We start from the raw sequence: 72089 nt of genomic DNA, 5'->3' as shown, positions 1-72089 counted from the left end.
ACTGCTCCATGGGGACTGCACCGCTGAGCTTTTTAAAGACCAGTAGTTATATCTGCCGACTGCAAGGCAGCAGTACCCACAGTTCTGTGAAATGTACATTGATCTGGAAGGGGTGAGACATGCAAGTGGGTAAGGCAACCACGGACAAGGGAAATACAATAAATTACTCAATTCCCAGCATTTGTTGCAAACCTTCGGTGCAGTGAACCTGATGCTAGAGGTGTGCTTTGGTGGTGTCTGGCTGGCTATACCACATCGCATTCCGTGGGGGCTTCCCCCTTCCCGCTCAGCAAAATATGAAATGTGTTAGTGGTAGGAACCGATTCCTGTTTTCATTTGGTTTTTCAGGGTTTACCATTCGCCCCCTCCAAAAACGTTAACCTACCTGGGAAGAAAATGTTATTCTTACTTCGCCTATCCATTGCTCGTCTTTAAACGAGATGAGATTTGGGGTTTATGGGTGCGGGGGGGAAATCCAAATTGAGATTTAATGGGCGGGAGACGCATGGAGTCGATTGTATTTTAACGCAATGACACAGCGGGCATAGACTCTGGGCTGGGTCACCCCCATCCTCCATGGACCTGTAAGAAGAAATCCATGGCCCTCTTGCTGCTGTACTTACACCTGGGCAACTTCGCTCAGCCTTCAGTCAATGCCGAGGGGACCTGCTGTGAATCTACCCTGGTTCAGCGACACGATTCTCATCCTTTATTGAGCAACAGCGGGATCATGCTTCTAAAATTGCAGGTAACTCTTCGTGTCAGGAAACCTGCCCCGAAAACACACGAGTTAGCACACCTGGAAAGCAAAGGCTTGTTGATTGTTGATGGTTGGGTTTTTTGTGTGCAATTGCCTGCAGTCTGATGAACGAGTGTAAATACACCGTACATAACGCGGGGTCATCAAAAGTGAAAAGACCCTTGCAAGCCAGGGGGCTTCTCGTGGGGCTTTAGCGAGCCTTTTGTTGCCGGGATGAAACGCTGGAGGCTGAGATTTGTGTATTTCACACACCCTCGGAGCTGAGTCTGAGAAACTCGAGGTTGTATTTTAGGCGTTTTTGTGTTGCAACGTCCGAAACCGCAGCTGACGGTTTGCCCGAGGAGTCGGTGTGTCCGTCTGGGGCTGCAGAATATTGATGCAACCTGATATTGTTATCCCCTGCTTGGTTTCTGCTACGTCCATTTCACATGCACACACACACACACACACACACGCATGCACAAGGGCAGAATATAGGCAGTGTTGCACATGTTGACTTCTGCCTAAATAACTCCTTTGAGTGACCCAAACCACCGCTCCTGACCTCCAAAACCACCAGCCCCATTTTCCAGCACGCCCCACTTTGTGCTGTTAAAACCCTGTTCGCTGGTTAAACCTCAGAGCAACCCGCGCTGCGTTTAGCTGCTTCCTTCTTAAAACAGTAAAAAGCCACCAAATATGTGCCTCTCTCCCTGGCCAGCCCCCGCCTCCTCCCTTTAAACTCAACGACACGGTATAAATTTTGGGTCATTGCTCAGAAACGCTGCTAGAATCTCAGCCCTGAGCGCCTCCATGGCTGGGAGAGATAGGTTGCCATATTTGCATATGTGGTAATGAGCTTCTAATTGCCAGGCTGCTGGGCTTTGCTGATCGATTGCCATAAATACATAGGCGAAGAAAGATTTGCAATATTGCTTCCCCAACTTCCCTCCACCCCCTCTCAAAATATCCTGGTAATGCATCAGTTTGACCTCCCAACATTTGCATATCATCTTTTTTAAATATAATACGTATACTTTACGTATAGGCTACGTGGAAGCCTCCTTTTGCTGCTCATATATATCCTTACGCCTCGCATTTCTTCCCCCTTTTTTTTCCTTGTCAATTCCATCTTCAGATTCCCTCCTTGAAGACCTTTTTTCTCCTCCGAGGATTAAAGGAGAGAGAGAGAAAGGAAAGCAAGACAGAAAAGATGCAGACACAAATTCTTTTATGCAGCCAGAAAAATAGGAAGATTGACATGAAGATTCCTCCCCATCTTTGTAGCAAAAAGAGAGGGGCTTCGTGGCAGATCCACGAGGTAAGGCTCAAAACAATATGGGATTAAAAAAAATATTCCAATGCTTATTTCCCCCCCCCCCTTCTGCATCAGAGTAATAGAGGGGGGGAAATAGGGAGGAAGAAGTTGGATTTCTTTCTCCCCTCCTTTGGTGGCTGAAGCCAGGAGGCAGCACCTCTGGCACGGGGGGGGGGGTTGTTTTTTTGTTTTAAATCAAATTTAAAAATATCTAGACAGATCTATCAGCCAAGAAACTAAGCCTGGGAGCGTCCCGATTCATGGGGCTAAGAGAACGCCCCTCCATTCCCTGAACCCCCCCCTTGCACTGCAAGGAAGAATGTGTGTGTATGAAAAGCGAGCAATCAGGAGGTGTCTCTTTTTAATTATAATTACCCCCCTCTTAGCTTCCTTTTTGCTAATGAGCAATTTTTAAGGGGGGGGGGGGGGAAGAAAAGCCAGGCTCACGTGGTGTTGGGGGGAAGGCGTGTTTAAATCAAGTCCCATAGAGTGATAACAATATGAGATTTGCCAGAACAAAAGACTTGCAGGCTTTGGTTGCTGAACACGTCTGAGGCTAGACAAGCAGCTCAATTTATTGGAGTTGGTGAGAAAATAATAATAATAATAAAAACATATAAAAAGGAGGGGTCGGGGGGGGGGGGGGAGGTTGGAGACATTAGTCTCTCAAACCCTCTTTAGGCGAGGCAGTGGAGCAGAGGTAATGCAGGCGGTTGAAGCCCAGGTAGTGTGTTGGGGGAAGTGTTTTGCAGGACTCGGTGCACCCCAAATCCTCGGTTGATTTTCTTTTCGACCCCAGTGGTCGCTGTGTAGGAGTGTGGGGCGGGCTGGAAGATGGACCAACGGAGACACAAATGGTACCATTTCCCCCAAAAATGCAGCCCTCCGTGTTTGAAATAAGAGGGAGAGGCATAAATACCCCGCCCCGGAAAAATAAGATGTAAAGACACTTCCTAGAGAGGAAAGCGAGAAAAAAAAATGCAGCTCTTCCAAAAAACGTTGCAAAAGGTAGGAAGATGACATCTTTCCTTAGCACTGGGGGGGGGGGGGGGGGGAAGGAAGTGAAATGAACACGTCACAGCACCGTCTCCTAGGGGCGAGTGTGGGACGCTTAATGTGGATTTTTATTTTAAAAGCATCAAGAAACAAAGCCAAAACTTTGCGGAGTGTGTGTGTGTGTGCAGGGGGAAGGGGGGGGGGGGAGCGTATAAGCAGCCCGAAGATATGCCTGCTGACTGAATCGCTGGCAGTGGGGTTAAACTATGCAAAATGTAACGCCTCATTATGCCTGTCTACTGAAGGGGTGGCAGCTTAAATGCATTTAAAAAAAAAAAAAAGTCCCCAAAGGGAGGGTGTGTTCTAGTTATTGGACAAAAGTTAGACGTGGGAGCCGTGTGGACGGGGGAGAGCTGGGGGGGGGGGGACTTGTCTGCGAGGGCTCTGTGACAATGAACTTGAGACGGGCCTCATCAGCATGCAGGGAGGTTCTCTCTCAAGTTCAGGGCGCCCTGAGTTCCCAGGCACGCTCAGATAAAAAGTGAATTCATTGTGCATTTTCTACGGACCGTTAGATTCCGCTGCCTTCCAGGGGGAGCCAGGGAATCTACCCTGGAAACCAGACACGAGCGAGAGAAAAAAACCAAAACCAAAACAGGACCTTAGCCAGCCAGTAATTCATGCACACTGTGCAGAGCTGCAGCCTCCCCCATCGGGGGGGGAATCAAACCTCTGATTCCTCCCGACTCTTGGAGGCTTTAGCTTTTTACACACACACAGACACGCACACACGTATCTAGACATAAAGTTGTGCAAAACCAGGGTGCCGAACCCCTCCCTCCCCGTCTAGACTTTCAGTCTAGTGTTTCCTTTTCCTTTATTCAAAGCGATTTGCTTGAGATGTGATTATTATGGTAATTTTATTCTCCTCTCCCCCCCCCCTCAACCCCACTCCTCCCCCCACCTCTTTTAAAGACCTCCAGTCTGGAAAGCTGAACTTGACAGCTGAGCAGTACATTTCCACGGTCTTGAGGATGACCTGGACGAATTCCTAGACTTGAAGAGCCTGGGGGGGGCGGGGGGCTGGTGGCGAATATGGCTTAAGGTTATTGGCTACACTTAAAGAGGAACCACCCCCACTTCGAGTCCCCCGCCCCACCTTTTTTAAAAGACAACCCTGCCATTTTTCGCCATTCATGTGGATCTCTTAATATTCTCTTGAGCCTAGTGGGGCAGAAAGAGGGAAGGGGTGTCTGGGAACACTTCCCCTTTGTCTTTAGATCAAAAGCTGTGCCTGGAATAGCCTGGATCCTGCCCTGGCTCTGGGTGCACATAAAATAACCCCCAGCGAGATTGATTTCTTTCTCCCCATTCATTTTTATCAGGATTTTTTTTTTTGGGGGGGGGGGTTAAGATTTGGGTGGATACGTTGGGAGGGGAACTGGTTCTCTGCAAGATTGGTGTTACCTGGGTAGGGACCCACGGGTTTTTTTTTTTCCCCCAGTAGGGGTGGGGGTGGGGCGAGGCGGAAAAAAAAAACACCCCTGAATGGATAGGCAGCAGCTACGTCATCCCAGCTCCAACCATCCATCCACAAGTGGGTAGAAGGCAGGAGGAGGGACGGGCTCATTCTAGGTGCCGCCGGTGGGCTGCAGGCTGGGGCCCGGAACCTCCATGGTAAGTGCTGATTATTCTTTGCAATTAAGGAGGGAGCTGGCGAAGTGGCCAGGACGCAACGTTGCAACGGCGCGCGCGCGTGTGTGTGTGCGCGTGTGTGTGTGTGTGCTTGGCAGTCCTCGGGTCCCGCTGTTCCAGGGCTCGGCGGCTCTGCAGCTGCAGATGGAGCCGTCCGTGCAGGGAGAGGCTTGCTATGGGTTGTCTTGCAGAGCGATTGCTCGCTGGGTTTCTCAAATCTCTCCCCCCCCCCCTCCGCCCCCCTTGCTATGGTCTCCTCGCGGATCTAAAAGGCGAGTTGAGGGTGGTCGCAAAGGGAACCCGGCCTGCTTGAAAGCCCACATTTCGATCCGGGGTATAAAAAAGCCAGGCACCAGGATGGAGTCTGAAGCCGGTGATAAAGAACTCACCGCCCCCAGCCCCCGCTCCGCACGCGGCTGCCTGGAGCAGATTAGAAGGAGCCAATAAGTTTTCAAGCAGGGAGGAAGGAGAGGGTTACGCTTGCTCCTATCCTATTAAAACCCTCCCGGCTGACTCCTGGCATCTCAATTTGTCCAGGCGAAGGAGAATCAGATCGCGTTAGAGGGCTGAGGACCGCTGGGTCCTTATATGCTTAAAACGCAGGCCTCGCGTACACACACACAAACCCCAGCAGCGTCTTTATTTTCCTCCTTTCCTCCTTTCTCTCCCCTGTCCTCCCTCCCTTCTAAAAAAACAAACAAACCCACGGCCCTTCAATGAACATGTCGTTTATCCGATAGCCTTAATTTTTAAAAAAACCCGTGGTGATTGAAATACTCATCTGGAGAGGGTGATGTTGCTTGACCATAACCTAGCAAATTCAAAGGGAGCTGGGTTTGTGTGTCGATTTAATTTAATAATGGGGTTTGAGATGTGTGCTGAATACCATTCCCCCTCCGTTCACACACAGGACGCTTCTTTCTCTCCAGAAAGGCATGCTCATTTTTGTCCTGAAATGCAATGTATTGACGAAGGATCCATTTATAATTCCCTTCTGATTTAAAAGTGTCTTGGGATAAACCCCTGGCTTTTAAGAAATAAACGTGAAGGGTTAGGGAGCAAAAATAAATGAATATTTTTTTTAAAAAAACAACGCATGCCTCTTAACTAGTCCGAAGGGGGAGGAAGACATAGCACATGTGTTCTGGAGCGTCTAGGGTTGGACTTAAACTTGAATCAGTTCAGCTGCATAGGAGAAATAAGGGATACAATTAAGAAAAAGAATGTAAAACACCTCCCAGGCCTTTTGACAATATAGATCATATTCCGGAGAAGAACATTTCTATATGGGGGTGGGGTGGGGGGGTATTGCATACATACATACATACCTTTTTGCAAACACAGTCAAATCTCTCTGTGTTAAATGTGTGTGTATGCACATAATTTCCCCTTACATAACACACACATACCAACCACTGATCCAGGATTTCCTCCCCTAAACACATTGCTGAAAGGCCTAGGGGAAAAAATAGATGGATCTTTTCTTTAATTGTGTGTGTATCTCTCTCTCTCGTTCACTCTAAGTTGTGTACACGTAGATACCACCACGTTTCTGCAGGATACACTTGAATTCCATCTCTCTTTGATGAGTATGTGGTTTTTTTAATTTCTCTCTTTTAGCATGACAGTGAGGTGATTTGAAATTCTATTGCCTTATTAGCTAACTACTGACATTTTTATACGAAAGATTATTAGTGTATTCTAAACCAGAACACAGAAATAACATTATCTGGAGCTCATGATCAAATAAGCAGATCTACCCTGATGGGTTTATGTGTATAAAAGAAATGTAAATCTGAGTTACAATAGACTTAAGTGCTGGGCATTAACTCTGGAATTTCAACACTAATGCCATGTCTAGTTTGCAGTGGTTATATCCCTGCTGTTAAATCAGAGCAAGTTTGGAAAGTATAAAGGGTATTACACAGAGCTTAGACTCACCTTTTCTGGAGAAACATGCATTGAAAGGGAAACATTTATCCCTCAATAAACTTCTTATTCTGCTGGCTCTCCCTCTGTGTAATATGTGCATGTGTATATTGATAGACAGCAAAATAAATTTCTCAAAGCCCTTACATTGCTGTACATTGGGGTTTTTAAAAAAATCCACTCCCCTTTAGCAATACAGTTCTCCAACCGAAGGTGGCCCATCTTTATTGCACTGGGTATGTGAAGAATCTATTTTAAAGCCGTCTGTCGCATTTAAAAGCTATCTGAAAATAATGTCTAGCAAGTAACTCTTTCCCAGATGCGATACAGCACAGAATCAGCCGGAAGTGCATTTGTCAATTACCATCACACAGCAGAAATATGGCTTCCTGGCTATCAATAGAAGGAACCAAACCTAGTGTCCCAATCCCCTGGTTTTCGTGCAGCCGGGCACAAAGGAGGGTGGAAGGCAGAGTGGCAGGCGCTCAGAATTCTCCCATTCTCCGGTCTGACATTATTTCTAGTGGCGGGCAGACCTGTTTCCAGGAGTTTCCTCTGACCTTCTGTTATGAAATACACCTCTGTGTGTTATGGCCATACATTGCGATCCGGATGCACGGGGAGGGAAATATAGTTGTGCTACAATCTTTTGTGTCTCGAGAATAATCTGCAGCATTATTTCAGAGCTGGAATACACAGGCTGTCCGATGGTCACCCATCGATATATGCCATTTGTATTAGGCCAGGTGCTATGCGATTTTAATGCCTACAAAGAGGATTTTATTTTTTAAGAACAGGATTGAAGCCTGCATAAGCACCGCCCTCTCTATGTTTGTGCATATGCAAAAAATTCATTTTAAAGACCCTAGGAAAACTTAAAACCTGCAACTCACAGAATGTGATCTTGATTCGTCAGTCTCTGGAACAGATCACTGTATGGGTCTGCATTTGGGTGTCCCCACTAACTTCATATAAAATATCCACAGCATGTTTTCATCTTGTCATCTTACACCGCATTTGTTAATGAAAAGATACATCTCTCTCTCTCTCTCCTGCAAATTATTCTCAGTCTCCCATAAGTCTTCTGGATCGGTACATGTAAAATGCCATGTTAATAATAATAATAATAATAAAAAGGTGCAGTATCACCAGGCTTATCCCATGGATGTTTTGAGTTCGAAGGCTGAAGACATGTCTTCATAGTGCATGTATCGCTAGTTAAACAGCTCAGTCCATTGTGGCTTTTCTTTTGGCAGGTAAAAAACAAACAAACAAAAACCTTTTGATTTCACCCACCCACACACATACACACACCATTGTGTCCCCCCCCCAGGAGCTTGCAGTATAGGTATTGATTCTTGATGTGGATTTAACAAGAGAGAGAACATACGGATAGGGCAGAAAGGAACGCGGTTGTATGGTCAAGGTTCTGCCTTAACAAGGACTAGGAAGTATTTCAACAGATTTCAGGATAATAACATTTCCCCTGAATATTAAAATCGTAACGGGCATCTTGTGGCAATTGGGTTGCCTTATGCAACTGCGAGATATCTACACACTCGGGAGCTGTGTTGAAACTGACCAGGAGTCCAGGATTTTTAACTGTTCTCTTTTAATCTCTTCTCTTGCAGAACAGATCCTGCTGTCAGAGGTAACAGGTATAGTCATTGCTTTACTTTAGATCTCTTTCTGCCTCCGTTAAATGCAGGAACTGGACATGCATTTACCCTCGCTTTGCAAAACTTTTCCCTCCCCTTCCCCCCCCCCCCAGTCTATGCCTTGCATGCATTTCCCTTCGCCATCCCAGATCTCTGTTTATTGCTTCGCTTGCATAAGTCTTGCATGATTCCCTTCTATATTTTACCGCCAGTGTTACATAGTCCCAAGATAAAAATGGGTGGGACGGCTTCGGTGGTCACTTACACTGTGCGTTATCGCATACTTCAGTGAAGTCACTCCGGGTTTACACCAGTGTAAGAGAGAGCAGGATGGAGCTCCATAAACGGCTCAATATCGCATTAACTCTTGCCGGGTCATACGAGCCACACCAAGTCATGTCATTTCTTCACACCCACGCGCGCAGCGTTTCCCTTTCTCTCCCTCTTAATTCGAAAAAAAAAAAAAATGCTGGCACCTACTTCTTGAGCAAGGGCAGACAGGCAGCACACACAGCCGAGGAGCAGGCAGGAAACTCCAGCCTGCCTTCCGCGAGTCAGCCCTGCGAGGCGGCACAGACGCTGCAAGATGGGCCCAGATCCCTTCAAATGGGAGGCCGGGGCTTTCTAGTCCCAGAAACAGAGACACAATGGGTCGGTATTTTTCTTTAGACAATATCTTTCAAAGATAGTTTTAAGCAATTGCTTCGGTAAACGCATACATACATTACATATCTATCCATGGGTGTATGATCCATCATCATCTATCTATCTATCTATCTATCTATCTATCAAGTCCTCTTCATAGTCAACATACCTGTTATTTTTTCCATCAGAGGGTGGTGAAGCACTGGGATGGGTTACCTAGGGAAGAGGTGGAATCTCCATCCTTCCAGGTTTTTAAGGTGCGGCTTGGCAAAGCCCTGGCTGGGATGATTTAGTTGGGGTAGGTCCTGCTTTGAGCAGGGGGTTGGACTAGAAACCTCCTGAGGTCCCTTCCAACCCTCATCTTCTATGATCAGTGAAAGGCTGCTTCAGGAAATGAGCCACCTTTCTCTCACATCAAGTGGACAGGTAGGAGTCTGTTCTGTGCGCTTAGAGCAGGAGCAAGTCTATTATAAGGCGAGCAACTATTAAAAGCGGTTGCCACCATTTCTGCCCATTTAGAGAGTGTTTAAGAGGAAAGCCACGAAATAAAAAACCCCCACGAGCATTCCTTCTCCAGTGCAAGGAGGTAGATGCCAAAGGCAGGTGAAAGGAGGCCCATTACACCCCCTCTGGACACGCACAGCACAAGCTAAAGAGAGCAATTCCTGGGGTTTGCCAGTTTCCATAAAGAAGTTGACCGAATCTAGTCAGGGATTTGAAATGACTATTTTTAGAGGAGTCTGAAAGGTGAAAGGATCCAATGCAGTGTTTCCTACATGTATCCAATGCATCGAGTGTGTATGTGTGTTTATAGAGAGAGCCGTTTGTGTACATGCATGTGTGTGTGCGCCCTTAAATATATATGTGTGTAGAAATAGCTATATCTCAATACGCATACAATGACATAGCTATAGAGAGAGACACAGATTCACCTACAGGCATATCGGGACACCCACTGCGCTGATTTTTGCAAAGGTAACATCTAAGCTCATCGGGTTTGTTCTCCCTTAAAAAAAATTACCTGCTTTCATTTAAGTCTACTGTTTCTGACTGAAATCTGACCATTCTTCTTGGCTGGAGAATGGATAGACCGAATGTGCAAGTTTTCTTTGTGTGCGTGAGGGTGGCTTTAAAATAAAAACCCTGCGTATGGGGCGGGGAATAATCTCTTTTTATTTGTAATTGAAAACAGAATGGAAATGTGTGGAGACTGATTTTAAAGCAAATGCAACGCGGCTAGATAGCATTTGCTCGAAACATTTTAATTTAACCGTGTGTATGAAATCCTTTAAATAAAAGTGTTTCCGTGTAATACAGTCGCTGGACCACTAGATCCTGATCTATTTGTTGGAGGAAATAGAGGGGAAAGTGATGGTAAAACCCAATGGGAAGAAAATCAATGTGTGATTTTTAGACTGAAGTAGCTGATTAAAAAAGCAGAGGAATGTAAGATAAAATAAATCAAACCAAAACACTTCAGGGCTGCATAGGGATCCATAAATGACCCATTTAATTAGATGCAAAACTTATCTATAAATAATAGGTTTGGGAAATATAGAGGTGATATAATGGTTTTTAAAACAAGGAACTTACATCAAACCTGTCGGGGATCCACCGCAGAGATGTTTCAGAAACAAGGAACTTAAACATCAACACAGCGGCATGTAATTGACGATATTTCTCGAGGTGGCTGTGTCGAGGTTTGTAAATTTCAGAAATACCATCGGTTACATGCTGCTGTGTGGATGGTAATTCCTTGTTTTCTAAAACACACACACACAAAGCAAAGTAAAAGCAAGGAACTTAAATCCACGCAGCAGCATGGGACTGCTGGTATTTCTGAGAGGAGGTGCCTGAGGTAGGGTAATATCTTGTATTGGACCAGTTTCTGACCGAGAGACCAACAGGGCTACATCACTGCAGACAAGGGATGGTATTTCTGAAATTTACAAATCTGGAGACAGACACCAGTAGAAATGGAGTAGATGGAGGGACAGACCTACAGAGAGAAACGAGGGTAGGGCTAATGGAGAAATACTGTTTACCAAATTTCACATAAAATCGCTTGGAAACGTAAATCTTCTGGGTGTTGTTGGAGTCAGTGTATGAAAAAGCTCTTAGGTGATTTTAGTGAAATAACTGGCATGGTTTGCTTATAATTAAAATACTCGGGATTTAAAAAAAAAAATACATAAAAATAATCTGACCGGTGGGTGGCTGGCTTCAGTGACTGTCTTCACAGACGCCAGCACCGCAGACAATCGTATCATTATTTTATTTTATTTTATTTTGGTCTTGATGAATAAACAACAGCTGCATTCCCAAACAGTAAACCAAAGGGCTAAAATACAGTCAATCACATACAGGCAGCGTGTGTGTGTGTGTGGTGGGGGGGGGGGGGGGGGATTTATTCTGCTTCCACTAAAATCCCACTGATTTCCATGGCTACATGGCAAAATTGGGGTACATGTATTTAGAACCTCAGCTTTGTACATTTCATTGCTGGGGCCTGAAGGCCCCAAATAGTTTGCTTGGCACAAGATGGGGGTACAGTCTATCCCCAATGGGTCTGGAAAAGCGGACCGCGCAGCATCCTCTTCCTGTAGCTTCCCCCCCCCCCCCCCCCTTGGTGTTTGTCTCCTTTTAATTCAAGACCAAGATTTCATTTCTGAGCCATAGCATCCAGCCTCCTGCTACTTCCGAACCGCCGGCCAGGCACGAGACACACCTTCTGGCGTTGCATCCAGAGAGAGGAGGTAGATCGGCAAAGCCTTTTAATGAGGAAAAGGGCGGATGTGGCTGGCAGGTTTGAAGACCGCATCCAGCCCTTCCGTGGCTCTGTTCTGCAGAGCTGCACGGTCAGATGTTACCGGGCACCCGCAGAGCTCCGCGGTGCTGTCTCTCTCTCACCACCAGCAATTGGTCCAGTACAAGAGATCACTCCACCCACCTTCGTCTCTCTCAAATTTTACTAAACTCTCGAGGTTATAATTCACCGTAAAGAGTTTGGTAAAAGACAAATCTGAGGACAAGATAAGCAAACCGGAGCTCGACAATCTCTCACATAATAAATAAGGCATTAGCCACCTTGCAAACAAAGAATGAAATAATTAAAGGGCGGGTACCAGTCTGTGAGCAAATGTCTTGTGACCTCCCCCAGATCACTAGAAATAGTTAAATATAAACTGCGTATGGAAAAGTTTGTAGTTTTCCTTTCAGCCCCGGAAAGTTTTCCAAGCCCCTTTTTAAGTGGCTGGAAGAATGGAAAAGACATAGTTGAACAGCCTGGGGAAAAAAAAAAAAAAAGAGAGAGAGGGGGTGGGGGAGAGAATCAACCTAACCAAACCGAATCAAACCAAAAAACCAACCAAACAAAACATCCACGGCTCTGAGAAAGGAGATGAATGTAAAATAACCTCCGAGGCATTTTTGAATATTTAAGGAAGCAGCAAACCTGGAATACACCGGGACCCTCCTTTCTTGGGAGTTCATTCAAAGGTATTTTCACGCAGGAATCGGGTGTCAAAATAATACCGTTATTTTTTCAGTAATTTTTGTAGGTCTCACCTGAAAAAAAAAATCAGATTTTGAAACAAAAACTCTCACGGGGGAAGGAAGGAAGGAAGATTTCTGTGCAATGGAAAGTGGATTTGCACACAAACAAGAACACAAAGAAACCGACGTGAGATGCAGTTCTCCTCTGGCGAGGAGGGCTAATGGTACCTTTACCACTTCAAAGACAAAATAAGAATCCGAATCAATAGGCAACCTCCTCGTACATTGGTTTTACATCTTTCGTGCCGATCAGAAAGCTCTTCCCGGTCAGTTCCTGCTTATTTCAGGTGCCGCAGTCGGGATTGATTTGGTCAAATATGGTGGACGGCAGGAACCACCGTGTTTTTAACATGAAGAAGAGGGTAGCGATGTTTGGGGTGGCTGCAGCATGAAGGAAAAAAAAATCTCCCCGTTCTTAATTGCATTGCACAAGTGGCTACAAAAGTCTCACTCTGGGCCAGGCCGAGGGAGAGGGGTCGTCAAGAAAATCAGAGAGAATCTGAAGGACCTATTTAGCCAGGACGGTGGGAACGAACCGAATGTTTCGGTCAGGTTCTGGTCCTAGAGGGACCAAGCCGGAGGGTCTCCAATCCGAGGCCTGGATGTGAATCTGCAAGAAAGGGGTAAAGCGGAGGAGGTGGGGAATGGATGTGAAAGCAGGAGGAAGTCGAGTAGCCTGTGCTCCTGGGGGGGAATCGAGCAGGGTTGTGAAAAAGGGCGAGGATATTTGCTAAGAGAGACGAGTCAGAACCCATTTACAGACACAGACCCAGACCCATGGCATGGGCATGCGCACAGACACACCCTCACCCGTCTGATCACTGCGCACCTAGCCGAATGGCTGGGCTGGCTTTAAAAGGTATTGCCACTCGCCACGTCTCAGGTGGGTCTTTCTAGCGTCTTCGGGCAGCTGCCCAGCAGGGTTTGAAAATAGGGGGTGTCTAGGTATTTCCGCACATGCAGAACACGGCGGGTTGCCAACATGGAGAAACAAATCCGCAAAGGGCAACTCAGTGTCCATTTAAAAGTCGAGGCGGAATGAAACCGAATTCACTCCGCAGTGGGGGCGGACTGCAGGGATTTGGCGAGGATTATTTCCACCAAATGGGTCAGGGGAAACTGCCGGTCCGAGCCTCCAAATTAAAGTGATAACAAATAATAAAGTCAGCGTGAGAAATAACCAGCCTGTTAGCCACCCGTGCCCTGGCTCAGACGGGAACAGAAATCCTTGGAAAAGCAACTTGGGAACCAGCTTGCGTTGTTAAATTGCAAGGCAGCGTGGTCGGAACAACAGACTTCTTTACCTCCCTTTTCTGCAATAAACCTTCCTCTGAGGAGTTACACCTGCTCGTCCTTGGACGCCGCGACGAGCTGGTTTGATCAAGTCATTCTCAGAAGAAGGTAAAGACAGATTAAAAAAAAAATCCTACTCTGGTCCGATTTTAAACTAAATGAATTCTCACCCAATTCTCTATAAAAGATTGGAGGGCAAAATGATTTTTTTTTTTGATTGACCTAATCAAGTTTTAGTCTAAAGGGAAAACATCCCTTGATTCACCCCGTGCGTATGTAAAAGAGCAAATCCAAGGATAACTAGATAGCAGCGTCTCACAAACGATCCAAATCAATCCGAGTACAGCGATCAATCGCCATTCTGTAATTAAGGACTCGTAAGAGACCCTTGAAAATGCAGACAATAAAACAAAAGGTGGATTTGGCTGAAAGCAGCTAATTGGGGGGGAAATGGGATACATTTTGCATTACCAAAAAAAAAAAAAAAAAAGGTCTTGCTGGGAAAAGATGGATATGCAGCTATAGAGAGATAGAAATGGGTGTGCAAATCTATACCTAGCTAGAGACAAATGGGGATGCAAATGCATGTGTATAGGTGTGTGCAATACTCAGCTCTGTGTATGTGCAATTGCACAATCAGTGCTTGGTGCCTTCCACACCACCCCGCTCGGCCACAATTAGTGATCGTCATGACAGACGATAATAATCTGGAAAATTCGGGCAATTAAAAGGGGTTTGGGGTTTAAAAAAAAAAAGCAAGCCGGGTTTATTGTTTTCAGAGTAAATTCAAGTAGCAGCCTGCCGGCTTCATGGGCAAGTGGAACCAGGTTTTTGGCAGATTTGAATGCACTGCTCAGGGAAAAGCACTCTGCGCCGGGGTGTGCACGCAGAGGTTGCGGCTCCGGATTGCCAGCCCGGCTCTGCTCATTGATGAACTGATGGGAGCTGGAAAGAGGTTGGCGCCAGGGTGGGTGACGTCAGGCCGGCCCGAGCCAATCAGGGGCAGCGGAGAGGGAAGGGAGTGTGAAAGAATGAATGAAAAGTGCAGCTCCCAGCTCCCCCCCTCCTCCTCCTCCTCCCCCCGGTGCAGAGGCTGCAGGCAGAGCGAGCGAGCAGACGGGAGGAGGGGAGACGCGGAGGGGCTGGGATGGAAGGAGCAAAACCAGGCGGTGAGCTCCGAGTTGCTCAGAACATGTGCCGGGCTGACCTGCTCGCACCGGGATCCGCTGGGGGGAATGTGGAGGATGCTGCCTTTGCCCATGGCCCTCTCGTGGCATTTAGTCCATGCTGGGGGGCGGGGAAGGGGGGACTTCTCGGGCAGTCAGGCTAGACTGCCTGCTGGAAGGAGCCCCAGGCGAAGCAGCAGACCGATCTGGGGGCGAGGAGGAGGAGAACCCGCGGCGTTTTCAAGGAAATCGACTATTTCCCACCCACGCACCCCCCCAGCATGTAAGTGCTTTTAGCATGGAAGCTGCTGTTAAGAGAGGGGTGTTCAGCGGGGCTGGTTGCAGAGGTGTGATTGTGTGCCCAGGGTCACCCGTCTTCTGCTAGAGATTCTCAGCCTGCCTGCTCATGTCTTATTTTTTCCTCTTTTTTCCCTCCTCCACTCCCATTCCGTCTGTATTTTCAACCCTCCCTTCTCCTTTCTGCAAGGCATTGGTTTAAAAAACCATCTCTGATGCTTTACCATCGGCGGTCTTTTTTTCTGCAGTGTTGAAATGCTAAAGGAATCATGAAATATTTTTGTGGGGGGTCACTTAGTGGTATATGTATCTCTAAAGTTGCATGCTGATCTATGGACAAATGATATTCACCTGTGTCAGACCCTTGATTTTTTTTTTTTTTTTTGGCTTTGTTTTGCAAATTTCTTAAAGCTCTGCACATTAAAAATAATATATATATTAAAGTTTTTAATTCTCCACTTTACAAATCTTAGGTGATACCAAGCGAAGTGAGTCAAAAAAAGATTTGCAGCTCAGTTAAGAAATGACTCTTTTGTGTGGTTCTCGTAATCACTGTGCTTTTGCTTTAAAAATGCATTTTACAATTACAGGGCTCGATCTTGTCTCACTGAAATCAGTGGGCGTTTTGCCATTGACTTCAGTGAGCTACAGGGTCAGGGTCCCCAATGCGTTTATGTTCTCAGGATTTGGTTCCTTTTGTTAATATTTGCATCTTTTTATTTATTTCCCTCTTCTCCTAAAAAGACAAGCGCAACTGAAACCCACTGGAGAAAAAGAAGGTGTTTCTGTTTTTGTTTGGTTTTTTGCTGCTGGTGCTATAGACTTCAGGGGTTGGTTGTTATCTTTGGTTATCTAGCTGTATGAGTGGTGTCAATTCTTCATAAAGCTAGATAACCGAAAGTAAAAATAACCCCATTACACGCCTGAGGAGGATGAGGAGAAGAAAGAAAGCCATTGAATAGAAGAGGAGGGAGGAAAAAAGAAAGAAGAAAGAGAGAGGAAAAGAGGAAAAAAGGCACCTTTTTGAAATGGGATTTAAAACCTGAGGTAGGATTTTTTTTTAAGAACCTATTTGCTCTATATAAATTAAAGGGGGGTTATCAGTTCAGTGCATGTCAAGAAAACACCTGTCTTAAGCAAAACTAGCTTCCTGAAATTGAATTGCACAAGTAAAACTTCTAATAAATGATGAATTAGTCGAATAGCAGGACACTGACTAAAGAGAAGGGATGCGCTTTAGTTGCATAACCAATCAGACAGCACCAAGGAATCAATCTATCAATCTAGATAGCTATGTTGGATTGTCTTTTAAAAATACCATTACTTATGTACATTTTACTTTGCCTATTTGGAGGGAGGGGGTACTACATTAAAAAAGCAGCAGTAGCATAGCATTTATCAATGGTTGCTTTGAAAATACAGGCTCTTGCTTTTTTTCCCCCTTTTTCCCCCCATCTGTTATATACGTATTTTTAATTTTGTTCTCTAACAGATCTAATTTATCGGGACAGAGAGGGGGGAAAAAAAAGTGATATGATGAGTTGGAAAGTGGTTTCTTGAAATTGTCTATATAATTTTTCTCCCAATATGTCTACCTGAACGTTTAAAAAAAAAAAAAAGTTTTTTGTCTTTGCACATTTCTTTAAAAGGATTCAAGATTCCAAAATTGGGAATTTACCAACAACAAAAAAAATCCATGTTCTGTGTGAATCTGCATGAGAATAATGGGATTTTACTGAATTGTGTATAATTCTTCCTCTCTGACTTCAAATTCACTTTGCTCTTTACCCCCTTCCCTGGATTATCTGCCAACTTGCTTCCAAAGGAATTTGAGAAATCTTACCTACTTTATCTTAAAAGGGAATTTTGGGTCAAAGATTTGGACTGTGCGCCGTATTGACGGTAAACGTTCATATTGGTTGACATAGACTTCGTCAACAAAATATACCAACCTATTTGGAAAGTTATCTTATGGCGCTTCGAAGAACTCAAAGGTCCTGTAACAGACTTAAAAAAAACCTCAGGACTATACTCCAAGAAACATTTCATAATCAATGAATTAAAAAGCCAATATTAAATTTCAGTGACACCATCTGCGATAATTTTGGAAAAGAATGCTTTGTAGCATTGCAACTTCATGTGACTCCTCTCCTGTGATGTACATAATAAGAACTCACTCTTGAACTTTGCTGGACCTGTTAATTTCTATCTTGTGTTGACTGAGTTCATCAGAAACTTTTTTAAAAAAGCAGCGGAAACCAACCCTGATCTATAACTTATCCTTGTTGTTGATGTAGTTCTTAGTGCAATATGAAAGATTGTCCAACATATGATTAATAAACAAGGTTTTTTTTCCTTCAGCCATGGCCCCGTAGTGCAAAAGAATTCAATGCAGTCATACTATCTGTTTGCAATCTACTCAGTGAAAGTCTAAGAGGAACCTACCTTACTTATTTTGTTATCCATCTATTTAGGTATTTATATTGCCACAGTCGCTTTAGTATCTGAGCACCTCCCGTGTATTTATGGATCTATCTCCCCAGTGCTCCTGTGAATCAGGGAAGTTATAAAACTCCAGTTTATCAGTAGACGGATTCTCTGTTGTACTTCTCCTTGTGCCATTGCTTATACCAGTACAGAGTACTGTTATTCTGGCCAGGTAGTATTTCCACATCCACCTTGCGCTTGCATAAGTGATGGTGCAGGGTGATGGAGAATTGGGGCGGGTAAGGTTAAGGGACCACTGAAGTCAGGGGAAAGATTCCCATTGATTTCAGATCAGGTCCCTGGGGCAAAGCCAGAAACTCAGTGTGAAAATCCTGGCCACAGTGAGGCCCAGGGGAGTTTTACCACTGACTTCATTAAAGCCAGTATTTTGACACAATCTCCTGAGTTCCAGTCCTGTGCTTTATCATAAGAGCATCCTTCTTCCCCAGAAAGCAGACTCATTAAATGGGTGACATTGAGGAAACGACTGACACACATCGAAATGCTCCCGGGGGCAGAGCGGTGCGTGTTTGCAGACGTGTTGGAATTCCGCATGGCCGTTCATTTTATACACGCGCTTGCTGTGCACAAGCACTTGTGTGAACGCATTCGTTCACATGACCATTTGGAGCACGGCCACTGGTAGTGTAGACGCCTGTAGTCCTGTGGAAGCGAGAGTGCTTGTGCATGAACAAAAGCACTGGCTGTACGCCATTTGCGACCTGCCATTGGTTATTTTCTGGTTTTAAAAAAGTCGTCCAATCAGGGACCAGGAACAGTACTATGGATTTTTTTAGGTGACCAATTACATGCTATCAGTAGTGTAGGGGAGACACCATAAGCTGTAATTTGTTGACGTAAACTGCCTGGGAATAGCAAAACCATTATCAGAAATCATGGCGAGAGAGATTTAATGCACAACAAATAATTCAGCCAGATGTAGCTGACCTCTGGGATAAAATTCCTCCCATGCTGTTATGTCTTTGAGGTCAGTGGAGTTACGCCAGGGCTGAATTTGATCCATGAGGTGCAGGTTGTATTGGGGGAATAGGCTAGGACTCTAATTGCCCGTAGTAAGTCATCAAGAGTCAGGGCCATTGGGCCAAAGAGCTGCTGTCTGACTCACATGAATGACTCCAACTGGGCCTGATTCTCCTTTATACTCTGGTCCCTTTACACCACTTTCTAGCACTGTAAAGGGGCCTTTAAAGTGGACACAGGTGTACATCTTCCTTAAATCCCTTTTATACTACCTGAGTGGTGTAGGGGAGCCTTGGTGTCCATGAGAACCTGGCCCAGTGTGCAGGGCAGTGATGAATGGGGGCCTGTACAGACAACGGGCATGATTTTTGTTGACGCTCCGGTCCCTGCACATCATTCTGGTAAGGCTTAAAGTAGGAGTAAATATTCAGCCACCTTAAAGGTCCTATTAGGCTTGCATTGTGATATAAAGGGATCTTTGTGTAAATGAGAATCAGGCCTACTGACATCTCACAAGCAGGATTTCAAGGTTGAGTTCTATGCAGTGCTTTCTCCTTTCCGCCAAGCCTTTGCTATGGAGACAAGGCCAGAATTTTCTTCCTGCTGGTCTATTTCGTCTCCCCAGTCTTCACAGGTCAATTTGTCCCTAGGGACCCGGCAACATACCGTAGCGATGGCATCACACCCAAGAGAGGCGTGGAGTTCGGGTGCGGCCTAGCTGCCTAGTGTAGAACGTTTAAGGGGAGCTGAGCTGAGAAGGAAGGATGGGTGGGGTTTTTTCCATCCTTGTCTGCAGTGCATGGCCGTTGCTAAGTATCGAATTAGCTACCAAACTAAAGGTCTGGCCATTTCTGAAGCTGCACAGAATCTGAACCATAACAATACAGATCTGGTAAACGGCAGACTCCTCACCACCCTGCCCAATATATTTCAGCACAAGTCAGTTGCAATAAGAAATCTCAGCGTACTGGCGTGACATTGATCCAAATTGCAGCTTACGTGCCGCCATTTAAGCTTGCCTGGACATTCTGATTTGACTGGTTAACACTCAGCAGTGTCCATTCTGTTCTTCCTTATGTCTGCATAACTCCCATTGACATTCATAGGAGTTATGCTTACATACCTTGTGTAGAGAGATTAGCTTCTAATGTTCTGTTACACGCTGAAGAGTGGCATGACATATTTATTTATTTATTTTATTTAAAAAGAAACTGCTGCAGTACTCTTTTCTTCGGTCTTTAAGTGAAGCAGTTTGGGAGAAAATGTCCCATATAATCATTTAATAATCCCTTACTCTTACAGAGTGACTTTCATCTGGAAGGTTCCCGAATAGGTTTACAGATCGTATGCTTAATTTCACTATTGTTCTGCACCTTTTATGCACACACACGATGGGTGCAAGATACTATTGGCCAATTTCTCATTTACATTAAGGCCATATCGCTTTGGCCATGCAAAGGGGTCTTAAAGTGAGTTTAAGCATAATTGACGCTTGCTTTAAGGTCACTTCACATTGCCAGAGTTGTGTAACGGGGCCTCAGAATATATGAAAATCAGCACATCATATGATGTGCTTTACCTTCCACTGACACGCAGCCACTTCTAGGGTGGAATTACTGCCGCCACTGTGCATTAATAATACTGCACAACGGTTCTGAGATGGGAGGCAAAGACTAGCAACGGAATTGTGGGTTTGCCTTTGAGTGGAATTAGGTAAGAGGAAAGCAGTTGTGGAATAAATGATGTGGTTTAATTACCTGCTGTGAACGTCCTACATTTCTTGGGTTCATAAAGTCAGATCCTCCCCATTGCTGACTGCTTCGTACTTCTGAGTTATGAACACAGTTCTTTGTGTCCTTAAAACCTAAATCTTCTCTGTTCTGCATGAATGGTAAAGATCCATAAGAACAGAGCTGGTCAAAAATGTCCCCCTCTCCCCAAGAAGCTTTGACAAATATGAAAATATTTTCATTTTCATCCACATTTTCATTGGCAATTTTTAACTTTTCATTGAAAAAACAAAAGTATTTTGGTTTCCGGCGGCTGAACAGGGAAACGTTTTGGGCCCAAAACTTCTGGACACTGAACATTTTTCTGTTTTTGGATGAAAAACTTTTTTTTGAGGAAAGCAGACGCTTTCCGCCAGATTTGTTGTTTGGTCACTAACCCAATTTTCCAGAGTAAAGACGTTTCAGTGGAATAATTTTGACCAGTCCTACAATAGAATAAATTTGGTCCTTAGCCAAAAACATCATCATACTTCTACTGTGGTACTGTAGGCCAATTAGTTGCATTACATATATGTGCTGTACATATACAGTTGTAAAATGACTGAGATGAAAGGTGCTATGTAAAAGCAGGCCTTTATTATGATCCAAATTTGAAATTGGCCGGGATCCTGAGTTTGACACCCTGACTCTTGTGAAAAGTGATGAGGCCAGGGCCTGCGTATAACATTTTTCAGAGGGTGGATGGAAGCTTGAAGACAGGGACTGGAGAAAAAGTCAGGCTCCTTTAAGGCGTCTCAAGTTGGGCACCCCAGAATCATTAATCATCTTTAAAAACCTTGGCCGTTGAAAGGGTCTGCTTCTCATTACGCTAATGTCCCTTTATGCTTCTCTGCCAGCTTAAAGGGACCTTTAAATGGGTGTAAACTCCGGTTATTTACTTTCAGGCCCCTTTGTGCAAATGAGAATTTGCTTCTGGATAATAATTTATTTTTAATACCTTTAATCAGCCTTGGTGGTGAAAAGTTAATTTAGAGGGTTTTTTGTTTTGTTTTTAATAATACGTTCACTTCATTTCAGTATTAACAGGTGCTGTTAGAAAGTCAGGTAAGCAATTTTTATTTAATGCAACATAGACATTTTTATTAGCTCCTTTTTTCTTTTTAATTACCTGGCGAATCACAGACGCCTCATGGTAAGAACTAGGCTTATGCTTTGCACAGAAGAGACTTGGTCCCCCAAACCCTGAGAGATCTAAACACCAGCGATCGTTTGTATTACAGTTGCACGTCAAGGCCCCAGCAGAAAGGGATGCCATTGTGTTAGGCTGTTGACAATTGAAGCCTGAGCTCCTCCATGATTTCCGGGAGATGATGGACGGGGCGGAACTACTCCTTATCCCCAATTCTGCAAAGCACGTAAGCATTGGCTTGACTTTAAGCCGGTGCTGAAGTCCCATGGAAGCCAATGGGACATCAGCCTGGGTCTAAACTTGAAATCTGTGCTTCAGTGCTCTGCTGAAAAGGAAGGGACTGCTGATGGGGGGCCGTCGTGTCTAGTGTTAGTCACGTCTCTGCAGGATCAGGACCTGAGTAGAGACGACCGATAAAAGGTGGGTGAAAAGAATGATGATTATCCTGGTTTGACAGATGGGAACTAAGGCAGAGTCTAAGGGTGTAAATCTCATTGACACTAAGGCCTCTGCACACTGCTCTGGAGGTGTAATGGGGCCTTAAAAGGGTAAGTACACTACTAAAAAAACCCTTAGCGGCAGCAAGTCTGAGAGCCTAGATGGACTGACTTGGGCTCATGGGGTAGACGTTGCGTGAGCGGGAACTGGGGATCTGAGACCCACCCCACCTCCCCCCTTGTTGTGTTTCCGAGTTGCAGCCTGACTGGGAATGTCCACACTGCTATTTTTAGCCCTGTAGTGCGAGCCCAAGCTGTAGTGTGAGCTGATCTGAGCTCGGAGACGAGTGGTGGCAGGATGTTTTCTTGCAGTGTGCAAAGTGGGAGTAACGTAGAGATTCTCATTTACGTTCACTAAGTGACTTGACCAGGGTGTCTCAGAGAGTCGGTAGCAGAGCTGGCAATTGGACTGTAGTGATCTTGGGTTCAGCCCCGGGCCTGAGTCAAAAGTCCATCCTCACTCCATAGAGGGAAAGGCAGCTTCTGTTCTGAGTCCAAGGAATTCCTGTGTGTTGCTTAAAGGTGGCAGGTCAGATATAATGTGAAGCTATGGAGTGATTATTCTGTCACACTAGCTTCCTGGGTTTGGAGGGACCCTCTGAGCCCCGGGAAAGAGAGAGGTTTCCTGAAATTTGCATCTTTTGGAGTACAAAATGCTTATTAAAACCTCCAGCTGTGGAAATGCGTGGGGGGGAATGATCAATGGAAAGGGGGTGAAAAATCTTTTGTGTGGAGAACACAATCTTCCCTCTTCAAACAATTGGGGCTTCGGAATACCTGTGCGGTTTCCAGGGAGTGATTTTTTTTTTTTTTTTTTTTTTTTTTTTTTTTATGTTGGGATTATGACAAACCAGCGGAGTGGGGGAGCTAAACTGCCGTACGAATTGGATCAGGCCCTGCTTTAATTTCAGCAAGTGGCGGAGTTTGTGGGAACAGGAGCCTGTGTGACGCGATGAATAACCGTGTCAACTCCTGGACCTAAGATCCAGAGCAGCTAAAGTCTTCGAATAAAGAATGTGACTGGCTCAAGAAGGCCTCACAGCCGACTTGCCACCGGCACTGAGCGTTGGTGGGGAGAGAGGCTGACTAGGGATGTCAGAGCTCAGGGTTCGTACCAGCAGTGGGCTCTTTAGACTGGCCTGGGACCCATGTCCCTTGATGGGTGCAATGGTGGCCTGACCTTTGTCTCCCTGACATGCTCCTGGTCCCGTGTCCCCTGGTGCGTGTGATGGCCGTCTAGACCCCATGTCCCTGAAGCATCTTAGCTCCGTTCGGTGGAACCAAGCTGCATTAGGCTGATGTCTCTGAGGAGGAGAGTGGTGAGTTGAGGGGTGCAGGGGGACCGCTTCAAATCAGTCACCGAGTTTGAGTGAGGTGTTGGCTGGCTTGCAGTGGGACCAGACTGGACTTTTGGCCCCGAGTGGGTAGCCTGATTGAAGTCACACCGACCACGGCCTGAAGTGGAACGAGGAACTCTCGGCTCTTAGGTTAGTCCAAAGAGACGGCCCGCAACCAGAAAGGTCGCTCAGATGCAGTAGGAGGTGATTGGATGTGATGGAGGAGCCGTGGAGCTTGCTCCAGGGTATTTGCTACCCGCCGGCAGGCTGGAGAACATGTCCCCATCCTTCCCACATGCACAAGCAAATCAAGTGAAGATTTTGCTGGCCTAGGCTCATGTGACAGCATCAGATCTAGCTGGCTGCCTTGAAGAACACTGCGTGGCTGAAAGGTGCATCTGCAGCCCTTAGCAACGGACAGGACCTGATTCTCGTTTACAGTAAAATCCTGACGTGTAAAGGGGCCTTAAAGTGAATGTAAATGTAATTTATGGCCGTCAGTAGGTCTTACCTTCTCTGCTTCATTTCTTTCCCCTCCACCGCCCAATCCCTCAATCTGGAAAATGGGATTATCGCTGCTTTTGGGCCGGGAAGACAGCAAAGCGTTAGTGTTTGCAAAGCCATTTTTGAAGATGAAATGCGTCATCGTACAAATTCTTAATAACAGCTGACCTACACTGCAAGTTTTGCTTCTGGAGTTTTGGGCTGGCCTGTTCTAGCAGGTCAGCTGCCAGTTTTGGGTCGGGGTCTGTGTTTGCATTCCAAACACCTCCAAAGTTAAAGGGGTGCTTGGATCCGTGAGCTTGGTTCAAGCCCATCTCTGAGTAGTAGAGGGTGGACCAGAATCTGGTGTACATCCGGAATGACTCTGGTAGAGAGCTCTTGCCTTTTATAATCATGTGACTGTCATCAGAATCTGGGCTGGTATCTGTCATGCTAACAGTATGCAGCTTAATTCAAAACGAAGGGTGATACCTGTGGGCCTAAATCTCCGTTATAAAGGCCCTTTGTGCTGCCAGAGTGGTGTAAAGCGGGTGTGCATGTAGTTTATTTCCACTTTCCGGCTCCTTTGCGTTGCCAGAGCAGTATAAAGGGGCCTTGGTGTAAACGGCAAATCTGGCCGTCAGTGCATATGCCTGACCAGGAGTAGCTGGACGTGTCAAAACGGGAGCATGCATTCTGCAGGAGACCAATGCCATGCAGCATGGCTCGGGAATGGGTTTCTAAGATTTAGGAATATTTAAGGGGGTTCGTGAGAGATGCTGTGTTCACACTGGCGGTATCGCAAGCCAGTTCTTGACAGGGAGTTTAGACAATCCCAAATCCCTCTGTTTTACAGGAGGAAGGGTGCCTTAAATGTTTAATCGGTGACGTGGTAGGAAGAGTGGTACAGGCAGCTACTGAAACCGAGTGAGCTGGCCCTTTAAGACTACCGGGCTTCGCTCACTCTGTGACACAGGGAAACTGCCAAATCCTAGCCCAAAGACCTAATTAATAAACACTGAACATGCTTTTGTTTTGTCTGCTCCTAATGGTCTGGTTGACTGAACCTAAGCTGGGGAAATCAGGACTCCTAGGTTCTGTTCTGGACTCGGTGTACCCTTGCGCACATATGCATTGTGGTGTAATTCCACTGGGGTCAATGGAGTTACACTAAAGATTGACCTGACCTTAGGGGCCAGATCCTTAGCAGGTGTAAATGGAGGTGGCCCCCACTAAAGTCCATTTGTATCCTCAGGGGATCTATTCTGTGGCACCGTTGCCCTATCTGCATAATAGGGTCAATGCGCCGCCTCCTCCTCTCCAGGGTTGTGATGAGGATAAGTTAGTTTGTGCTGGTGCTTTGACGATGTAGACCCAGGTAAGCACCTTCCCAAAATAACACCGAGATGGCCAGGTCCTCCACTGGTGGAAACTGGCTAAGCTCCGCTGTTGTGAATGGAGCTATGTGGATTGATGTCAGCAGAATGTCTGGTCCATGCTATTTTAAAAAGCAGGGAAAAGGGGGCGATTGATGTAGCGAGTAGTTTAAGAGCTGGGAGGTGAGAATGGGAGGGAATTTTCTTCTCACAAGGCATTTAAGCAATAATCAGCCTTGTGGGGCGTTAGCTGAAGGCATCTGATCCTTAGCTACTGTTGAGTGGAATGGAGCTGAGCTTAACAGATCAGGGCCGGCACTCCATGGAGCGTACCCACAAGAAGTTATGGGGCAGAACCCAAGCTCGCGTATATCAGCACAGCCTCAATGACTTAGCGTCCTGGAGCTAGGATCTGCCCCCATGCAACCAGAGCTAGGACAATTCCTCTCAAGGGATCTGACTTTTGGAGGGAGGCAGGGGGGAAGAAAACCTATTTTCAAGGCACCCACTCCGTCAGGTCAACAATTGTTCTGGGTGCAGGCTGGAGTAGGGAGAGTGGGGAAAGGCCCCTCTAAAATGACATAGGGCTTGTCTACCTAGGGATATCTAGGCAAATAAATCCATATTAATTAAAGGTGTGAACTGGAAGGGGATTAGTTAAACCCCATTGAACCCCTGTGTGAACACCCTCATTCAGAGCTAAAGTGGTCTTCATTCGGTTTAGCATGATTCACTTTGGAAGCGAATTGGGCAAAACCAAATTAAGGCCACTTTAATTCTGAATGACAGCATCCACACAGGGATTTAATGCAGTTTAACGAATGCACTTCAAATTCACACCTTTTGTTAATTTGGATTAATTTCCCCGGATACCCCCAGGTAGACAAACCCTGGATGAATTTTGCTTTTTCCTGTGTCAGGAGTCTTTTTTTTTTTTTTTTTTTTGCTAGACCGTAATTATGCCCCTAGGACCTGATCCACCCATCCAAGTGAGTGGTGTGGTAGTGGGGCACCTAACTCCTCTTGCTTGTCTCTGGGATTTAGGAGCCTCATTTGTTTAAGAGCTCTTGTAAATCGCAGTAAATTTGCATCTTTAGGCACTTAAATACCTTCGTAAATCTGGCTGAGGGTGACTGCTGTCTGGTGCTTGATTTACCATTCATTTCCATCTGAATTTTTCACTTTTTAAGTTGAAGTCTGGCTGTGCTTTTCAGCCCAGTCTAGCTGCTTTCGTTCCTCTAGAAGACCCATTGCTTGATTGGAAGAATGGTTATAGAGGTCTGAGTTCTGAGGATGGCAATACAATTATGCCAGGCCTGACTGGGATGCAGCCTCTGACACTTGCACAAGTAGCTGTGGAGAAGGGATAACTCTGGGGTTAAGGCCCAGGACTGGAAGTTGGGGGTCAAGTGACAAGTGATTTTTCTGAATACTTCAATTTTGGGGGTCCCAAATTAAGACCCCCTTCAAGGGACCTGATTTTCAGACCATGCAGAACACCTGCCCCCTAAAAATTCTCTCTCAAATTGGACACGCAAATACTTAGTCCTACAAAAGCTCCATGATTTGGCCTCCCTCCCCACCCCCCCCTCCGACTTCGATGGTGTTTGAAATCTGGGTCAGAGTTCTGCACCTCCGTCCCAGTCTGTTTGTTTGAGTGGCAGCAGTGCACTTAAGCTGTACAAACATAAGTAGAAGATGATTTCTTGTCTTTTCCCCTCCCTGCAACCTTCCCGAAAAAGAATTTAGGCAAAGATTTTCAAAAGGGACTAGAGATTTTGGTGCCCAACTTCAGACACCTTAAAAGAACCTGGTTTTCAGAAAATCAGGCACCTTTAATGGATCTCAAACTGGACACCCAAAATCACTAGTCACTTTTGCCTTTGCAAACATTCAAAAATCTGGAGTCTAGCCTCAAAAAATGAGATTTAAAACGAAACTGAGTAGCTCTTTTTATTTGTCTTCTAGTTTCTGTGCTTTCAGGGTTACACTTAGGCCATATTTTCAAGCTTTTCTTCATGACTATAAGGGCTAAAAACTTACTCAGATCCTCAAAGTTATTTAGGCATTTAACTGCCATTGATTTCACTTGTCTCCAGGAGCTGGGGCTTTAGGAAAACCACCAAATATTCATAGAATCATAGAAGATTAGGGTTGGAAGAGACCTCAGGAGGTCATATATTTCAACCCCCTGCTCAGAGCAGGACTAACCCCAACTAAATCATATCATGAGTTTTTTCAATAAGATCACGAGAGCTGGCAATGCTTGGTTATTTTCTCTTTCAGACAGGGACAAATTAAAGGGAGTGGGATATTAATTGGGCCTGATTCTCTGTTGGCTTGAATCCTGTGTGGGTATCTGAGCCGGTGCGAAGTGGCTGTAAAATGTTTCCATGGTGATGTGGTAGCATTTTACATCCACTTTACACTAGTGTAAATAATTGCATAAGGTGCAGGTCGGTGGAGAATTGGTTGCATTTCCTCCCCCTCCCCCTTACCTAATTTTGAATGATCATGATAAAATGAGATGCCATGTAAGAGGTGTAGAGAGAATGAATTATGATCAGCTTGTTTCTTCCTGAGCTTGGGAATTTCAGCTTCCAAATGTTTTTTATTTTTCCCCCTCTTTCTCTCCCCTGCTTTTGCCGTCCCAGCTTTTGCGCCAACTCCTCGGTGGGGCTCTTATCTCCAATAATCCCCCAATAAGAGGTCTTTCTGCTTGTTATGACACCCAGTGAAAGCACTGGAGAAAGATCCATTCTTTTCCCTTGTCCTCCACAGCCAGCCACTAGCCTGAATGGAAGGCTTTTTTTGTGTCTCTGTGTGCCTGACTAATTGAGCTGAAGGACTTGCGTCTGGAAGAGTTTGAAAGGGCCTTTTGTTGCCACTGCAGAGTTTGTAGAAGGCAACCGAGCCTTGCTTTCTTAAGGAACGGGGGTCCTGGGCAAATTTGGCTCTCGAACACTTGCGCCTCCGGGAGAAACCAGAGAGAGGGGCTGATCTGTGAACGGATCACCAGCCTCAAACATTCAAAAATTGCGTCCGGCCTCAGGAAGATTCGTGAGAGTGTCTTAAAACTCAGGAGATTTTTTTTTTTTTAAAAGAACATAATAAATTGGGGGGAGGGGAGATTGCTTTCTGGTGTTTGAGCCTTTAGAGTTACGTCTGGTCACATTTTCAAACTTTACTCTGCAACCATGAGAGCTAGAAACTTTCTTTTTTCTGTCGGCAGGGTTTTATTGGCATTGCTAAGTTAGTAATGGAGGTGTATTGGTTTTTTTGTTTTTTTTTTAAGTTTGCAGGGTAGACCAGACCAGAGATTCTCATCTGATCACTTACGTCCAGGAGTTGAAGTTTTAAGAAGAACTACCTAGTATTGTGAGGCTCATTAAAATCCCGAGAATTGGCAACATGCCTGTGAACTCCTTTCTCCTTCTCCTCCTCCAATGCTGTTGTTCAGTAGGAATGGTCAAAATTCAGGGCTATTTTGGCACATGCTTTCATTATTATTTGAAATACAGTTGCACCCAGAGGTGCCCTCCAAAATTGGAGATGTGCAAAGTGCTAGTCAGAAACTGTTCCTACCAAGAAAGCTTGAAATCTAAATAGACAAAAGGTGGGAGGGGAAACTGAGGCGGAGAGAGGCGAGATGACTTGCCCAAGACCATACAGCTGGTCGGTGACAGAGCTGGGAATAGAATCCAAGGGGTGAAATCCTGACCCTATTGAAGTTAAATTTCCGTTGACTTCAGTGGGACCAGGATATCACCCCAGGTCTCCTGACTCCCAAATCACTGCCCTGTCCACTAAACCATGCTGCCATTATGCTGCTTTCCCAACTGTTGTAATGGAAAAATGCTAATTTTTAAAAAAAACGCTCAAAATCTCTGGTTGGGCACCATATTTGAGCATTTGAGCTGCAACCCTTACTCCTGTGATTTCAAAGATTCTAATCTCCTGAAGATGACTCCTGTCCTGTATTAGGATTGTAAGCTGTAAAGCCTGTGTCGGAAGGATCAGGCACAATGTTGTGATTCACATTTTACAAATGGGGGGAAAGCAAAGCACAAAGTGAGGGGAAGTCATTGCCAGAGATGGGAATAGAACGCGGAGCCCTGGATTCTATACTCAGTCCATTGGAACATATTGCCCTTCCAGAAGCATGAACCCGAGATCCTTATTTTAACTTTCAGATGTATCCATTTCCCTCTTCACCCTCCACTTAATGTTGAAAATGGCCAATTTTCCTTGGTTGAGTGATGTCACAAACTTTCAATTCTTTCTTTCTACCTCCTCACAAATCCAGGTGTTTCGTTTTTGTTTTTCCTATGTCCTTTAACAGAATGAGCTAACGGTGTAGAGTTCTGCACAAGTATTTGTTGTTCAAGCTGTGATGGGTCAGAAATGCTACAGAGCATCGATTCTGCCCCCGGTTTGGGTGAGCACTCCACACCAAACTTGCCTGTGGGTTTTTGAAAACCGAGCTGGTTTGAAAACGTTGAAAGTTTTCATTTGGATGAAAAATGCCCCCAAAAGGACATTTCCCCCCTCCCCCCACACACACAATTGTTTTCTCACTTTTTCAATCTGTTGTAATTGGAAGTCACATTACAGGAATGTTTTTCCTAGCACAATTGGATGGTGTAAATGCTGGTGGAAAGGCAGTGCAAAAGGGGGACATGAAAGATACTCACTGAAAAAAAAATTGGAGTGAATATTCACAGAACTTCATTTTTTTTTTTTTTTTGTATTAATATCTTTTATAATATTTTTGACCTGTTGGATGAAATCTGAGATCTTAAGGTAAATGACTGCCTTAAATATTATAATATTTATTTGTATTCCAGTAGCATCAGAGGTTCCCAGCTGAGCCCTATGCCCCATTTTACAAGGTGTGGTACAAACACATTGTAGAGAGACTTTATTCAAGGTAGATAAAGTGTGTGGGAAGGAAAGGAGGACCCAAGTCACACAGCAGAGCAGGAATAGAATCTGTCTGCTCAATCTCTGACTGTTGCTTTATCCACTGGGCCCATGTAATTTGAAAGCTGGGTATGGGGATCTGAGCTCTCTGTGCCCCAGTTGCCACTCTTTTGCTTTTAACTTGCATAGTCCAGTGGGTTTGGCGCTGGACTGAGAAGCAGGAGGGGTTCTAATCCTGGCTCCGCCAATGAGCAAGGTCAGAAATTTCAGAAGGGTTCTCAGCTCCCGCAAGGCTAGGTTTTGAATGAACTTAGCATGTTGAAAATCTGCAAACAGCGAATGCTGAGCCTGTGGAAAATGGGCTCTGGGTTGTGTTTTTGTTTAAGAAAATGAATCTGACCTTAAATGACTCGCTCTGTTTCTCCAAAGCCAAACGTTCAAAAATCATATCAGGTCCCCCAACAATCCTGAGCTTGGGTTAAAAATCACAAGATATGTTTTTTTAATGATGTGTTCTTTTTTTATCTACCTTCTGGTTTTGGAGTCATTAAAAGGGTCAAGTTTCAAACTCTTCTCTGCAACCATGAGGGTTATAAAATGTGTTGTTCTTTTATTTTAACGAAAGCAGAGACTCTCAATTTATCACATGACTCCAGGAAATGGGGCTTTAAGAAAATCACCAAATATCACAAGAGTTGACCCTACTGCTTACTCATGGAGTTTGTGTTTGGTGTTAGGAACTGAACTCATATCATCTGCTTCCCAGCACAGTATCTTAATCATAAATCCATCTTCCTTTCTGGTAACCCAGCTTCATCCAAGTCTGTTGATTCCTGGGATGAATTTGACAGTAGGTATTTGCTAAGTGGAATCCTAACTAGTTTTCATCCTAGGTTAATGAGAACTTACATGCTGTTTTGTGTGCTCATAAAAAAGCATTAGCGAAGTTTGCCTTCTCAGCACTGTGATATGAAAATGATGTTGCATATCAGTCATTAGTAATAAGTAGCTGTCTGTCTCAGTCTTGCGGACTGTGCAGAGAAAACGTGGACAAGGTGCACCTATGAGCAGGTGGCGCTTTTGATGACCCTGTGAGCTGAACAGCGTGTGCTTACAAAAAAAAAAAAAAAACCAGGCCTGGCTCCATATTTCTGAAGCGAGACGAGTTGGTTTCTTCTTCTTGATTTTAAATCTTTTAGGGTTTTAAAAAAAAAAAAAAAAGAGAGAGAGAGTTGGTATGGTCTGATGTGGTTGCCTGCAATGGTGTATAACCCATCCGCAACTATTAGCAAATGCTTCCAGCGGCTGGAGATGGGACACTAGATGGGTAGGTCTCTGAGTTACTACGGTGAATTCTTTCCCACATGCCCAGCTGGTGGGTCTTAGCCACATGCTCAGGGTCTAACTGATCACCATATTTGGGGTTGGAAAAAAATGTCCCCCCATGTCAAATTGGGTTTTCACCTTCCTCTGCAGCGTGGGGCATGGTTTGAACTAGAGCGGTGGTTTTCAAAGTGGGGTATGCGAGCTCTTGTCTAGGGGTACGCGAAAAAAATCCTGTAATGGCGGTCAATGTGCTTTATTTAGTAAGACTTGACAATCTAATCACAGGTATATTATGACCCTATCTCAGATGAGGGTACACGGTAAACTACATTATTTGGAAAGGCCTAAAAAGTTTGAAAACCACCCGACTAGAGTAAATGGTGGATTCTCTGTCACTTGCAGTCTTTAAGTTAAGATTCAAGGACGTCAGTAACTCAGCCACAGGTTATGGGCCTGTGACAGGAGTGGGTGGGTGAGGTTCTGTGGCCTGTGACATGCAGGAGGTCAGACAAGATGATCACGATGGTCCCTCCTGGCCTTAAAGTCTAGGAGTTATTCATGCTTAAATACAAAGGCTGGGGTTTTCCAAAGGAGCAGCTAAAAGAAATTAAGCCCTTAAATGGTATTTAATTTTGGTACCCAACTCCCTTAGAATCCATTAAAAATTGCATGTAACTTGAGGGCAAGCTGGGCTCAGAGCCCAGTCCTCCAAGGCACTGTCTACCAAGCAAAGTACAGCTACTCTCATGTTAAGGCCTCTTTCCATGGCCATAGGGATGTAATAAGGCCTTGGTGTACTTCCAGAATCAGCCCCAATAGTGTTACGTTGATGTGAGTGCATGCTCACTGAATGCATTTTTTCATTCTAAATGATCCCTTTTTCCTCTTCTTTTCCTCTGCTCTTCACCACATGCTGTCTCTCTTTATTTGTTTATCGCTTCACCTGCTCCATTTTCCATCCTGTATTTTATTGGGTTTTCCCCCCTCCCTCTTCTCTGCTCTTTAAGTCTTCCTCTCCCGCCTCCCCCCAAGCAAAACATACACCCAGGCCCTGATTCAGGAAAGTATCCTGGGATACACCCCCAGGGGTGAGTCAGCTCTTCCAACCAACCCACCATTATTCAGGAGGGATCGAAAAATCAGACGTGAATTCTCATTTACCCTCCAGCCCGTTTAACAATGCTCTGACAAGGTAAAGGGATCGTCAACTAAGTGACGTCAAATATGAACCTTCTAAATGTGTTGCTGCAAAATATTCCTCCTTTTTCTTAAAGGAACGTTTCCATTCATGGTTCTGCTATTGTGGTTTTGCTGTCTTTTATTGAGTAAGTGGCCAACTCTCCTGATTTGATTGCAAGTCTCACAATATTTGATTGGTTTTTTTTTTTTCTTGAACCTCCAGTTCCTGGAAGCATGCGAGACTCTCAACTTTCATTTAATAACGTAGTCATAGCGTTTAAGACCGGAAGGGACCACCAGATTGTCTGGTCTGACCTCCTGTATATCACAAGCCACTAAACCCAACGACTGAAATTAGACCAACCTTTTCCAGCCCTCAGGAGGCTAAACTATTATAACAAAGGCAGTAAGCTCTCATGGTTTCGGAGGAAAGCTTGGAAATGTACATCCCCAAAAGGTTCAGAGACCAGAAGACTAATAAAAAGAGCCCCAACTTTATTATTATTTTAAATCCCATCGGGTGTTTTTGTACATAGAGAGTCTGATTTATGATTTTTTGAATACTCGATGATGATGATGATCATTATAGTATTTACCAATGTTTTTATTATTTGTTGCATCACGGTAGTGCCTAGGAGCCGTAGATAGGGTCTGGGACCCCATTACGCAAGGTGCTGTACAAACACAATGCTTTATATTGCATTAGCACCTAGAAGCCTCAGACTGGAGCTCTGTTGCACTAAGCATTGTACAAAAATAGGGCTGCGTTTTCAGAAATGACTAGTGAGTCTGGGCACCTGAATTTTAGTCGTGCCCAAATTGAGACACTTTAAAGGAGCCTGATTTCCCCCCCCCCCCCCCGCCCTCCCCCCAAATTGAACAGCCCTGTCTTAAAAGGAAACCCCTGTAAGGTGCCTCTAGTTAGACACTGAAAATCACTAGGCACTTGGGGAGAATGCTGGCCGTATCATAAATGACCGTTGCTGTCCCAAAGAGCTTACAATCAAAAAGATAAGTGATAACAGTTGGTTGAAATAAAGAGGTAGGTGTGGTGAGGAAGGCAGGGGTAATAGAAATTATAGCATGCTTTAGCCCAGACTAGCAGGCCTCATAGTTACTAGCCAAACAGCCGCAATGATATTAAAATATTTCTAATTCATAACGGATCTATGAAATATTTAGAGTTCTACAGAGATTTAATGTAATTCTGTGTTTTACTGGGCACTCCAATGTTCATTTCTTTTTTTTTTTTTTGATTCACACATTTATTTTGCTCTTCAGAGAAGTCATCTAGCTTAGGTTATAGGGAGGTTAATTCTGAGCTATTCTATCCGTCCGTCCGTCCTTGCCCTGTTCCCGGAACTGCAGAATGAGTCCTTCTATCGTAGCATACGCTGTAAGGCCAGAATATAATAGAAAAATAAGTGGGAGCCATGGAGCAGGGGATACACGTCTAATCCTATTGTCTACACATGTCTCTATAGGCCTTTACTCCCATGAGTAGCTCCATTGAACCGGACCCCGGCATTCGCCCAAGTGAGAATGGAGGGGTTTGTAGGATCGGGGTCTATACATCCGCAGTTGTTGCAATCTGTATTTTTGTTCTCTTTTCCCTTTTGCTCACTCACCATTGTGGGAAATGATCCATTTTGTCTTTCAATTTTAAAACAAAAATGAAACTTCCAACAGGTGAAGGGCTTTTGCGGGTGAAGGAAAGAGAATGTATTTTTTTGCAGCCATCCTGGCATCCGGCGGCTGGTTGGATTCGAACCCTGGGTGGTTGCCCTAGCTTTTTGCCGGTTCATCACGGAGGGGTTTTTATGTTCCATCGATGGCTGTGTTTTTAAATTCTGGGCTTAAGCCTGCTTTGTTTCTCTTCTCCTGCAGATGCAGTTAATGAAGGGGTTGCTGCTCCCCTGCCAATGTTTTTTGCTTTGTCTTACCGGATGCCCCGGTTGTGTTCCCTCAACCTTACGCTTGTGTGAAAAGTGGGGCTCAACAAGCAGATAGCAGGAGAAAGGTGCCTTGTGTCTGCCACCATTTACCAGACCAATTTGGATTTGGAGTGGTGGATCAGAGTTTAGGGAGGGAATGGTGTGTATGTGAAAGTGAATAGGGGAGAAAAATAAAAAAGCCAAAGGAAGCCACTGGCCCTTTCAGAATCGCCGTGGTGGCTGCGAGTGAAAGAGTTAACCCATTAGCAATTCCGAGCCCCTCTTCTGATAGTTAAACCTGATTTGCATGCATTTGCATAATGAATGTCATTTGCATTCTTGGAGGTTGGCTACTTCTGTGGGAAAAGTCAAAGCGGGATTGCGGGGAGGGTGAAGGGGGTCGGCAAAGAAAAAAGGGGACGATTCTCCCCCTCCACATTCCCACACAATCCTCCCCCAAACGGAGAATTTAACACGTCTTGTCTGCCTTTTCCTTCCGCAGGATACACAAAAGCCAAAGGCAGATAGGCCTTTCTGAACCGAACTACGTCCTTTTAAAAATTGTTTGTTTCACTGATCTATTCTCCCCCCCCCCCCTCCCCACCACAAATGCTGAGATCCCCCCCTCCCCCCCCCCCACACACACATTCATTGCTTATGTGTGCATGGGGAGAGGGGGAAATAAAAAAGACTATCACAGAAAGGAAAAGGATGAAATCCACCATCTTAGGCAGCCGGCATCTCTAAAATGGCCGACCCTCCTCACAGGTAATGAGTGATATGCTTGGTAGCATACTGCGTGTCAAAGTGGCTGTGTTATTCACCCCACTGAGGGAGCCGTGGCAGAATTCCTCATGGCTTGATATGCAGCCGGTCCGCAGCTATGACTTCGCTGCAGGAAAGAGTGTGTTGTTGTTGACTTTGAGATAAAATGCTAGTGCAGGCAAGGCGCTGTAGTCTGTGACCTCGAGGGAACCCAGGGCAGGAGATGTAAAGTTGACCTCGCCTAACCACGTCAAGGTACACACTGCCCAGTGCGATAGTTATGGCGGTGTCAAAAATGCACTTCTTTTGTGCAGTGAAGACAGAGCCTGAATTAATTCTCCCTATCTCCTTACACACTATTTGCAATGGGGTTGGATACAAATGTATGTTAACATTAAAACAAACAAACAAACAAAAACTCCGTACAGAACAGATGATATCACTTGTTTTAACACTTAACAATAGAATTTTCTTTGTAACTATGTGAGATTGTTTATTCACCTTTATCATTTTTTATGGACTGTAGAATATTAACAGTAGGATAAATACATAATATTTATTTTTTCCATGAGTAAAAACCTCTCTGGGCCTAATTCTCTTTTGCCCTTCACCTTGGATTGTCATTTACATCAGTGCAAGATGAGTGTGAAACACTCCCAGAGAATGGTGGTGTGTTATACCTGCTTTGCTGGTTTAAAGGACAATGGAAGGAGATCTTATATATTTGTATATAAAATCTTACTGTGTTAGGTCATAGGCATTGTTCTCTGTCACGTATGAGAGCGAAAGCCGCCTGTATGACATAAGACCTTAGTGTTGCCAATTCTCATGCTTGTAACAGGAGTCTCACCATATTCGGTGTTTTTTCTTAAAGGCCTCGGCTGCTGGAGTCCTGTGATTAGGTCAGACTCCCTCCTACTATTTTTTTTTTTTTTTTAAAGCAAGTTTCCAGCTCTTATGGTTGCAGAGCAAAGTTTGAAAACATGCACCCTAAAGGCTCAAAAACTAGAAGTTGTATAAAACGAACCCCAAAATTATTTGGTTTGAAATTGAAAAACATCAGATGATTTTTAAGATATTTGGGGGGAGGTTTCTGACTGATTTTAAAAAAAACCAAACCCAACTTTTTATTAAAGCAAAGTTACAATAAACCATTAATATGCTACATTATAGATTACTCATTCAGGATCAAATTAATATACACTTGCTGACTGGGGAGCCCTCCTCCTCTGAGTATACTAAAATAGGGTGACCAAATTTCTAAATACTTTTACTCCTTTTTTTGTGTGCTTCTCTTGTAATGGTAAAGTTTTCGCACCAAGTACGTACAAACAGACAATCCATATTTTACTATACCACAGTTCCATAGTAGGGGTGCGTGTGGGGGTGTGCGTGTCACATTTTCCAATAATGTGCAATACAAAGCCTATCCGCTAACAATTAACAAAGACACTAATTTCTCATTCTATTTAAAATGTAGATCCTTTACTGAAGCTTTAGATAGGCAGGTCAGGAGACCTCTGGGAAGCCAGCGTTTTGTCAGCAATTACTAAAGAGGTTCATCTTGTAACCCTTGGTACTGGAGATACTGATTCAGTGTTATCCTATACACGCAGATGTGAGGGTGCCCAGTGAAATACGCACAAGTACACTGGAGATTATTGAAACTGAAATGATTATGGAAAGTCTCAATCGCTTTTCCCCTCATGTGACGGGTCAGGAAGCCAGTCTAACCTAAGACTCTGATTGTGCAAAGACTCATGTGCTTCGCTTTAAACTTCTGAGGAGCCCTGCTAGTTTCAGTGCGCGGGGCTTAAAGTCCAGCATGCACTTTGCACAATCTGGGCCCTGTTCAGATTAATTTCCTGTTTCTGGTCTATTTCCCAGTCATTCTTATGGCATAGCACAAGGCGCTTGGGTTTGGCTGGTAATGCTGCAGGGCAAGATCAGCATCGTGATGTGAATCCCTCTCTTTTGACCAGGAAACATTCTTCTTGGGGTTTGGTAAAGTTTTTCTTTCCTTTTCCTTTCTTTCTTGGTACTACTGTAAAGCCAAGAAGCCCCATACATGGACTAGGACCCTGTTACGCTAGGCGCTGTACAAACAGAGCAAAATGACAGTCCCTACCCCCAAAAGTGATTTGAAATAAAAACCCGATTGTCTCCCTGTTCCCTTGTGCTGACCCTGTCCCTTTGAAGAGGGATGACAGGTAGGTACAACAGCGACTGTAAGCTCTTTGTGACAAGTGGCCACCTTTTTGTTATGTGCATATACAGCGCCTAGCACAACGAGGCCTTTGAGTACTACGGCAACACAATTAACCAGAGACGGCCTGATTCTCACTTAAGTCAAGGCCTCCCTATACTACTCTGGCAGAGAGAAGGGGCTCTAAAGTAGGAGTAAATGACAATTATACTCACTTTAAGGCCCCTTACATGAGCAGAGCAGCATTAGGAGGCCTTCGTGTAAATGAGAATTCAGGCCAATAATAATTTGGGGCCCAAACTGTGTCGGACTCTTTCACCCAGTTAGGTATTATAGCCCCACTTCTAAAGGGCAGGCAGCTGTGTGTCCGTCTTTGACTGCCAACTCGCTTATCCAAGGATGGATAAGCCTAAAGCTTGAAAAAATGTGCTAAGGCTCTTAGTTATTTTAGCTTAGCAGGATCCACTTAGCCCCTTTCTCGCTACTTTTACTTGTAACCTTAGTCCATGCAGGGAGATGTTCCTCCCATTCCTATGCAGAGTACTGTGAGCTCTTTGGTAGCGTTACCTAATGGTGAGAGCACGGCAAGCCTAGCAGTCAAGCCTCGTGGGTTCTGTTCCCAGCACAGCCATTGATTCACCGTGTGACCTTGCTTCCTTCTGTCTGGGTCCGATTGGGAGCCCCTTACTTCCATTGAATAGCCCCATTTGATTTTGGAGGAATTACTGATGGCTTACGGTGCTATTTAACATGAAGAAAGGGAGTTTGCTAGCACTTATAAGCAAATGAAGCCTCTCATAAAAGTGACAGGGTAATGGTCCCAAATGGTGTGGCCCAGATAATGCAAATGAGCTTGACTTTGCTGAAGTCAATGTAGCATTCCCGTCAACAACAGTCAAGGATCTGGCTCCACATTTTACAACAACATTGGCAAGTAATTTGCTATAAGAGAAACCAGACGCTTTCTGATCTGAAACAGCACTAAATAAACTACGATGCACCGTGCGTAGGCAGCTGCAAAGACCAAAGCGTTCTGATCCCCGTTCCTGGGTCCTCTCCGGCTACAGAAGCAGGAAGAAGAGGCCCTGCAAAGCTGGGAAGATGATGGGCGAATGGCTGTGTTGCTAATGTGGTGGGAACTAGGCGGTGTCCACCTTTTGGTGGAAAGAGGGGATCAGTACTAGCACCGTGGCTGCTGGTTGTTGCCCTTCCCCAGCATTGGGGGGCTACAGTGTGATGTTCCCAGGCTGTCGTCCAGTGCCCATTGACGTCTACGGGAGCGCGTTGCAGAAGCTCCTAAGAGAGAAATGATGGTCTTCATGGTAAAAACCCAGGACTGGAACTTGGGCACCGGGTTCCGTCACAGACTCGCTGTGTGACCTTGAGTAAGCCACTCGTGTCCTCTTGTTAACCTTTTGGGGTGTTGGCCCATGCCCATCCCCAGACTATCCGAGTGCCTGCCATGTGAAAGAGATCAGCAGCGGTGAAGTACTCCGTGGGCTTTGTGGCGTCTCTGAGACTTCTCCCTTGTCAGGTTGTAGAAAGCTCTGCTTTGGAGAAGGATGTTGGTTTTTGGTGGGGAAGAAGAGAAGGAAGTGGCTTATGTTGTGAATGTTGTTGTGGTTCTAGTACAGAAGGTTGATCAAGCAGGAAGGTTTTGGCTATGTTTCCTAAAGGAGGTCAGACTCCAGATTAATCTAATCTACTCTGGAAGTTCATTCCAGAGCTGGAGCCATGCCACTGAGGGTGCTTTATTCCCACCAGCTCTCCCATGCTTTGTGATCGGCGTCTGTAAAATAGGGATTACACTTCCTCGCTGGGGTGTGGAGGATAATTTCACTAATTGCTCGGGTACTATAGTGATTGGGGAGGGACAGGGCTAGATAAGTGGGACCAGATTTTCAAACCCTCGGCACCTACAGAGGAGGGCCCAATGTGCTGAGTGCTTTTGAAAATCTACTCACTAAATGGGAGCTGAGTTCTTTGAAAAACCTGCCCCGGTTGTGGTTGCAGGTCCCTTCTGAAAATTCCAGCTAGGCAGCTTGATTCCTGTTCACACTAAGGCCTCATTAAGGCCCAGCTATGCTGCCAGAGTGGCATAAAGTGAGAGTTCATTTGCTTCCCCTGAATATTTCCAGTCCATGATATTTTGGGCTGGAATCTTTGCTCAAGGAGCCTGTTTTATCTGTCAAATATTTGTGGGTGGTGAATTTCAAATGCGTAATCATGGTATTGCCAACTGTGGTGGTGACTTGCAACATTTGCTGATTTTTTTTTCTTAAGCCCCTGCTCCTAGAGTCATGTGATCAGGAGAGAATTTGAACTTTTTAAAAGTAAATTTCTAGCCCCCCTAGTTAGAGAAAAGCCCAAAAACCAGAGGGCAAATAACGAATCCCCAAATTTATTATTATTTTTTTTTAAATCTGATGATTTTAAAGTCAGTCTTCAAGCCTCAAAAAAACCCTATGACTCTTGATATTTTGGAGTTGGTAATACTGTAATCATGAGTATTTGCATCTGAAAGTCTGTTCTAACCGTTACACTTTTGCAGTCAGAAAACGGGTCACGTGGTATTGTCTCTATCCAGTTTAAATTTTTTCTATAGCGCCGTTCATTATAGTATCAAAACACTTGGGCCTGAACATCCAATCAAAACCACTCTGATATTGACTGCATTTCACAAACTTTGCAGATGAGCTACAAGGCTCTATAATATTAGCCTGGCAAATATAAACTCCTGGTGTCTTTTGTCCCCCTATGCAAAGATGGTGTAAAATGGGTTAGTTTATTGTTCCCATTTTGCACTGCTGTAAATGACTGTACAATGAGTAGGGCAGTGGAGAACTAGGCCCATGTGCGTAAGGCCTGTGTTAATGGTTTTTTTTCTCTAGTGACTTAAATTAAATATTTTCAGTCTGCTTCTCATTTACACTAAGGTCTTTGCATCATGCTGATAGTGTAAAGGGGCCTTAAAGTGAGCCTAGGTGTAAATGACACCCATTTTTGGGCCCTTTATACTTTTTATCCAAGTTGCTACATCATCTCAAGTGAAAACAAGCTTGTGAGTAGAGCTGGCTGGGAATTTTCAGATGAAACCATTTTTCACTGGAAAATGTCAATTTGCTCAGACCAAAATTTTCCCGAGAATGTATCCATTTCAACAAAACTTTTGTCAGGCAAGGTTTCTCAGATCCAGGATGGAATTTCTGATCAAAACCAGAGAGACAGACCTGGGTTCAAATCCCCTGGTCCAAATCAGAGATTTAAACCAGGATCTTCCACCTCCCAGTGGATTGTCTAGACACCAGGCTATTGGCTATTCTGGGATATGGGTTTCTCTCTCTTCCCCCAGCTCTGCTTGTGGGCTTCTCTATTGAAAACCTGCATGATCTTTTCTACTAGGACTCAATTCTGGAAACAACCACAAATGAGGTAATGGAGGGAAAGGCCCATTCACAAACTGACCTCTATCTTCCTCTCTTGGTTCCTGCTGGAAAAAGCAGGAGGAGAAGGTTATCCAGCTATGGGAGAGTCTATTGCTGTTTAATACAAAAAAGGCTTCCTTTCTTTCTCTCTTAGGGTCTAGCATGGATGTCTTTTAAGGTCATATTCTATTCATGCCATGCCACCTTCTCTCTGGATGGAGACTCTTGGGACCCTGTGAATGTTCACTAGAAATTCCCAGGTAAGTGGACTTATTTGAAAAGGGTTCTATCCACTCCCATAACTGGGGCAAGTTTTGTTTTTGGGGAAACACAGGCATGCAGTCCTAGTGTAGTGGGGGTGAATCGACCCCACGGCCAGCCCTAGACTAAATGGTGCCCCAGGCAAGGAATACCTTGTTTTTAATTGCATTTGTAGCCCATTTCACGACTTTGGTGGATGATTTGTATGCATGATTTATTCCTGTCATATAAGATGATACTTTTTTTTCTCTTTTGTTGCTAGCAACAAAAACAGTACCCTGAGCCCGGCGCTCCTCTCTCCCCCCCCAAACCTGGCACCCTAAGCGGTTGCTTGGCTCTAAATCCGGCCCTGGTTCCCCCCCCCGGTGTGTGTCTATGGACCAGGCATGAGACCGCAGGGTAATAATCCAAGCTTCCCTATATCATGGTGGAGGGAAGAAGTGTGTCTAGGGGTTAGAGCAAGGATTAGATACCCCCCGTTCTGTTTCCCCCACCCCCCGCCATTCACTCACTTTGTGACCTTGGACAAGTCATTCCATCTTTCTGTGCCAGATTCTTATTTATACCCAGGCCCCAGTGTGAAGGGGCCTTGAAGTGGACATAACTAATTTCCAACCATTTAAAGGTCCTTTTAGCTGTCTTCTAGATATCTAAGGTGTATATATATCGCCTTCCATCACCATCATAACTGAGAGCCTCGCAATTTTCAGTGTGCGTAAGGTAGTGAAGAGTTATTATTCCCATTGTACAGATGCAAAACTGAGGCACAGAAAGTGATTTGCCCGAGGTCATCGAGGGAGAGCTGCGTTCAGTTCCCTGTTGTGTCAGTCTCCCATGTCTTAGGCTGTTTCTCTAACCACCAGACCATCCATCCACTGCCAAAGGATGAGAATCAGGCCAACTGTGTCTAAGCTTACCCATCTGCAAAATGGGTACAGGTGATAGTCAAGAGGCCAGAGGCCCAGGTGCTGGACTGGGCATTAAAAGAACTGAATTCTCCTCCTGGCTCTGATATGGCCCTGACCGTGTGCCTTTGGACTTCTGTTCTGTATCTCTTTTCCCATTCCACCTTGCGTGTGTCAAATATTTCAGTATTGTCAAACCCCAGCGCTCGAAGAACGAGGAGAGATTGTATTGGAAAGCAGGAGGCTTTTTAAAAATAATTGTGTGTGTTTGTCTTTTGCTTTGCTTTCTGGTTTCTATACCTTTAGGGCACACTTACTTCACATTTCCAAGCTTTTCTCCACAACCGTATGGGCTAGAAACTTACTTTTTTTTAAAATATGAAAGCTAAGATTCTCTCAAAATAACATAACTCCAGGAGCTTTAAGAAATACCTCAGAATATAACGACTCTTGCATTAGGAGAGTTGGCATCTACTTGTCTGTCTATTGTCCATATGTCTGGCAGCAAATGCTGCGTACAGAAATAATCACTCTTTCACTTTTTGAAGAAATAAGGGACCTTAATTCTCATTTACACCTCTCTGGCAGCATAAAAAGGCATTAAAGCTAGTGTAAAGCACAATTTGTACTACTTCAAGGCTCCTTTGCATTGCACAGTGGTATAAAGTAGCCTTAGTATATAAATGAGAATCAGGCCCAAAGGTTTCCATGTCAGAGGTACTACAGAGAGGTATCTGATTCTACACGGCTGGAGTGCGTATAAATGACTTCAGGTAGGACTAGGCATGGAACAGAATAGATATTAGGTAAATGCACCTGACCATAGAGTGATCTCTAGATGGTAAAGCACACAGAGCAAGAGATAGGTATGGACCTGTGGTGATAGAACCATGTGGGCGTGTGGCGATAGATCGATCTGCACGTGTGGTGAAAGATGCACAAGAATGGTGAGCGGTCGGTTGACACAAGGATGGTTCTAGGCAGGCGTGCTTTTTCTCTCTGGCTGCAAGGGTATGCTGGAGCAGGTGTTTCCAGCCCAAAAGAAATGAAATCTGTGGGTGACAGTGGAAACGCTTCCCACAATAGCGGATTGTCCTTCAGCTGACAGGCTCTTTAAAGTTTGACCTCAGAAAAAGGTTGGGAGGGAGGGGTTGGAGTGGGAAGGGAAAGAAAGATGGGAATGGACTGAAGTCTGGATCTGACCCATAGACAGTGCTTTTATTAATGAGGCACAGCTGACGCAGGTTCTTTGCCAGCGGCCTAGCTTGATTCACAAACTCCTCATTGTTTTAGAGTCGGTTCAGCTTGGTTCTCCCCCCTCCCTCCTGCCCCCCTTCTTTCCTCTTTTCTCTCCCTCACACAAAGATGCCAGTGTCCTGGGGACTCGGTGGTAACAGGGTTGTTATTTGGGCCCCCCCCCCCAAAAAAAGGGGGGGGAAAGAAAAAGAAGAAACAACCCAAGGTGAAGAGGTTTAAATCAGCTTAGCCCAAATGCCAATTAAAACCGAAGAGGATTAGCTCTTGTGATTGGGAGAATAGACACTCATTGTACCCTTAAGTGTGTGTGTGTGTGTGTGTGTGTGTGTGTGTGTGTGTGTGTGTGTGTGTGTGTGAGATTTCCACCCCCCTCTCGCCCCGCCCCGCCCCCCAAGTCTATCTCACTGAAGTTCTCTCTGTCAATTGTCATCTCTTTCCTATCTCATTGGGATAGAGAGATACACGGGGCCCAACTCCTCATCTGGTGTAATCCTTCGGTGCTATGCTACGGTTGGGCCCAGGCAGTGTAGAAATGAAATGCAAAGCTGGAGGTACTACCAGTCTATAGGGGAATTTTTTAAAAATGTCTGTGTATGTTCTCATGTGGGTCAGCTTTGAGGTGGACTGAATGAACGTGCTTTAGTCTGACTGGTTTGCCACCAGACAATCCCTGCCCCTAACACCCTGCTTGCAGGTCCAAGCTCTTAGCCTCAATGATTCGATCCCTGCGCAGATATGAAATTTGTATCCGCATCTGAGGCACAAAAATGTAAAGTGTGGATGTAAAGTGAATCTCTGCAGATTTGGAAGGCTCTGTCAATGAACTCCCATGACCATGAGTTCCACAGGTGAATTGTGCAGTGTCATGGTGAACAGGTGACACTATGTCCTTGTTAGGGGGGACAGCATCTCATTTGTCTGTTTCTGGAAAGGTGGAAGACCTCATCTTGGAGTCAGTTCACCATTTGTTATTTTATTAGAATTAGGGTAGCGCCTAATGAGGCCCTGACCTTAGTTGGGGCATTTGTATGGAGTGCTGGAGATATGTAAGCCGCTGGTGAGAGGCTGTTATAGGTTCCCCCTTTGTACCAGGCCACAGAAGTTATGAGTTATTACAGTCGCCAGCAAAAGAGACCTGGCTCTTCAGCTCACGGTATAGTAGAGCATGTTTTCCACTCTGGAGGTCCCTGTTCAAACATTGGTGTGTTGGCCAAGATGGCAGGCATCACACATACAAGTAATAAGAGAAGCCCCTGCCCCAAAGAGATTACATTCTAAGGCCTGGTCTAACGCATGGCGTTGCTGCACCTTAATTAAAGGTGTTACTTTAAACCAATATAGTTAAACTGGCACCATTTTGTGTGTGGAAATCTTTTAAATCTGTTTAAACCTAGTTTATATCAGTTTAGCTTACACCACAGGTGCAAGCTAAATTGATATAAACCAGATTTAAACTGAGGCAAGAATCAGGGCTTTGACTGGACTTCTTTTTTTTTTTTTATGCCCCTAGTTTTGTTCACTTTCCACAAACACACATGCAATGTGCTTGTGGGAATCCAGTTTCCAGCTCATATGCTCCACCACTAGCAAGGATGTGAATTTTTAATTCACTTTTTGTGAAAATTTACACATTAACTCAACTGAGAGATTACACCCCTCCATTCAGGGAATAGACATGACACCTTGTGATTTTTTCCTTGACCAATGAAGACCAAAAACGTTGACTATTGACTATGGTGGAGCAAAGCTGGGGAGTAAATGAGCTGATCTTAACTGTCTCAAGATGATCACAATGGTCCCTTCTGGCCTTAAAAGCTATGAAATTCACCAATGAATAATTGCAGATTCCCTGACTTTACTCAGAATGTGAAATCTGCTCATTAACATTCTGCCAGCTGAGAGAGGACAATTCACTGGGGTTAGTCCCCTTCCACAGGATATAAACCTGCCTGCAGGGCAAGTCAAAGGAGGAAATTCTGGGTTTCCCGTTGTACGTAATATTAGGTTTAGACGTCAGAGAAGACCTGTCCGACTGCACATAAATACTGAGCCGTATCCTCCGTTGTAAATCAACATAGCCCTATTGAAGTCGATGAAGTTATGCCAATCTAGAGCAGCCGAGGAGCTGTCCAGCTCTCTGTACTGATGGAGCCTTAAGTTGCTTGCTATTGGCTAGAAGAAAATCATCCGACACAGATGTTTTCATACCAGCTGGAGAGGAAACGTGTCCTCGCGTTTAATGCCAAGGACTAAGTGTCAGGAAGGCAAGGTTCTTTTCCTGACTTTGCCACAGACTTTCTCTGTGCCCTGGGTGAATTCACTTCACCGATCTGTACCTCAGTTTCCCCATCTGTGAAGTGAGCGTAGTAACATCTCCGAGGGCTCTAGTTCTGGAAGGGTAAAGGATTATTAGTCAATCAAGATAAAAGTTGAGGACAGCATTTCTTTGGTATCAGATTTTATAGACTTTTAAAGCCCAGACGGGAATACTTCGGTCATCTAGGCTGACTGCCAAAGTAGCACAGGGCAGAGAATTTTTCACCTAGTAATACCTAGCAATGAAGCCCAGAGCATGCTCTAGCTAAACACAAGGTGCTTTTGGAAAGATGCCCAGTGTAGACGTGAAGACTTCAAATGATGGAGAATCTACCATGTCCTCTGGGAACTTGTTCCAGTGGTTAATTATCTTCCCTTTAACAGTTTGCACCTTATTCCTAGCCTGAATGGACTTAGCTTCAGCTTCCAGCTATTGGATTGTATTATGCCTTTGCCTGCTAAGTTAAAGAGCCCTCGTCTATCAAAAATCTTCTCCCTGTGTAAGGACTTGGAGAAACCAAATGTCTACTATAAATGAGAGCAGAGATTTTTTCCGCAGATCCCCAGGATGACTGTCATGTCCTCTTGCCCATTTGACACCATCTGGAAAGGCCTAGGATTGATAAAGTCCTGCTCAGATGCTGACTTTTCGCACAGAGCACAATTAACCTGTAGAACTTATTGCCACATGATGTTATTGATGCCAACAGCTTAGCAGGGTTAAACAAACCATCAAAAACTAGATGTTTCTCTGGGTAACAGAGTTACAATAGCATGATTTAAAAAGTCCCCAGTGATTGGGAAGGGATTATAAATTCTCTTTCTTCAGGGAGTAAAGCAGCCTCTAATTACTAGGCAGGTGATTCCATAGCTGCCCACTTATTATTTTTAATACAGTAGCAACAAGAGGCTTTAGGTACAATCAGGGTGCGGTTGTGCAAAACTTTCCCTGCCCAAAGAGCATACAGTAGACAAGACAGGCAAAGGATGGGAGGAGAAACAGAGGATGAATGTCTCATCGAAGATCACAAACATGGCTGTGTAGAGCAGAACCCAGGTCTCCTGAGTAGTTTAGTAGCCTGCCCAGGGGGCCACACTGCCGCTCTCAATTTCTTCCACCTTCCCCCGAAGCAGCTGGCGCCGGCCACCCTTGGGGGCCAGGGAACTGGGTGAGATGGACCCATGGGCCTGATCCAGTCTAGCATTTCCTAATTCTGAGCACCCTCTGTTCCCGTGGACGACTAGAGGAGTCAAGGGCCCACAGCATTTTGCAGGGTGAACAGGGACGAAGGGAACGCCACAGAGCCGCCTCCTCCACAAAGTGACTTCATTGAAGCATGACAGGGAGGGCTCAGGCACCGTGATTTGTCACCCACTCTCCTTTCACTTCCTTGTTCCGGCCGAAGTTGGGGGCAGCCATTTTGTGTGCCGCATGGAGCTCTGGATTCGAGCCGGGTTTAATACGCGGTGCTCTGTGGAGAGAACTGTACGGGGTGGTGTTCAGATCAGTTCTCCTCAAGTGTAAGTCCTCTGTCCTCGGCCTGGGAAACCACAGGCAGTGTCGGGGATAAGAGGCTGCAATGTGTGCGTTTACACAGGTGCCAGCATACCAATTGGGAGCGAGCGGAGGACTGAATGGGGCAATATCCAGCATTGGGGAATAAAGGGAATTCTCTCTCCCATCCATGCTGTTCCATGACCGGAGGACATTTTTAACCAGTTTTGTGCCATCGTCTGTCCTGGTTTAGTCTTAAAACACCAAATTCTGTAGCTGAGTGTCTGCAAGAGAGCTCAGCGTTGGGACCGAAACCCTCCTTTCCGTTCATCCATAAATCACCTGCCAGAGAAGTATGAAAGGATCTGAAGCTATAAGTCTATGCTACAAGTGTTACAGCGGCACAGCTGCAGTGCTGTAGTGTAGACACCTGCAACAGCATCAGAAAAGGGCTTTCCCAGTGGTGGAGCAAATCCACCCCCTTGAGAGTCGGGCGCTAAGTTGACGGAAGAATTCTTCTGTGTCTGTCCCAGAGCTTAGATCGACTTAACTACCATCCTCAGAGTGACCTAGCTAGGTTGCCCTAAGATTTAGGTGTAGACCGACCTGAGTGTAAATGAGAATCGGACCCAAAGCGGGCCAGAGTCAGCGAGGTGGAATAAGACCCTTTGCTTCTCTATCTCTCATTAGCCTTATGCTCTTACCACTAGGGAATGCTTCTTCAAAACGTCTTACCTTTTGGCTTGTTGTCTGTGCAATAACAACTGCTTGCTAATTGGCAACGTTTCTGCAGTGCTTGGTACAGAAGAATTAGTTGTACTTGTGGGGGGGCAGAGTATTGATTCAGGGATATATCTTGCTCCTATGGCAGAGGAGTGGGACCCAGGAGACTTGGGTAATATTCCTGGCTGTACTGCTGCTTTGCTCCAAGTGTTTTCAAAAGAACTCTGCGTCCCCAATGGTGGAGAGATTTGCAGAAAAACTCCGCATACAGGGTGCTGCTCTGCTTTGAAAATTGGGTCCCAATTGTGTGTGCTGAACACTTGGAAATCTGGCCCTGAGCACGTCTGGGAAATGCTGAGCCCTTTCTTCGGGTGGAAATAATGCCAAGCTAGTTAATCACACGTGGCTAGAACTAGCACTAGCTGTTTGACATTTTTCAAACAATTTTTGGTTGAAAAATGGCCTCTTCCCCCCCACCCCCCCTCTAAAAAAAAATCTATTGTTTTTCTCCCGGCAACTCCACCCCACACTTTTTTTATGAAACTCAAAAATGAAAAACTTTCAGTGTTTGACTTTTGCCTTTTATTTCTTCTTTCTTCTCTCCCTCTCCCTTTTTTAGTGGCAAAATGGGGAGATGGAGGGGATAAAAACCAACCCACCAAAAAAAAAAATCTTCCTCAGAGTGGAGGCAGTGTAGCTGTGTAACTAGAGCACAATTCTTGCTAGCAAGAGAGCTGAGTTCTAGTCCTGGCACGGACATCAAATTGCCTTGTGGCCGTGGGGAAGTGACTTCAGCTTCCCTGTTCTGTAAAATGGGCTTAGCGCTGCTTGCTTGCCTTCGTAAAGCCCTTGCAGACTTGCAGAGCAAAGGTGCTGTGGAAGTGCCACACGTTGGTATTGTTAATGGGTTTCCCTGACAAGACCACTGTCCCTCTTTACCCGTGCCCCTGACTGGTTAATGTTCTGGTCGTGGCTTCACTTGTTCTGGTGGGTGTAAGAGTAGTACTCTCAGCTTGTCATTGAGAGCCCCCTTATTCCTCGATCCATCTTGGGTACTTATTACTTCAGTATCCAAGCCCCTCACAGTACCTGTCAGCCCAGACGTAAGGGGTTGTCTACACATGAAAGTTATTCCAGAAGAAGGTTGAAAGTGAATTAAAAGCAGACTAGCTATTCCAGAATAACACCATGTGTGGACACTTTTCAGAATGAATGCTTTTCAGAAAAAGACTTAATCCATTTTGGATTAAGGCACTCTTATGTGTAGACAAGCCCTAAGTGGTTTGCTTAAGACCACCCAGGGAATCTGTTCAGAATAGGGCACTAAACTTTGGTTGCTAACTCCCATTCGACTGCCCCAGTCCGTCTTTCACTCCTGCTCAATAGTGATTTTTCTACAGAAATGGGGTCATTCAAATCTAGAAACCTCAGAATAAAGGCACAAAATTGAATTTAAAATAAAAAGAAAGAAGGGTATTTGAGCTGTGCCTTTCAAACAATGAAAGAACTATACACTCTCCTCTGATATAGCCCAGTATAAATCAAGTAATTCCACTGAAGTCAATGCTTGATTTTTAGAGCTGGTGGAAATTTTTTTTGACAAAAATTTCCATGAGGGGGGAAAAAAGCCTTTTTTTTTTTTTTTTTTTTTTTAAATCAATAGAGAAAAAAAAATCACTTTTGGTTGAAATTGTCCAGTTTTTAATTGACAAACCGACCAAAAAATTTTTTGGTAAAAATATTTGGTTTTCTACAAGCCAAAAAGGTAGACTGAAAACGGTTTTGCAAACCCAACAAGTTTGTTTCTTTCTCTTTCCCCCTTTTTTCTGAATTGAAAGTTTTACCCTGGAAACTTCTAAAAGCAAAACGATGATTTTGGTCAAAATTTCATTGGCATTTTTCGATCACTTCCACTGATTCTCCTCTAGTTGACGCCGGTTTGCATCAGGAGTCACACCAGTAAAGTCGGTGGGTTGAGGTCAGCGTTAAGGCCAGTTCTGTCCATAGGTAAGTTTTCATGTCACTGAACGTGTTAGCGTTCAATCCAAAGATCCAAGTAGTGGGAGGGGAGAACAGAGGGGACAACTGCAAAACTTTCTGTGCATCCTATGACCCTACTGAGTCCCTGCACATTTTTAGGGTGTTCTGGATGTACTATTGAGGTTGTCCAAAAAGGGGTAGGTGGGGGTGTGTGTGTGGGAGAGGAGCTGTCCTTCATTTATTGGTTCCCAGGATGGAAAGCAGGTGGCTCTAGAATTCACTCTGGCTGATAGTTAGCCAGAGTCTTGTCTTCCCTTAGGTTTGTGATGTGAGCTGTCTCTTTTTAGCCAGGATTGCCTTCAGCCTGGGTTTTGGGAATCCACAGGGTTTTGGGCTCTTTACTTTTGGGAGTTCAGTTGGTGTGAGTCCTTTTGGATGATCTGTGGTGAATGGAGAAGAAGTCCAAACCAGAAAAATACTGAATATTAGCCCTTCCCAATGATAGCACTGGAAACTGCAGGTGCTCTTAAGGTTGGGCACCATTTGTGGGAGGTGGGGAGGGGGAATATATATTAATACAAATGGCACCCAAATACGAGGCTGAGGGGCACCTTAGAAGTATGTGCAATGACTAATGCCCACCTGAACGGAAGGTGTGATGTGTGCCTTAGATAGAATCTTCTCCTTCGAACGCTGTGAGTTGCCCAAGGATCTTCATCCTTCTCAGTCGCCCGCATTACAGTAGCATCTTGAGACTTCAACTGAGATCAGGGGCCTATTGTGCTAGGTGCTGTTCAGACATGTAGTAAGAAACAATTCCAGCCCCAACAGCTGACAATGACAGTAGGTTTAGTAGCAGAGCCACGGTGTAAGCTCAGGCTGCCATCCATTGCGCCACCTGCAACAGCCAATGAAGAAGTCCTTCGCCATTCGAGATTGGGTGTGCAGAGGAATGTCAGGGAAGCTGAATGCAGTTGAGCCATTTTGCTTGATTCAACCAACACTTGCATGTGAACTCTAATGTCCACAAGCTGTTAGGATCCTGGTTGTACATTTAACTTGAATTTATGGCACTCGTGCCGGCTGTATAACATCCTGGTAGGGCGTTGGTCCAGTTACGGACTAAAGCATTTTTGCCATCGTGGGATCCAATGTTTAGCTGAGTCTGGATGTTGACAAGGCAGTGAATTTCTGTACTGATATTATTAGCATTATTTATAGAGCGGCAGTGTACACTGTGCCTGCAAACTGTCCTGCCAATATTCTTTACTTACAGCCACGTTCAGTGTGTGCTAGGTGCTTTCCAGGCACTCAAAAACGCACCATTTCTGCTCAGCGGTGCTCACAATCGGAGGATGGACAGATTGGCAGATGGAGGTTCGGGGTCGGGGAAAGACAAACAGGCAATTCAGATCCAAGTCAACATGATTCCCTAGGGGCAAGGGAGTAGATAATGGATCTTCAAGAGGGACTTGAATGTGTATGGGGGAGGGGATAGAGCTGATTGGAATTTTTTTTCCCCTCCCATCTCATGGAAACTTTCAACAAATGCTCCAACATTTTCCATGGAAATTTTTGAGTTTTCAGCCAGAGACTTGAAACCCAAAAATTTCCATCCAAAAATTCAAAAAACTGAAAGATTTCATCTGAAAACCGAAAGATTTCAGTCAAAAACTCAAAGCCTGAAAGAGTTCAGCCGATAATAGAAAAAAAGAAATCTGGTTTTTGGCAGAAAGATTATGACAGGAAAAAAACTGCCCAGGAAAAGCGGATGCTGTCTGTTAAAAATGTCTTTGGTCGAAACCTAGTTTTCCTTCCATAAACAGTTTTGAAGGAAAATTTTCACCTTGCCATAGTAGGGGCCCTCCTGGCTGAGCTGAGAGGTCACGCAGTGCTTAGAGAGTTGCATGAAACAAGTCAGGAAAGTGACTTTCAAAATCTGACTAATGGGCAGGTGAGGTTGGTAGCCTTGCTGGAACAAAGGTGGGGGGAGCAACGCAAAGCTTATCTAGAGAGGAAAAGTAAGAAGGGGGCAACACTTTGGTGGTGGTGAAAAGAAGATTAAATTTGATGATATACCAGCTGGGAAGCCATTGAAGGAGCCACGGGCTCCTCATTCATTTTTAGGTTGAATTCAAAGTCCTAATCCCAATCTAGAAGGCCCTCATTGGGTTTGTACCAATTTATATCAGAACCTACCTTTGCCATCTTCAATTTACCAAGGCAGCTGTGCTGGAAGAGGTCACTGTGTCTGAAGGACTCCAGGGTAAGAAACTGGGTTGATGAAAGCAGCGTGTTATGACTGTTCTCAGTTGCGAGACCCTGGATAGCAAAAGCCTTACCAGAGAAGTTGAGTTGTACCCAGCTTTAAACACAAGACACACACCTCTCTGAGAAGGCTTGTCTCCTACTCAAGGTATTTTCTTCCCACAGAACAACAACCAAAAAAAAAGAGAGAAATAGAAGGAAAAAAATGACTATATACTAGGAATGTGGGAAAACCAAGAAAGTTTAGCCTCTTTCCTGGGACACGATTATCCCACCTTCACTTGTTCAATGGCTCGGTGACGGGGACCATAAAAATGCGATTGATAGATGCTACGTTTGGATGGGTGTTGTGGGTCCGTGCTATGGATGGAGTGAAGGATGGAAAACTAGAAGGGCGATGTTGAGGGGCGGGGGGAGGGAGGAGAGAAAGAGCAGCCGCTGCTATTAAATGGATGGATATGCACACAGCAAGACTCTCTAACTGTAACTATTTTCCCTTCTCTCCATCTTGCCGCTCACATTGTCTGTCTTAAATTATTGGCTTATGAGTGCTACAGGACAAGTCTACCCCTCCCTAGGCGTTTTGTGCAGCACCTAGCACAAGGGGGCTCTCTGAGCCTGACCTGGGACCTTTCGGGGGCCACCATAACCATTCCTGTGTTAGATGGCTGGAGAGATCCCAGGGACTTGAGCAGGGCTCTTCTTGCACTAGGGAGTGAGAGCAGAGAGCCGCGAACGCGACGGAGCTGGGAGGAGAAAAACAGGGAAAGGAGCCACGGCCCCCACTAATGTCGAGGAAGGAGGGGGCCACTTGGTGGGAAAGAGGCGGTAGGAGAAAGAAAGAAGCATTTCTCTTTTTGGAAAACATTCGTGCCACCAACATCCGAGCGCCCGGACCCCCCTGCCTTAGGTGCCAGCCGGAATCAGAGAGTGGGGGGCAGGGTGCCGCTCCGTAGCTGCCGTGTAATTTATGATATGAGAGACCGCCATTGTCTGGGCCCATCCTGTATTTTTCTTAGGGCTCTGCCTCTCTTCCCAGACCCCTGCTGCGCTCCTGCTACTGTACCGTTGCTATGTGACATGCTCCCTGAGCCGTCGCTATGCGGAGAACGGCTGGGGAGGGGGTGATGGCTGCGGCCGGACCCATCTGGAACCTGAGGCCTACCTCCCAATAGACTAGACGGAACTTGGCCCCTGTGACGCCCAGAGGGCCTGGGAATGGGTCTCTGCAGCCCCTCAAGTTCATGGCCACTGGAGGTCATTTGACAAGGGGGCGGGGGGGAGTTGGGCGTTTGACTCAATTCTCCCTTCTCCGCAGCCATTCAGCTCTGTCCCTGTCCTCGCTGCATACTGATCCCTCCGTCCCTTTCTCCTCCTGACGTGCGCACATAAATAAATTACCCCCACCGCGTGAGGGTGGAACAATCTGTCCCTTAAACTCTATTCAGCTCCCGACAGGCCCCATTATTCCCCCGATTAAAGCCGCTGGAGTAGTTTGCAAGAGATACTGTTACTCTGTCAAATTGTAAATAAGACACTAAAAATAAAGGGAGCCGGAGAGAGAGAAAAGCTAGACTAATGCCTGCTGCCAGGGAAACGGAATGAATCCCTAATGACCGCTGTGTACAAACTGCGAATAATGAAGGGAAACTGACAAACGGACCCTGGTCTGTTTTCGCCGAGCTGTTTGTTATGGGCGTCTCAGTGAGATCCTAGTTGTATAGCGGCAACATCGCCAGCAGGGACCTGGTCTTCCGCCTTTCTCTTCCTGTTCTCCTTTCTTCACCCTTTCATTGGGACAAAAGAAAAGGGGCGCTGATGGAAACTTTCCACCTTCCGCTCTCGGTAGCGGCTGAGATGGGATCTTGACCAATTTTCTTCCACCCCCGCCACTACTGAATTGCCCAAAACCCCATCTCAGCCTTTGCTTCAGCCTCAGCTGAGGAAAGCACTTAAGCATGTGCTTAAGTCTCCTAGACTGCCATGGGATTTAAGCCCTTGCTGAAATGTCTGTCCCAAATCAGGGGGGCCCTCCTCTACTGGGGACTGTGGGAAGAATCCCGCTGTCTGGTGTGGACTCTGGGTTCATTTTTGCTGCGATGGGCTTATGGAAAAATGTCTGTCACCTGTTGCCCTAGAATGGCCCTCACCATAACCAGCCTCGGACTATTTTGCTCGCCCTCTGATATTGTGTTCGGTGCTCTCTTGCTGATTGTCACCTCCTCTTTCTTGATGTTTGGCTGGCGGGTTTGTTCACACGCTCGGAGTCTAACTAATCGCCAGGTTTGGGGTTGGGAAGGAATTTTCCGCCAGATCAGAAAGGCAGGGACCGTGGGTTTTTCTGCCTTCTGGGTGCTCTCCAATGGGTCTGAGGTGCCTCTGCCTTTGAGGATCCAGGTCTATGAAGCTCTGTCACAGATCCCCATTCCAGATCACTTTTACATTTGGGAAGACAAAGAACATAGGAATAGTTTTACTTTTCAATATATTTTTTTTAATTTCTTTCGTGGGAAGTTACAGTGAGATAAAGTGACCCCTCTCGAGCAGTAGGAGGGTCGAGTGCAGTGGTTCTCGGACTTTCCCACACCCCTCTTTCTTTTCGTTATGATCTAACCAGGCCTGCCCACATATTGAAGGATAAAACTCTCATCTAGGACTTAAGATAACAGACCAGGAGTCAGGACAGCTAGTTCTGCTATAGGTGAGTTGAGGTGGATCACATTATAAAATGTGCCCTGTGTCAAAACGCCTCTTATGTTTAAATAATTTTCTTTTGCCCTGGCTCAGTTTTTTTCCCTCTGCGAAATGGGGCGATTTACCTCCCAGCAGATGAATTTATTCAGGTTTTAAGCCATCCTTGTCTCTGAAGGTGCTAGAGAAAAAGCAAAGTGGTATTAGAGGCGGGCTCAGCTTGGGTTCAGTTGGAATCTCCCAGATTCCAGTGCTGGTTTGAGATCCGTGTTTTGTTTTGGGTCCATCGTGGATTGTTGTATAACCCACCAGCCATTAGCATCCTCCCTCAGGTACCATGTGCTCAAAGAAAAGCTGCTGACCCATTAGCCAGAGGATGGTGTCTGTTCTGCACATCCGCTTCAATGAAAGGCCTCAGAGGGTTTTTTCCCTCCAGTGCCTGCCCTACATGGGGAATTATGATTATATAATGTTAGTCCTCAGATGGCTCCAGCTGAGCTCAGTGCCCTGTTGTGCTAGGCGCTGGAATGCCAACCGACTAAGTGACTTGCCAAAGACAATTAAGGGAAACTTTTGTGCTGCCTGGGGGCATTTGGAACCCAGTTCTCCAAGGCCCTAGATAAGTGCCTGACCCACAAGTCCATCCTGCATAAGGACATAAGATCAGCCATATTGAGTCAGACCAATGGCCTGTCTAGCCCAGTATTCTGTCTCCCACAGCGGCCAATGCTTCTGACAGGCCAAGGTTTAGGAGCACCCGGAGCAAGGGTTGCATCCCTGATGGTTTTGGTTAATAGCCCTTGATGGATTCATCCTCCATGAGCTTATCTAAATATATATTTTTGAACTCATTTATATTTCTTCTCTGGATGCTGATACACTGTGGATAGCTTTCTCGGCCAAACTGGGTGGAGCGATGCAGCCGGGACTCTGCTGGAGCTTGTCAGCAAAAAGCACAGGGCAAAGCATAGAAAGGCTTTGAACCAGAGCAATGAGCCCACTCTAGGGAAGGGCAGACTGATTTCTGCAGTGAGCGGAAAAACGTCAGAGGCACGAATGTCCCTTGTTTGAAAAAGTTACTTTGACTTTAAATGCTCAGAGCCTGATTCGTAACCCTTGCCCTGCACCTTGTACTGTCCTCTACCCCTGTGCAAAGTGAGCGTGGAAAGCTGCCTGTTCTTATTCCATAGCTTATTCTGCTCACTTTGCATTGGTGCCTATGAAGCGTGCAAGGCGCAGGGCAACAGTGAATCAGGCCATAGGCTGACACCCTGTAACTAACATCAGGTAAAATCCTAATGAAGACAAGGCAGTTTGTAGGTTTTACACAAGTCAGCAAGTCAAGGCAAATCCTTTGCATCCCCACAGTCTTTCTCTTGACATGCTAACTTGAGTGACTCTGCAGTTCTTTTGGAAATGTAAGTGCTTGAAATCTAGAGCGAAACCTCTCGTGGCTGAGATTTTTCAGCCTGGTTTCCAAACACAAGGGTTTGATTCTCCTCTCACTTAAACTGGTTTCATATCTGTGTAAAGGCATTGACTTAACGAGCTGCTCTGGATTTACACTGGTGTGAGAGGGGAGTCAGGCGCCTTAATCCTTAGTATTTTTTATATGTATAGTGCTGGATTCTGACTTCATTCATGCCAATGTAAATTAGGGCTAAGTCCATTGAAGTCAATAGAGCTACCAGTCTAAATCTAATGTAAATGAGAAGCGTTTCATGCCCATAAAGTAATTAAACCTCACAACCAGTGACCTGAGGTAGGTCACTATTACCCTCATTTTACAGATGGGGAAACTGAGGCACAGAGAGGCAAAGGCAATTGCCCGAGGCTTGTGGCCGATCCTGGGATAATACCTGCCTTCCACTCTTGTAAGTCTGCCTACTTGACCTCTGCGCCTGTCTAAACAGCTGACCAGATCCACAGCTGCTGTAAAGCAGTGGCGCTGGGCTGCCATCATTGTAGTTACACTCACTTACACCGCCCCACAATCTGGTCCCTGGTAACTTTTTGAGGTCAGCTTTTCACTAGCCCACCCCTATTTCTGTAGACAGGCTTGCTGCTGAGAATGTGCCGACCGCTTTCAGGCGACGCTACTCAGACAGTCCGCTTCCAGTGCAGCCCCTTAGCTGCCGTCGCACGGCTCAGCACGTCCCGTGCAGCTTCACTGATGTCTGCTGAGCGTGAGTTTAAAATGCTGCGAGCAAATCTGACCCAGCAGCTCTGCTCCCAGGCGAGGGGCAATGCGTTCTGTTGTCCTGTTCCTCCTTTCAACAGCTGCGCTAATGTCACCTGTCAGTTAGGGCGGATGGGCATAGGCACACATTGAAAAACCACTGCAAATCGCTCTGAGAGGAGGAAGGCGGGGGCGGGGGGAGCGTGTGCTTAGTCAGCCCAATCTCTGCTGCTAGGCTTGGCACGTCATAGCCCCAGCAGTTATGAAAGTAAAAAAATTGCTTGAGCCCCGGCACCTCTTTCATTCTGAAGTAATCACTGCCAGATTTCCCCAGTGTTGGGTGTGTGGGGGGTGGAAGTGTCACTCATACAGAGCACAGGGCCTAGTCCTTCATACCCGCTGCAGGCTGGACGCTCATGGCCCCGCTGGGCGTTCCATGTGTGCAGGGCTGACGGGCGCTGAAGTAGCTCAGAAACATCTCTCTCTCACCAAGATTGGGTCAAATAGAAAAACTTTTCCTCTCCCAACCTTGGCGCTCTCAGGAGCTATTAAAGTCTTTTCCCAGCCTGGCCACTAACCGGCTGTGTGACTTCAGGCAGGTCACGGTCCCTTTCCGTGCCTCAGCTTACCTCTGTGTGGAAAACCTCCCTTTCCCTCACTCTTATAACAATTAAGGCTAAAATTGTCAAAAGTGCCAGATGACTTAGACCTTTTTATACCCACAAGTTGGATCCCTTTAACCATTCCAGCACAGTGAAAGCAACGCTGCAGGTGTATAGGCATGCAAAGGCTTACACAAATATCGCTATTCCTACTTGCAAAAGGCAATAGCTGTACTGGTATAAGGCACTTTTACAGTAGTGTAAAGGTTGTACTGATAAAAAAACTCACCCCCCTAACTGATATAGTTATACTGGGACAGAAATCCGGGCAGAAGGTAGGCCTGGAAATCCTAAATTCTATTGAAAATAGAACTTATAAGAACTTTATAACCACTGGGCCTGATTCTGTTCCCCTTATGAAGTCATTTACACCATTGCAAAGTGAATGCAAAATGCTACCAGATCAGAGTGTTAGCATGTGCTCATCTTGCACTGGGGTGAACGATTGCACAAGGTGCGGGGCAGTTAGAGAATCAGGTTCATTAAATGAATATGCCTCATATCTCTCCTCCAAGCTTTGTAAGGGTTACAGAGCAAACAGTTTACCTGTCTCTGAAATGCTTTTGTTTCTGGGGTGGAACTTGGCAGGTGCTTAACAGCACACAGTAACAGGAAGTGAAAGCAGAACAGTATGTTCAGTTGAAACTGCTGGAGGAATTTAGGGAGATGAAATGTAATGACCTGCAGTGGATTTTGTACCTTGTATGAAAGACTAAAATAATTAGATGGAGTTTAATTCTTAAAACTGGCTTTCATATTTGTGCCCATAATCAGATGAGTACAAATTTGTGAGCACGATGCAGATGCAACTGATGGCTTTTAGACCTCCAAATTATTATTATGGCAGTACATAGACATTCTAAATTAGGTTGGGGCCTATTGTGCTAGGCGCTGTACATACACTTATTAAAAGACCAGCCCCTGCCTTAAAGAGCTTATAATCTAAGTAGTCAAGACAGACAGAATCCTCATCATCCCTGTTTTTATAGATGGGAGGGAAGTGAGACCCAAGTAAATCCTTGTGATTTGCCCACACTGTCACAAGTAGCCAGGGGCAGAGCCTGGAACTGAACCAGAACTGCCAAGTTCCAGCTCAGTTCTTTAATGTCTCAAATACCTGATTGTACTGACAATTCAGATAGCTAAATGCTTGGCAAACTGCACCTGTAATGCAAATCTGAGGCCTGTACAATTCATTGTACCTGTAAAACCTGAGACTCCTTTAAAAATCAGGCCCTACAATGGCACAGTTAGTCTGAGTGAAGAGTTCATTGGTTTTTTTCTGAAAGAATCCAGACCTTGGTTTAGTGGTGATAGATTTTTCTCCAATTTGTTTCTTAGGAAGATACCCATTTTTTTGCTTTGGTTTGTTTTCTGCCTGAGATACTCATGACCTGAAAGAGACATTCCTAGGGCAATCCTTAAGCTTGGTGGCATGTGCAGAATTTCAAGCAATCGCATGTAGCTTCAAATCTCCCCTTGATTCTTCAAGTAGCATTTGGTTATTTGCTCTGTGGAAACTCCTAGTGGGAGCAAAGAAAACCCAGAGGAGCAAACTTGTGTCCTGTACAACCCACTTCTTCATGAGCCAAGGCTCTTTTTGTAGCAGTGTTTCCAACTTTCATGATCCCTGATGCTTTTCTTAAAGCCCCAGCTCCTGGAGTCAGGTGATTAAGTGAGTACCTCAGCTTCTGGGGGGTTTTTGAAAGTAAGTTTCTAGCCCTTGTGGTCGCAAAGAAAAGCCTGAAAATGTGACTCAAGAAGGCTCTAGCACCAGAAGGCAAGAAAAAAGAACCCTCATGTTTTTTTCCCCCTCAAAATCTCATGATTTGAAAGTCCATCTCATGATTTTTTTGGAGCCTGGCTTATAATAGCTGAACGCTTAGAGTTGGCAATATGCATCCAAAAATGAAAACTCAGCATGCACTTTTCTCTGGAAGAGTCTTTTATTATCAATATGGCAAACAGAAGCCCTAACCCGGATCAGGTCTCCGTTGTGCTACTCTCTGTACAAACCCGCACCCAAATGCAACATATCCCTGGCCTGTCATCCGTATCACCTAAGGCCCTGATCCTTACGCACTGAAATTACATGTGTAATGTTCATTACCAGGTGCAAGTCTTTGCTGGATTGGGGCCTAAATAGGAAGCATGGGAAGTAGGGGCTCGGCTCCCTTTTTTATAGACTGTGGAGGGAAGCATAGAGAGCGAGGGACAGATTGTCAAAGCATTTAGGCAGCTAAACATGCCGATAGATGCCTAGTGCAATTTTCAAAAGCTCTTACGCCAGTGAAGTGCCTAACTCCTTGTTCAATGCGTCTCAGCAACTCCCACTGGCTACTTTGGAGCATGCTGGCTTTTGGGGACCCCATTCTGAAGCCTCATCTCTCTCCCCGAATTCAGGGCTGGCACTGACAGCTAGGTGCTGCGGCGCTCAGCGTACAACATCTAAGTCCCTTTGTGGATCTGGGCATTCAGGACTTCCCCAGGGAAAGTGCAGCAAGGCCAGAGATTGAACCCAGAACCCCAAAGCCCAGTCCAGCACCTTACCGGCAACACCACCCTTCCTTTTAAGGACATGGTCCTTTTCTACCCTTAGGGTTAGCTTCTTTTCCTGGGCTTCGTTTATATTTGCAACATCCTGTTTCCAAACCTGATTTCTGACGAGGTGAGATCAAAGCGGGACTCCCAGCAGACACAAAGAGCAATCAGGGAGATCGCCTGGATAAATGAGTCCTTTTTGTTAAAACCCCCTTTTTAAAGCAGGTTGAAACACCTCCCTGCTATTTCATGTGACAGCAGGTAAGACATTCATGTGAACAAACAGGTCCATGCCAGGCATCAGAGCCAGCCCTGTGAAGACCAGCCCCAGCATAGCACCCAAGGACTTGGAGATTGATTTTCCATATTCCATAAAGTAGAGTAATTAATACTAGTTGCGATGACTTCAAACAAAAGTGACTCCAGGAAATAAGCCCCTTCTTTATAATTAGTGGGATTTCCTCTGCATCAAATGGGGGATTGATTTTTTTTTTTTTTTTTTTTTTTTTAAATCTGCTCACATGTTTTTGATTTGGGCTCTCTGCTCGCTCGTACCAACTGCTTCCACTCCCTGCTCCTTCCAGTAAAGCCCTCGCAAAGGAGATTTCGGGGAGGCATGACCTGGACTGAGGTCTAGGATTTTCTTTCTTTCTTTGTGTAACTTTTTAAAAAAAGTCCTCAAAATAATAATAAAAAAAATCAGCATGTGCCCAGGTCAAAATGCTTGCATTCATCCATCTATATACCCTCTGACTGAGCATTTTTGATGCATGTGTTTTATGACCTGCTGGTTTTAACACCCACTGACTATAGTTCTGCACTGCCCTATGTTCCAATGTGGGTCCCACAGGTTAAATTTTGCTCTCAATGTAAGTCTAGCGTAAACCTATTAACTTCAGTGACTTTACTTGGTATTTGCGCAAGAGTCACAGAGATCAGAATTTGAACTCTTGTCTTTAAAACATGTGGCAAGCAATTGCGTAAGCCATAAAATGAAACAAAATGATTGATGTGGGAAGAATTTGTTTACAGGGCTATTGTCAAGTAGATAAGTCTCTTAATGCAGGTTCTGGTAACAGTTATTGATCATTTGTGCTACGGAAGCAACCAAAAATCAGCTCCCTGTTGTGCTAGGTGCTAGAACTGTGCGGAGAACAGAAATAGCATTTCATGGAAGATTTTTGAAGTTTGTTTTGGTTCAAATTAGGAACAAACCCTGCAAATTTCAAAATTCTTCACAAACGGAAATTCTGAACAAAAAAATTCACTTCAGGTCAGCCCAAACAGTTCATTTCTATGTTGACTTGTATAAATGGTATACGTTCTAATGATAGAATATAATATAAATTTTTAAAAAAAAAAGCTAAAGCAAAAGTTGTTTTGAAAGGAAAAATCAAAACATTTCCATTTCAATGTTGTCTGAACTATTTTCCCTGTTTTTTTCCCAACCAAAATGGAATTTCAGGGGATTTGACACCTTTTCGTCAAGCATTCTGACTTTGACAGAACTGCATTATCCAATGGAAAACAAGTCCATTGAAGTTTTCCTGCTCAGCTCTTCTGAGTGTTGTACATGCCCAAAGGAAGAGGAGACGGTCTCTGCTCAAAGAGTTTACAATCTAATTAGTCAAACGATTTTTACCCTCATTTTACAGAGATGCAGAGACATTAAGTAACTCACCCAAGGTCACAAAGTGACTCCGATGGAGCTGGGAATTGAATTCACGCTCCCCTATAGAGTCAGCTTCTTAGGAAGAGTGTGTGTGAAACAGCATGGGCTAGTGGACAATGGGGTGGACTAGGAGACCTGGGTTCCGTTTCTGTCTCCGGTGTGCTGTGTGCTCTTGAGAAAGTCATTCCACTGCTCTGTGCCTCAGTTTCCCCTCTCACTCTTTATCTGGCTCTATTTGGATTGTAAGCTCTTTGGGGCAGGTTTGTCTTGCACTATGTATTCGTACAGTGCCCAGCACGATGGCGTTCCAGTGCTATTGTGGTAGAAAACAGTGAATTTTAAACAGATATATTATTTACTATTAATATTCACAAAAGTCACTATTATGCATATTCATAGAAAGCAAATTTTCTGTTTGGGCCAGACACCTGCTTCCAGTCAGGGGACTGGAACCACACCATGTGACCTCTGCAGCCAATCACAACAGCAGGAATAGCTGTTACAATGAACTGCTCCGGGGCCAGCTTTTATGTGTGGGAAATTCTTGGGTGAAACCGTTTTGAGAAAACTGCAGGTGGGGAAAAGAGGGCGAAACGCAGGGAACAAATGCTTCATCGCCAGCCCAGCTCTGGCAGGAACGAGCAGCGAGAGGGAACCAGGTTTCTGTGGCCAGATGCTGACCACGGGAAAGTCAGCACAAGCCCCATCCTCAGTGGGTGCCAATCGGAGGAGCTGCCATTGACTTCACCAAAGCTAAGCTTTGCATGTCTGTGCCCGGAGTGCTGTCGCCACAGTTGCAATGCTCCTATGTGCCCAGGTGAAATTCACCGTACTTCAGTGGCTGTGTGAAGGGCCCGGCTGTTCCTTCGCTGGCCCTGTGAAGAGGGTCTCTGTGCCAGCCTTGCATAAGCTGGTGTGGAAGGCCAATATGGCCGGCCAGCTGCGGGCATATTTATAGGACTCCAGCGGCCTTTGGCCCCTGAGGAGATGCATGGGGCTGGGCCTCATGAGATCTGGGTTGCATTCCTGCCTCCATCACACACTGCCTGCGTGATCTTGGGCAAGTCAGCTTAATCTTTCTGTGCCTCAGTTTCCCAGCTGTAAAAAGGGGATAATTTCCCCACCCCTTGTCTATTCAGGTTGTAAGCTTTTCAGGGCAGGGACAGTCAAACGATGTGACCACTGACCCTAGCACAATCTCATTTTGGTGGGGCTTCTAGATGATTCCAGCCAATAGCATGGAATAGCCCTGTGGGAAGGGCGTAGGGCAAGGTTGGAGAATGGATTTAGTTCCCCAACCACTCTGGTGTGTACCCTGCGATCCAGGTTTGGAGGATATTAGACTCCAGGGTGGAGTCTGTAGATAGGTACATACAGTACCAGTTTAGTATGCCCGTCGCAAGCCTTTTCCCTGTCTGGAACGGTGTTGAACATAGATTGTATAATTAGGGTGCCGGTGAATACGTAACTGTACAATTATGCAAATACTGATCAAAATCACTGTTTTCAGCAGAAATGCCTGAAGATCAAGACAGAAGCTTCATGCAACCTTAATTTAATCTGGCCTTGCAGGAGAGGGGAGGTCTAATATGTGACCCAAGCTCATGCCTGTCTCTGTTTAGCAAGGATGGGGGGGTAGGGGAAGACAGCAATGCTTTAGCATGCTAAGCAAGTCCCGCAGCATGGATGGATAGAAAGAAAAATGGCCTTGAGATCACTTTAATCTCTTGGTAAAACATTAAAAATAATTGAAGTGTTGATATTTAGAGTGTTTTTGTTTTTTCTCTTTCTGATTTTCAGGTGAAAGATGCAAGCCGGAAAGAAAGAATTTGATAATCAAAGAAATAAAGAAAGAGCAGAAAACTCCTAAAACCCTGGAAATCTGTGTTAATTGCTTCTGAATGTCTCTGTCTAAAAAATTATCAAATTGATGTCGTCGTGCTTTTTCTGACAGCCTGTCTGTTACTTTTTTTTTTTTTTTTTAAATATTCATGTACGGAAATCTAATTACTAGGCAAATTTAATGATAATGAAATGAAGGCACTTCAGCGGAAAGCGTGGGGACCCTGTTCATGTTTTCTCAGCCTCTGTCTTGTTCAGGATTTTTTTTTTTTTTACGACTGCCTTTCTTGTACTAAAAAAAAAAAAAAAAAGATTGCCAAAAATAAAACTTGGATTGCTGAAAATGTTTATGGCGTCTTCATTTATAACGACGTGGAAATTGCAAGGTGATTAAAGGAGTTTTGCAAAGATCAAATGAGACTAACCTAATCAGATAAGGCAGATGACATATTATTAGTTTTGCATTAAGACGGCTCTTAGACGAGATGAAATCCTCCTTGTGCTATGTGACGAGCATATCCATAACAAGTGACAGGCTACCTGTCTTAGTTACTTCTGTGGCCTCCATAACACTTGGGTCTCCTTAGCATATTTATCCTTACAACCCCCTGTGAGGTAGGGCAGCAGGGCTATTATCCCATTGTACAGATGGGAAAATTGAGGCACAAAGAGGCTCAGGCCAGGATCTTCAAAGGTATTTAGTTACCCGAATCCCATAGAAATCAATCAATGGGAGTTAGGTGCCGGAAGACCTTTGAGAAGCTGAGGGTGGGTGACGTGCCAACATCACACAAGAGGCCCGCGGCAGGGCAGGATCTCAAACCCTGACCCTGATCTCAAATCCTGACCTTCCGAGTCTGAGGTTAATTCCCTAACTGCTGCCCAGTCCTTCCTCTCAGTCCCTGCCTCCACGAGCTTTCATTCTGAAGCGGAGTGACAGGTACAGAGTGACTCACCAAAGGTCGCATCTCAGGTCAGTCTCCAGAGAAGGAGAATTACATTAATAGTAGACACATGGGGGCTTTATACTGCTATTATCTCCTTGTACTCAGCAGCCAAATGCCTGTTGGCTTGGAGTACAGCACCGGTCATGCCGAAGGATCTCAAAGTGTGTACCTATAGGAATGGCTGTGGCCATGGCTGAAATGGCTTCATCCACCTCAGGTGTGGAATGTGTCAGTCATCTTGGTATAACAGCATCCTCCAGTGATGTACAACAGTTTACGTAAGGAAGGGACATGGGACCTCTGTGTAAATATGTCTATTTCACCAATAAACTATTTTACTTCATCCACCTTGTCTTTCTAATACCCTGAGCCCAACATGGCTAAAACTACACTGCAAACAACATTGCTTTCAATGGAAGTTACAAGCCTGGCTGCTTTTGTGGATTTGGGTCTGACAGGTGTGGGATCAGGTGAACAGGACTGGAGCATCAGACCCATTTATGCTGCCAGAGTGGTGCAAAGGGACCTTAGTGTAAATGAACATTTAGGCACATGGAGTTCAGCTCCATCTCGAGACTGGACTCATGATTGTGACTTAGACACGTTCTCGCTTGAAAAGTGGTTCCCAAATTGGCTAAGATTAGTGAACCTTCAGAGCAAGATTGAACCTGGTGAAGAGAGGTGAACCTGGGGCAAGTTTGGAGTGAGGGACAGAGAGTACACTTATAAAGTTTGCAAGCTGGGAAGGGTTGTAAGTGCTTTGGAGGCTAGGATTAACATTCAAAACGATCTGGACAAACTGGAGAAATGGTCTGAAGTAAATAGGATGAAATTCAATAAGGACAAATGCAAAGTGCTCACTTAGGAAGGAGCAATCAGTTGCACACATACAACATGGGAAATGACTGCCTAGAAAAGAGTGCTGCAGAAAGGGATCGGGGGGGGAGGGGGTCATAGTGGATCACAAGCTAAATATGAGTCAACAGTGTAACACGGTTACATATCAGAATAATATTTGCTTTTTTTGCATTAGCAGGAATGTTGTAAGCAAGACACGAAGTAATTCTTCCACTCTATTCTGTGCTGATTAGGCCTCACCTGGAGTACTGTGTCCAGCTCTGGGTGCCACATTTCAGGAAAGGTGTGGACAAATTGGAGGAAGTCCAGAGAAGAGCAACAAAATTGATGAAAGGTCTAGAAAACATGACTTATGAGGGGAGATGAGCATGTAGAGCATGTAGAGCCAGGAGTGGGGAGAAGAGAGCTGATTGGCTGGATGGGCTGTCAATCACCCAGAGAGAGAAAGGCAGGTTTTCCCAGCAAAGGCTTTTGGGTAGGGAATCCCTTTATAAAACTCCCTGATGGCAGGCTTGCTGACAGTCAGAGTAGCTGAAGGAAAGGGAACCTGGAGCTGTTGGAGGTCTGTGCTGGAAGGTATTCCTTGTTTTTTTTTTTTAAATCAGTCTTGGTATGATAAGTTTCTGACCCCTCCAAATTGGATCTTGCTATACTCATGAACAGCCTGGCTACTGCTGTCTGATTTCTTGTTGGGGTTCAGGCTCATTTCTATTTAAATAAGAAGCACAACAAATTGTAATTTATCAGCAGAATTAGCATCTGTGCTGGTGAATTTCTAGGTCTTTAAAGCTGGAAGGAACCATTGTGATCATCCAAACTGAATAGCACTGGCCAGAGCGTTTCATCCAATGGTCCCTGCATTAAGCCCATATCTTGTGGTTGTGTTATGGGATGTGTTTATAGAAAGCTGTCCAATCCTGAATTTAAACACTTCACATGATGGAGAATCTACCATCTGCTTTGGGAAGTCTTCCACTGGTTAATTAGCATGTGTTGCATCTTATTTCTAGTCTGCATTTATCTAGCTTCAGGTTCCAGCCATGGATCTCCTTATGATTTTTGTCTGCTAGATTAAAGAGTTTTTCAATCCGAAATCTATTCCCCACATGTACCTAAACACAATGACTAAGTCATCTCTCAAACCTTCAGTTCTAAAATTACAGATCACTGTACTTTAAAACAAAGCAAGAAAGCTGAAAAGACAATACCTCTTGCATTTGTCTGGGCTAGGGCCTGGGACTGTCTCTCATTCTGGTTATGTTAGTGCTGTTCTGTGGAGTCCCACCAGTGTAACTGAGAGCAGGTTCTGATGCATTTCCATTGTGAGAGCTGAATTCTGATCTTGAGTGGGCGTTTCCCATTCAGAGCATGCAACAAGGACATGACTTTACCTTAGAGAAATCAATGTCTGAAGTCCAGGGGCCTAATTCTGCTTTACCCTGCTCTTTGCCTAGTCATTCATGAGTGAAAAGCAACCGTTCTGAGCTGCTATCATTTTATACCTGCTTCGCAGTGGTGGAAATGACTGCAGGAGGTGCAGGGCTATGGAGAATCAGATCCAGAAGCTTGTGATCCTGGATGTCAAGGCTAATACATTATTATTTAGCATTACTCTTGCACTGGTCGCTGAAGACCTCACGTGAGATCAGGTTCGCAGTGTGCATTCCTTCTAGAAAGAAAAGATGCCTGCCCTCAAGAGTTTAAAGTCTTAAGTGGACAACACAGATGAGAAAAGGTGCCCTGTCTCTGATTGACAGATGGGGAAGCTGAGGCCCAGAGATTTAAGTGAGCTGCCCCAGGTGACACAAGGAGTTGGTAGCAGAGCTGAGAATCAGATCTCCTGAGTCCAACCCCAGTTCCTTAACCACAAAATTACCCTTCTTCTTTGGCTGCGGGGCAGGAGTCCTAGTACAGGTTGATCCATGTTTAACAAGCCAGCTCTGCTACTCACCTGTGAAATGTGGCTAATGCTATTCATGGCACCTTCCTGCTAGGTGCTAAATTAATTCATCTAAGGGATTGAGGTCCTTAGATGGGGTCTAGAAGTCTAGAGAACCAGATTTCTCCCACTCGTGTGAATGGGCATAACTTCACTGGAGTTGATGGGCTGCATGCTCAGTAGTTCCTTTGGCAGTGATGGGGAGTTGAGGATCTGGCTCAGAGATTTATTATCAAAGCTTCTGGTTATGATAAAGAAGAATGAAAGGAGGGGGGAAAGGGAAATCCTTTCTTGTCTGAGATCTGTCCAGTTCAGCAACGGGGGGGGGGCAGGAGGGGAAGAGATGTCTGCCAGGCTGGCATAAAAGGAGAAGTTGGGTGGAAGATGCCATCCTGACAAAGGGCTTTGCCACCCCATCTGGGGTACCATGCTCCTGAGACCTCCCCCCATGGCATTAGAAAGGCAGGGTGCACCTGCTGGCCGGGCACTGGGTTCTTTTCTTTTTCCTCTCCCAATTCAGAGAGCCTTGAATGGATATAATGCACTGAGCGGCATTGTTTTAAATTCTCCACATTCATCTTTCCCGCGGTGGGCAAAGGGTGATTGTCTGCCATGCCATCTGCCAGCTCCGCACTCGGGCCTGGAACTGCGGCAGATGAGGGCAGGCACCTGTCTTGCAGCACAGTGTGGGATAGAGACACCCTGGGAAGATCAGGGGGACAGAGACAAGGCCCAGACCTCATCAACCTCTCCCACCTGGTGGCCTTTGTGTGACTGGTTTTATCAGCAGCTATGGGCATTGATTCCATTAGAACCCCCCAGCTGGCCTCCATTGGTCCTGATCGTGCCAATAAACTCATTGTGCCCTTCCAGACCCTAGTTGCCACCTGGAAATTTTCCACCTTCAGAACCTCACTATTTAAAAAAAAAAAAAAAAATGCAGCCCCTCCCTCCCCCCAAGGGTCTGTTGTGCTAGGTGCTGCACATACACAGTCGCTGCCCCCAGGAATAGAACCCCTTCCAAGATAGACAGCCTACTTACTAGTTGGCGTTTCCGAACGACCTGTCCCTGGACTGGTGCCAGTCCCTGAGATCTCCCTGACACAGTTTCAGAAGGCAGCAAGCTGGTCTCTGGTATTAAGAAGGTCGAGAAACATTGTACTAGACCACTTTACAGCTAAGGTTTCAAATAATGGCAGTGCTGGGCTTTGATCACCCTGGTGGACTTTCCAACATCCTCCATTCAAATCTTTCAACTGGTCTCCCTTGATTTCTACTGGGGGGGACCAATCGCCCTATGGTTCAGTCATCCCCGGAGCCAGTAGAACTGTTGGCTCCCTTCCAAAATCTAGTTGCCAATGGGAACCAACGGAGTTGCTCACATGCAAAACATGCGCACACACTATTTATTTTGCTGAGCTTTCCTAGTGGCATTGATCATGCCACAATGACGTTTTTTTTATTAGTGAGCTGCAGCCCGCCACGGTGATTATAATTGCCGCTAATTTTTCTCTTGCAATCAGGTTTGCAACTTGCCACCTTGGCACGAAATGATGGAGACCACTCTGAGCTCCCCTGACTACAAAAGTGTTTTTCATAAGCTAAATTGGGGCTTCAGGGAGTGGATTAGTAATGGGCTATTTGCCCTTTTCCCCTAGGTCATCAGAAGAGCCGAGTGAAACTTCATGGGTGAAACGTTTTTCTCCCACTCCCCCCCTCAGAAAAAAGCAGATTTGCTTTGATCAAAAAACACTTAGTGAATTTGTGCCATCCCCTCTCCCCCAAATCTAAAGGTTTCAAAATACTTTCAGAAGAAAATGTTTCCCCTTTTCCTTTCAAAATGACTTTTTTCATTTTGTGTTTTTTAGTTTGATTTCCTTAATTTTTAAACAGGTGTTTTTTTTTTAAAAAAAAAAAACCCTCAAACAAAACAAGCTTTTTGGGTTGTGTTTGTTTGTTTTGGTGGTTTTTTTTTTTTTTTTTTTTTTTTTTTGGTTGAACAAAATGTTTTTTTGACCTGATGTGAATTTTAGTTTTTACTTCAGTTTGCTGAAAAAATTGGAAAGTTCATTTTGGGGCAACCTGTAATGACTTTTTTTTTTTTTTTTTTTTAAATTCTGTTTGGCTACAAGCTACTCTTGAAAATCTCGGTGCCAGCCTCAGAAGAAAGACCGAGGATTGAATGAAGGATGGAGGTTTGTAGAAGTAGTGAAATACCCCAGCTGGGATCAATACAGCCCTCGTGCATTCTTGCATCTGTTTTATTGGTGTGATCAAGCCACAGTAGGAGCTGCTGTGTGCTCAAATGCATTTGAATCCAATCCGAAAGGTCATGATCCTGGATGCCAAGCCTTGTATGTTGTTTATCATTGCTATTGCAGTAGTATCTGGACACCTCAACTGAGATCAGGTCCCCTTTGTGCTAGGCACTGTACATCCACCTAGAGAGAACTCCTGCCCAGGAGAGTTTACAATCTCAATAGACAACGCAAATAAAAGCAGGGCTCCTATCTCTGAATGGGGAAGCTGAGGTCCAGAGACATTTAACTGAACTGCTCCAAGTGACGTAGGGAGTTGGTGGCAGAGCCAGCTCAGATCTCCTGAGTCCAGTTCCTTAACCACTAGGCCATGCTGGGAGGAGGGAGGGAGGAGTCGTAGTAGTGGTTCATACCAGGTAGAACTTGTGCCCCAATGACTCCCCTGTAAAATGGGAGTAATGCTACACATGGCTCCTCCCTATGGAGTTAGCTCAGATCATGCTTTGAGATCCTTGGATAGAAGGTGTTTTGTAAGTGCCACGCCAGCCAGGGAAACTGGCCCTCGAATCAGCGTACCTCCACTGAAGTCAGAGCCAACGGATGCCGGCAGGTCTCGTCGGAAAATGCAGTCCTGACAGTGGATGCTGAGTGTGGGGGGAACCTGCTTCTTGAGAACCAAGGCAATGGGCAGGGGCGACTTCAAGAGCCACTGACCCTTCAGCTAGGTGGTCTTCTCCCAGCTTCTCAGGCTAGCTCAGAGGCTGGGAGAATGAAGGGGGGGGGGGACGGGGTTTGCTGGAGGGAAGGAAAGAGTTAAACTCCAAGAGGCTATTCAGTCTCTCGGGGAGAGTTTACGCAACCCTCTCTTCCTTTGCTCTCTACCAGAAATGTATGGAAGCTTCCTCCCACCCACTTATCTCAGGCCCTTGGCTTGTATGTCTTGTCATTGGTATGCTAATGAAGGCTGCAGGCTTCTGTGGAGCCTGAAGAGATGTGTTTATACGGGCACTTGGTGGCTGCCTGCTGCACCATCAACGCACTTGGCTAATTACTGCCAGTTAGAATCCCAGCCTCTGAACTGGCTAGGCCTGAGCAAAGCCTGGAGGCAGGCAGGGTGGGGGGCAAAGCTCAGCTTTTGGGTAGGGGTGACTGACTGACGGTCCCATTGCAACATGCCCTGATTCCCAGTTACTCGAAGGCCCCTTCACATGGGAACAAGGAGACATCTGGTGAAATTAAAAGGTGGCCAATTGAAAACTGATCAAATCCTTTGGCCGTGCAAGGCCTTGTTGGACTGTGGAACTCACCACCACTGGAAGTCACTGAAGCCAAGAGTGTAGCAAGATCTAAAGGGGTTGGACAGCTACTTGGGTAACATGAATGTCCAAAACTAGCACACTAACGGTAATGAATTTTGGAAGGGAAATCAAACCTCTTTGCTTCAGGTTTAAGGAACTCTCCAAATGTTGGAGATACAGATGATCCCATGTCTATTAGTGTGGGGGTTCTTGCACCTTCCTCTGGAGCACGTGCTGCTGTCCACTGTCAGAGAGCATGCTGGACTAGACGGATCTGGGTCTGATCCACTGCCCTGGCAGTGTGAAGGGGCCTTGAAGAGATTGGGGGTGTGTTACAGGAGTGGGCGGGTGAGGTTCTGTGGCCTGCAATGTGCAGGAGGTCAGGCTAGATGGTCATGACAGTCCCTTCTAACCTTAAAGTCTATGAAGTTGGCATAATTTACAGTCACCGGACACACTGAGGGGTGTCCTGAGTTCTGAGCTGGTGCCCTTACTGCTGCCCCGTTCTTCCTCTCCTCCTCTTCCTCTGAGGTGGACCAAGCGCTTGCGCTGCCTTCCCAGTTGCTGGAAGAGGCGCTGTCCATGGTAGTCTGCAAAACGTAGGGTGTTAGCCACAGCCCGTTGAAGTCACTAGGGGCCCTGCCACTGAATTCTTTAGGCTTCGGATCAGGAACGCAAAGGGCCGCAACGGAAGGCCTGGAACCCCAAGGGGGACCTGGCTTACCTACATCCTTCTAACTGCATCGCCTCTCTTGGGCAGCAGGCTGACTGCCGCTCTGTGCGGGGACGGTGGGGGCTCGGTTCTCGGTTACTCTGCATGTCGTGCAGCCATTACCCTAGGGCAAAGTGGGTGCAGATCATCACCCCC

The 72089-nt window shown here is 45.4% G+C and overlaps 1 long non-coding RNA gene across 1 annotated transcript; it reads left to right on the top strand.

The window, feature by feature from the left end:
• Nucleotides 1-14954: 14954 nt before the first annotated feature.
• LOC137167388 (uncharacterized) lies at nt 14955-64265 on the top strand. The gene is made up of 4 exons (XR_010924105.1): nt 14955-15277; nt 16036-16338; nt 41284-41389; nt 63880-64265. It is a non-coding gene; the product is annotated as an uncharacterized lncRNA (long non-coding RNA).
• The last annotated feature ends 7824 nt before the right edge of the window (nt 64266-72089 follow it).

The sequence above is a fragment of the Emydura macquarii genome, unplaced genomic scaffold (genome assembly GCF_026122565.2).
Source record: "Emydura macquarii macquarii isolate MOO-44397 ecotype Brisbane River unplaced genomic scaffold, CSIRO-AGI_Emac_v2 contig_2924, whole genome shotgun sequence".
NCBI classification, from domain to species: domain Eukaryota; kingdom Metazoa; phylum Chordata; order Testudines; family Chelidae; genus Emydura; species Emydura macquarii.
This window is presented reverse-complemented; position numbering and strand designations above follow the sequence as displayed.